The sequence below is a fragment of the Protopterus annectens genome, chromosome 3.part1 (assembly GCF_019279795.1).
Source record: "Protopterus annectens isolate FY-2018-M chromosome 3.part1, PAN1.0, whole genome shotgun sequence".
Taxonomy (NCBI): Eukaryota; Metazoa; Chordata; order Ceratodontiformes; family Protopteridae; genus Protopterus; species Protopterus annectens.
This window is the reverse complement of record NC_056732.1, coordinates 410,780,884-410,852,972: the sequence shown is the minus strand read 5'-3', so window position 1 is coordinate 410,852,972 and position 72,089 is coordinate 410,780,884.

Here is a 72,089-nt window from a genome sequence, read left to right as displayed (position 1 = left end):
GGGTAATATAGTAAAGAATGATATTAGGGGCAGCCACGGTGGTGCAGTGGTTAGCTTTGCTACCTCACAACAAGAGGTTCTCTGATTTGATCCTTGGCTGGGGTGCCTTCTGTGCGGAGTCTGCATGTCCTCCCTGTGGTTGCTCCGGTTTCCTCCGGGTGCTCCAGTTTCCTCCCACATCCCAAAGACATACTGTAGGCAGATTGGACACTCTAAATTGGCCCTAGGTGTAAGTGTGTGCGCGCGCGCGCGCGTGTGTGTGTGTGTGTGTGTGTGTGTGTGTGTGTGTGTGTGTGTGTGTGTGTGTGTGTGTGTGTGCCTTCTGTGGAAGGTAGGGTGCCGGGCTGGCAACTCGGCACTGTAAAACTCCACTACCAATCATGAGTGGACAGATGATCCACTGTGGTGACACCTAACCGGGAAAAAGACAGAAGAAGTAAAGAATGATATTAGCATAGTGACATAAATGTAAAAGGAAAGATAAAAAGAGCAAATTATGAGTTCTGTAGTGCAGCATTTGGAAAATATATATAATAGTAAAAAAAGGAAAGTAAGAGAGAGAATGGACAGTAAAAAATCTAGAATGATTTAAGGAGAATTTGAAAACAAAATTACTAACAGTGAATTGGATGAAGTACTTAAGAAAGTAAATGTTGATTCAGCATCAGGCTTAGATGGTATAGGATATGGAATGAACAGGAAATTAGAGGAGTGGCAAACAGAGTATTTTGTAAATATACCGAATAAATGGTTGAAGGATGGGTTTGCTTATGAAGAGTTATGTAGTGGGGTATTAAAATTAATATGGAAGAAGGATGAGAAGAATGAAATAAAAAAATAGAGATGCATTACACTAAACACAGATCATAACATGTTTATGAGAATAACACATAAAAGAATGGAAGGAAGGATTATGGATATTATGGCAGAAAGTATATATACTATAAAATGAAAGGGGTGTCAAGAATTGTTATTGGTTGTGAAAGAAATTGTGGATAATATTATAAGTAAAAGGGAGGATGTGAAACTTTTGATAGGTGATAGTACAGAGGCATTTGATACATTAAGACAGTATGCTTTGTGGGATGTTATGAAGAAGTATGGAATTGGTAATAGAATTAGGGGAGAATATATGTCAGCATATCAGAATAATAGAGTCAGAGTGTTAGTGAATGGATGGCTGAATAAAGAAAGGTGCTTGAATTGTGGTATAAGACAAGAATGTCCCATGAGTAGAATTAATAATGGATGTGATAGTGAGTGAAATAGCTTATAAAATGAAAGATGCTAGAGATGTGATGCAAAAGGAGGAAAAGATTCCCGTAGTTTTTACATATGCAGGTGATATAGTTGTAGTTGCAAAGAACAAAATATGGATGAGAAAAATGTTGGAGTGTCTGAATGGATATTTAAAGAAAATGGGAATGCCACTGAATAAAGATAAAAGTAAGGGTTTGGGTGATGTGGCGAAAATTGGGGGGTGAATTTTTCAATGAATGAGGTGTATTTGCTAGGGACAAAATTTCGGGATATGATTTAGTTATGATGTGATGGGTAGGCTTGATAAAAAAAAATAAAATAAATCTGTCTTCTATGGAGGATGTATAGATTAGCATTCAGGAAAACATATTTATCTGGTTAATTCTGTATTAATGGGAAAAACAGCATATCTATCAAATGTTTTATGGTCCCACAAAAATATGAAAAGGAAATTGTGCAATTGGTGTTTTCTTTCATACAGAGTAGCATTACTAAATCCAATTGTTTATTTTGCTTTTTGAAATGTATACAGATTATTGAAGTTGGTAAAGGAAGATAATGAGAAATTATTAGTGAGAATGTTTAAACATAAGTAGAAAACGTTTAGGGAGATGATGAGAATAAAAACAAGAGAAAAAGAATATGAAAATAAAGAAATTAAAAATTATCAAGAAAAATACTAACATGGAAAATAAAAACTGATATAGAGAAAAAAGATGTAAGTTAATACATATGGAGGAAAAGAGACAACTGGACATGTTTTTTGAAATGTAAAAGAGTGGTGAAACTCTGGAAAAAGTTGTGTGGAGAAATTTTTTTGAGAATATTAAAGACAAACATAGATGTGAATATGATAATGAATGGATATTATAAGAATAAGAACAAAGAATATGTGAGATGGGTAGATAAGAATTTATTTTATGTAGTATGGGTTATTTGGAAAGAAAGACTGAAATTTCGTTTAATGGAAAATGGATTTTGGCAGCTATATTATAAAAAAAACAGACTATGGTTGTGGAAGGAGTGGGGTCAATTATGGAAAAATAACAATGAAGATGTTATAATAAAATGATAAATAGTAAAAAAAATCAATGCGTATATGTATGCCTGCAAATATGTACATTTTCTAAATATGTAAATAATGTGCAAAATAAATGACCCCAATTCTTTTCAATAAATGTCTTGGGTCAATAATAGAAAATGAATCCAAACATCTAGGGTGGAAACACAACCCATAGATTCACAGATTCATAGGTGATTACTAGGCTAATGGCACAAGAGCCTTTACAAGCCTATCCAATAATACCCAGGATATGACAATGTTGTATCTTAATTCCTCAGATATCGGATAGGATAGTATCAGGTTAGTGGGTTTTTGGGTGTTGGAGCCCTGAATCATTTTACAGACTGGCTTTGTCCATATGGAACATGGTCAGTAACACGGGAGCAAATTTATGGTTTCCCATCCATTTATCCAAATTCTTTTTGAATAGAGTGAAAGATAGGCTTTGTCTTATGATGGTGAGAAGTATATTCCATAGACAAGGTAGCCTTTGGGATATGAATCTGTCTCTCCAGAAAGTTCTGTTAAAGTCATAAATAAGGTTCAGGTCTATGGAATGTGTAACTCTTGTATAATTTTTCTTGCGAATATGTAACATTTTCACCAGGGCTGGATCAGAGAATGCCTTGTAGGTCAGGCATAAGTCCCCTGTCAATAAATGATATGAAATGGAGTAAGGGGTTAGGGCCTTTAGTTGGTCTGTATAAGATATGTGTCTTAGTCTTTATATTTTTTAGTGATAAACCTCTGGAGCCACTCCAATTGGTGTAAGTGCTTGATTAGGTACACACAGAAGGGGGCATTATACTCGATCATGGGCCTTCTGAGAGCTGAATACAATGGCACCATGACTTCCTTTGATCTTAATATCATGCCGTTACTTATAAATTGAGCCATACAGAAGGATCTCCTCACTACTCTAGCTACCTGGTGGTCAAAGTTTATGTTCCTGTCTGTCTGTGTTCTTCCCCTACAGAATGTGAGTTCACTGTCTGTTGAGCCCCACTGTAACACAGATAACAGTGGAAAACTTACTTTTAAAAGATGAAAGCACAATAATCAGTAGTTCATGACAAGGTCAGTAATGGAGACAATCTGCTTCCATGTCAGAATGCCAGGAAAAAAAGGAGACATTTTTATCTGATCTGGCAATGTTATGCCACAGGACTAATATAAATAAAGATATATACAGGAACACAATTAGAGATTTTTTTATTTATTTAATATTTGTTAAGCAGGGAAGACCAACTTGGAATGAAGCCAATTTTCAGCAGAGACCCAGGGAGAAACACTCCAGGCAGATGTTTTTCTAAAGTGGGAGAAAACCCACACAAATACAGGAAGGGCATGCAGACTCAGCACAGAAGGCACCCAGACTGAGAATCAAACCAGAGAATGTTTTGCTGTGAGGCGACAAAACTACCACTGCACCAACCTGTAAAAATGATGATGAATGAGATGGCAGCAGCAATAAAAGACATGGTGTAATTACCATCAGTTTATACTGCGGTGGTGGTGCTGCGGTAGCGTTGTCGCCTCACAGTTAGACATTGCCCGTTCAATTCTCAGTTAGAGCGTCTTCTGTGTGGCGACGTACGTGAATGGGCATTCCTTCATTGAAGGTTGTGCGTTAGGCCTGGCAAGCCAGCACATAAAACTCTACTGCCAATCATTAGCGGACCGGAGTTCCGCTGTGGCGACCCCTAACTGGGAAAAGCTGAAAGACACAAACAAGTCAAGAAGTCAAATAAAGGAGCAGGAAAGATTGATGTAATACTGGGAAGTACAGGAAACTGTATTACCATGTGAAAATAAGAAAAGTGAGAAGTTACTGTACCTCTTCAAAGCATGTAAGACCACTTTCTATAGTAATGCATGTGTGTGGTCCTGGGAGACATTTTTAACGACACAAAAAGGACAGACACAGTATAAAACTGAGAGTGAATGTAAAATGTATGCAACAAGGTGCATACCAGAAGTTGTATAACAAGAATCTAAAACTCTTACTGAGACAGCACTTGATCAAAACATTTAGACATTTCAAAGGGATATACAGAGTCCATGTTGACACCAACTTGTAACACAGAGAGATGACTAAAAACAACACACAGTTGTTGTTGGGGAGCTCAAGTGTGGTAAGAGGGCATATCATTTTCTCCAAAATGGTTATGAAAGATGCAGACTGTATGTATAGTAAAGGCATCATTAGTGGGACAGAGGTTGGCAAACAGCTGTCAGACAATACCTGTAGCTTAAGTAAATGATGGACAGCTTAGATGAGTCATGTGGTCTTTATACCAGTAAAATTAAAAATATATGTTTCTCTGTAAGGTCACCTTGACCTGCAAAGGTTGTAATTCATGTTGGTCACAGAAGTCAACTAAATAATAAGGAAATTACTGGACTAGTTGGGATAAAAAATCTTGTTACCTAGCTCTGACACTGAATACACTGTGTAATAGAAGGTGCAGTTATATAATCATATTTGAAGAAAAGTGTCATCATAATGGTCAGCATATTGCAACTGAGGAGAACGTATATTTCCTAAAAACTTCTGTTATATAATTATGGTTGTGCTGTTCACTATCCCTGACACACAACGCAGACACACAGACATACACATACGCACAAACACATACACACACTGTCTCACAGCATATACAAACTGAACATCTAATAAAACAGTGCAGTTCAGTGTTACATATATTTTTTAGTGCGGGTTTTTTGCATTACAATGAGTTCAACTTCAGATCATGAGCAATTTCCCTCTTTCTTTAACTGAGGTTAATCGTGATCAGACTCATCTAAAAAGTCTAATTGCAGGAGTTGGGGAACACGGTTTCAAGGCATGTAATTTTGTGCATTAGAAATGAGTCATGCTCAAAGTGGTAAGCAGCTGAGTGTTTCTTAATTTTCTCTGCTTTATTTTTTCAGGCATCCAGAAAGGAAGAAAATATATATTTTACTGATTTTAAGGAAATGTGTATAATTAAATTGTTTCTCATAATAACTGGTCTCAAAACATCTATTTATATATTGTATGAGGAAATTGAAATGTAAATAGGATGTCGTACACTGACAAGCATTCTGGTATAAATGAACATTTTAGCCTTTGATGGTTGCATCACATTGCAGTTGTTGCCGCTACAGCACTTTTAGGGCACTGGGTAATTTGTAAACCACCCATGTAACCTAACTGATGGGAAAAGGAAAGAATAGCGGTGGTCATCAGTACAGTAACACTGCATGAACATTGCTTTCAAGCAAATGCAGTTGAAAGAAAAAGTGATAACTACAAAATAAACATTCCATATTGTACATGCCATAATATACAGGCAAAATATGAAAGTCTAGCTACAGATGCTTTTGTATTGCAAGTCTAGTGAAATGAACATCTCTAAGGCTTTGCTGTAATCGCTGTAAGGATCACAAAAAGCGTGCATTATAAGTAAGTGTGTGTGTGTGTGTGTGTGTGTGTGTGTGTGTGTAAAATGCCCCAGGTGCTACATGGTGGTGGGTAGAAAATAAGGCTTGAACCTTATACCTTGGACCCAGGTAGCAAGAGCCTGAATTCCCTACCCTCCACCATTTGTAAAAATGTTGCAGATTTTTCCCTCATACTTGTTCTGTTCCTCATAAAATCTGTGGTTTCTGTGTTTTTGTGTCCTTACAAAGCCATTAGTTCATTGGTGCAGTGGTAGCATTGTTGCCTGACAGCTACATGTTCCCTGGTTTGATTCTTGGCTGTGGTGCCTTGCCTTCTATGTGTCCTCTCATCTTACAAAGGCATGTGTTTTTCCCTGGGATGTTGCAGATTTTTCCCTCATACTTGTTCTGTTCCTCATAAAATCTGTGGTTTCTGCATTTTTGTGTCCTTACAAAACCAGTAGTGCAGTGGTAGCATTGTTGCCTGACAGCTACATGTTCACTGGTTTGATTCTTGGGTCGGTTGCCTCACCTTCTGTGTGGAGTCTGTATGATCTCCTTGCTTTTGTGTCCTCCCATCTTACAAAGACATGTGTCTGTCTGGAATGTTTCTCCCTGGGCCTCTGCTAAAAATTAGCTTTTGTTCCAAGTCAGACTTTCCTGATTAACAAATGTTAAAAATGTCACGCATTTGAATATCAGACTTCATATTCTTCAGAAAGTGCATGGTAACACAAAAAAAATTATTCTAGCAATTTTCTAAGATCATAAGATGGATATTTGAAATTTGTCTCTATTTTTGGGACTGTATTCCCCCATTATTGGCTTCATCCAGGTTTTGTGCTAAGGTTGAGAGCTATGGTAAGAACTGAATTCACTGAATATGTTTGGGAGCTATATTCCCCCATTACTGGCTTTGTCCGGGTGTTTTTTGCTAAGAGGTTACGGGCTATGGTGAGAACTGAATTCACTGAATGTTTGGGGGCTGTATTCACCCATTATTGGCTTTGTTCAGGTGTTTTGTGCTAAGAGGTTGACAGCTGTGCTATGGTGAGAACTGAATTCACTAAATGGTAGCCATTTAAGTTTCCGTCTTCCTCTTTCACAAAACAGCTGATTTGGCATAGTGGTATATTGCTCTGACTGCTTTGCACAAGGTCCTGGATTTAAAGCTTGGCAGCAAAATGTATGGTGGTAACACAGCATTTTATTTTATTCTAGCAACTTTCCAACATTATACAAGCAATGTTTAAAATGTGTCCCTGTTTTTTGGGCTTTTGTCCCCCCCCACACAATAAACTTTGGCTTTTTCCAGATTTCTTTGTGCTGCAAAGTTCAGAGATACAACTGAGTGAGTAGATTTTACAAGGAGCTGAGAGCTGCAGGGGAGCAAAAGTTTAGTGCTGCTTATGCTAAGTCTACTTGTATTGTTAATAGCACCACAGGTAGTATGCTTGCTTTTGATGCAGAAGGCTGTGGGTTCTACTCCCACAGTAGATAGATGCATTGCTAATACTGTACTGTGTTGCAAAAGGGGTGGATGCAAACATACCTAGTAACTTTGAATCTTTTATCAGTTTGCCATCCATTCCCTATTGCAATATTGCTAGCTTATCATTTTTTTTAGTGTAAGATACGCAATTTTTTTCTCAAGGGTAATGGGCACTTTATTTGTAGATGAAACAATGAAATACAAAGTTGTTTGCTAGCAGCAACCTCTTCATTAGTTATAGATCTCTTTAATGTGAATTATTTAGATGACTTTTACTTATTTAGAGATTGTGCATATGTACTGATACTGGTGGACTGTAGAAGTTTGAGTAGACTTTTATGATGGAAATGTTCTGAACTGGGCAGTTTTGTCATTACTGGTGCATGCATTTTGTTTCATTATTTACTGGAAAAATTTCAAAACAATAAATTTAAAACACGCTCTAAAACTGTACTGTATTGTACAAGGAATATAATTTAATACAATCAGGAAGGTGTATGAAAGAGCATGTGTATGTTTCGTGTGCAAGGGGCCTGTGATTTGAAAACAGCCCAAACCCAAAGTTAATCTGCCACTGGCAAAATGTATTTTCTTTGAATGTGGGTTTCAATGCTGTCTCAGTGATTGTGAGTTTTCAAGGGCAGAGAGATTTTAATGCTAAGTCTGTTCTCATTGTGAGACTGCATTGCTTTGTTTAGCAGATATATCTATTAGTGTTTGCGCTGTAAAATGCAAAATAAAACTTTTAAATGAAGTCCAAATCATCGCAGAAGTAAAGCAGTATGCACATTAGTGTTTATGGTAAATGGGGTGAAATAGCCAAGTAATGGTTCACTGGAATGGCTGTAGGGGGGAAGCTCCATTCGACCATGATTTTGTGAGGGGGGAAGGGTAGCAAACTCAAAGACAGCCCCGGCTGAACTATACCTCTCAAATGTCCAGATTTTTGCAGAATTAATAGATTTTTGCTTCTTATTTTTCATTTGTTCCTCATAAAATTTGTGGTTTTCTGTCAAATCATTTAGGAATGAAGTCACTAAATAATGACAGACACTGAGTTTCAGACTTCATAACCTTCAGAAAAATGCATGCTAAAGCAAGACCTGTTATTTGATCAACTGTCTCAGTTTATACAAGAGCAATTTTTAGTACTGTTTATATGTTCCCCCCATATATATGGCCTTGTCCAGATTTCCTGCATTAACAGGTTGAGAGGTACATGCAAATATAGAATTAGGCATATCCAAACCTCTCAACTGTCCCCGATTTTGGCTCAAAATGTTGCTCTTCCCCTAATAATCCCTCCGCAAAATGGCAATTTTGGAAGAAAACATGTAGGGTTTACAATTAATAAATAACTGTAATAATCAGTTATAGATTACTTTTATTTCAGAAATGCATGTAGATTCTTTTATTTTGTCAGCTGCTCAAGTTAGCAGTACTAATATTAAAAAGTGTCACTTCTTTGACAGGTTCCTGCTGTATTTTGTGGCTATTTTATCTTTTTTAATCACATTTTTGGTCCATTTTTCATAAAATTGTGGGGGGTATTTTTGGCAAATTAGTGGCAAGTCATTAAAGACTGGAGTTAGAAAATAATGACAGAGATTTCAATTTCAGATTTCATACCCTTCAGAAAATTCATACTAATGCAAGACCTACTATTCTATTATCTTTCTAAGTTTATAAAAGCAATATTTAAAAATTGTCCTTATTTTTGGGCCTTTGTCCCACTTCTATGTATGGCTTTGTCCAGATTTCTTGCTCTGAGGTTGAGAGGTATGACAAATGTGTCAGGGCCATCACAGTCAGCCAGAGACATTTCAAATTGTGACATACTTGTTGCACCCCACTCCCCCATGTAGTGAGTCCAAGCAAGGCAAGGAGCAGTTATGCAGTATAAATGTGCAGAATATCCCCCCATCCAAGGTAGACACAAGTACTACAATGGCTTTTCATCTGTCCTTGATTTTGCAGAATGTTCTGGTTTCTGTCATATTTTTACACTGTTTATTTATGCTTATTATTATTCAGAAAGTGTCTGTTGCTCTGTGTTTAAGTAGCAGTGCTTTAATGACCATCTGGTAAGCTTGTCTGAGATTGTAAGATGCAAGTAAGTTTTAATAAGCATACTGTTAAAGAATTGCCCACATTGAAAGCCTTTCTGTTGTTGCCATGCAGTGAATACTTACATAACTAGATAACATATAAGCCTTGGGTAATTAAATACATATGACAGTATTTGTAATAAAGGACAGGATTACATTATTTTAAGAGCTCATTACAGGCTTTACCTGCAAACTAAACAGAATGCCAATCTATCATGTGTGGTCCATATCCTGTGCAGTAATCCTTTAAGCAATGTATGTTGAGCTTGTTTCCTGTTTGCTTTTCATTTTTTACTTTGATCATGTTTTCCCCATGAAACAAGTAGATAGTTGTTGTCAGGCAGCAGGTCTTTTTTGGATAAGAAACATTTTTACAAGTGGGGGTATCACAGAGATTGCTACTTTCAGTATGTTACTTGGTACTTTAATAAAGCTGAATATAAATTATAATTAGAACTGGAGTACAAGGAGAAGTGGTTTGAGTTGAGTGCTGCTTGCTTTTCTTTTACTTGATTTTGACTAGCATTCCAGTAATGTATTTAAAAAGTAATTTATTTTTTCATGCCTCACAACCTTTTTGTTTCCATCTAGATATTAAGTAAGCTATCATGCAGCCAATGGATTGAAATATGTTTTTTCTTCTACACTTCATTTTGTCTTGATTGGACTCTCATAATGATGTAGGGTTGCCACCTTCGTTCACGGCTAAAACCGGAGCCACGCCCCTCGCGTCACCAGTAACCCCGCCCGCCCCACCCCCTCTCCCGCCAACATACCGCCCATTTTGTGATGTCACGACAGCATCACTCAACGGGAACGCCCTCTTTTTCGTTCCCGCCGCCTGCTTTTGGCTGATTTGCTATGCTTTTCTGTAAGAAAAGCATAGTAAATCAGCCGATCAACGGGAACGCCCTCTTTTTTTGCTCCCGCCGCCTGCTTTTGGCTGATTTGCTATGCTTTTCTGTAAGAAAAGCATAGTAAATCAGCCGATTTACAAACTCCGATAGTCTGTTTCCTTTTTGAAACAGAATACCGGAGTTTGTACAGTGTTTTCCGGACTACCGGAGAATCAGTTTGATTTCCTGATAGTCCGGAAAAAAAAACGAAGGGGTGGCAAGCCTATAATGATGGTTTGGCACCCAGGGCAGAGTATTTAATTAAAGTTACAATTTTTGTGGTTTTGAACATAGCTCCTTCCCTTTCTAGTTGGCCACACCCATTCCCATTCCCATTGACCCCACCCATTCAGCTGTCTCCTGCAGCCCCCCTTTGATTTGAAGTCACCAGCCGCCACTGATTTACACACACACACACACACACACACACACACACACACACACATATATATATATATATATATATATATATATATATATATATATATATACACACGGATCCAAAAAAGGTTTTGATTAGTTTTTCAGTAAAAAGAACAGTGGTTATGGCCTTGTTTGACATGTGTGAGGCATCTCAGATGGTGCCACATAAAATGCTAGTTAATAATTTAAACAAGTATGGAGTTAGTACTGGGGTGGTAACATGGAATATAGGCCAGAAGTAATTGTGTCTTGATGACTTGTTCTAGGGAGATCTGACAAGGTAGTGTGGATTGGGTATGTGCTCTTGGAATATAGGAGGGAAGAGGGGAGTAAAGTTTGAGCTAAACTCATCTAACATAAGATTGCCTATATCCCTTGGATCTGGTCATACACATGCACACATGGACGTGCACACACACACACACACACACACACACACACACACACACACACACACACACACACACACACACACACACACATATACATAAGTATACACATACATACAAACACATACGTGTATCATAATATATATATATATATATATATATATATATATATATATATATATATATATATATATATCATTTTCACTCCTTTACTTGTTTCTTTACATCATTTTTTCACAGGACATAAATAGTTATATTTATCCATTCACTTCTTTTAAAGGATCCAAGCCTACTTAATTGTAGCTTTTTAAATAGCTTCTAATGTCCTTTTGAAGTCAATAGAAACAATGCATACCTTTTAGGTATATAGGTACTTACTAGGCTGTTGATCTTTGAGGATCTTAAGAAGTCCAGCCTCACATTCTCGTGATAGTTTTTTGTCCTTCTGTTTTGTTTATGAGTAACGCAGAGGAGAACAGAACAAGAATATGTTGAGATGTTCACTTGTTGCCTTTATCCATGAGGGACATGGGTGCTAATCTGAGGTGAATTTGCAGTTTCCCAACCATGTATCCAAATTACATTTGAGTGGAGTAAGAGAAGTATTTTGCTTCATATGGACAGGAAGATGGTTCCTTAGAAGTGGTATTCTCTGTGATACATACCTATTTCCCCATTGTGTCCTATTTATACTATAAAAGAGATTGATTGAATGGATGTTCCCACTACTATTGGATTTCTGACTGTGTAATAGGTCAGAAAGGACAGATCCTGTTAAGGCACTATATGCAGGACAAAAATCACATCTTTCTGTATGATAATGAGAACAGGGACAAGGCTTTGAGATTCTCTGCATGGTTTTTATTATGTTGACCCTTGATTTTTGGTGAGAAAGCATGCAGTATTTCCATTTGTGACAAGTGTTTGGGCAAGTACATACCAACCATGGCATTCTGTTCAATGATCAACCTAATCAGAGCAGAGTACAGTGGAATGATTGCATTCTTTGTCCTGGACACCATACCTTTATAAATGTAGTCTGTACAATAAAAAATGACTTATTTACAATAGTGGATATCTAATGATCAAAGGACAGTTCATTGTCTACAGAGGTTTCCACATCCCTGACTATAGGATATACTTTCAAGTGAGTATTGCCAATATGATAGTTACAAGGGAAGTCATGCTTGCCAGGGGAACAAATTATACATTTCTTGGCATTTAGTTTTAGTCCATGGTGTTGAAACCAGCTATTTATTTGGGAAAGGCCTTCTTAAAGGATCTTCGTGTCCTATGAGGACATAATGATGGCACAAAGTTTACAGTAATCTGCCAATTTCATCAGTCTTAAACCCTTAACGTTTGCTTTGACCTTTGAGAAGTAAATGCAAAAGAGGAGTGGCCCAAACACTGAATCCTGGGGTACACCACTAATGACAGATCTTTTGTAGGAGGTAGAGCTGCCCACCCTAATTTCTTGGGTTCTGCATTTGTGAGCCAATGAGCCATCCAATGAATTGCATAGGGATTTTCATTTAGATGGGAGAGTTTATCTCCAATACGCGAGTATGTGATGATGTTGAATGTCTTTCGGAGTACTAGATATGTAGTATATACTGATATGACCTCATCCATTGCTTCAGTTAACCTCCTCAAAGAAACTTACCAGGTTCTTGATGAATCTGAGTTGGCCTGGGAAGAGATTTTGTAGGTTACCTATGCCCTTATTTATGAATTCTATAATAATCCTTTATGTATCCTTACAGATGAAACTGATCAGGCTTATGCAGCTATAATTACATGAATCAGTTTTTACCCCAGCTTCTTGCAAGAGGATGACTGTTGCTGCCCTTCAAAGACAATTTGGAGGCTGATATTGAATAGCCTTTGTAGGGGGTTGACAAGTCTTTACATATAAGTGGTGTAGTGAGAATGAATTCCTTACAACAGTGGACATGTGCTGATCCAAGGACAGTTCATTGTGTACATAGGCTCCCAGATCATTGAACATAGCTTTCAGGCTTGCAGTAGGCAACCCAGCATGTTGTCCTACCTATAAAAATAGTAATCTTGGCCTTTGATAGTGCCCTGAGGATCTGACAAAGGGTATAAATACAAGTATGCGCTCTGGGAATATAGGGGGTGGGGGTGAGCTAAATTTGTCTGCCAATAGATTGGCTATCTATGAGTATGCAATGTCACTTACTATTAGCTCTGCACAGTGTTGGGAACTGTGTCTGAGGGTTCTATCATAGTTAAAGAAGGCTTTGTGGTTATCCATCACCTGGGTGGTTATTTTTAACTCATATCTGGCTTTGTTTGATTAGATCAGGGTCGAAGGTTCCCTGTTAAGTTTAGCAAGAACATTTTTGACATAATGGGACTTAAACTTATTTTTAGCACACAGTGATTTTTTTTCTTTTATTATAGAGCTTGTTTATATTTGGATTCCATCGCAGGGGGTATTTTTAAATTTGGCATTATATCTGCTTTGAAGGGGGACAGCGCTATCACTCTCTCTCTCTCTCTCTATATATATATATATATATATATATATATATATGCATATAATACACATATATATATATATATATATATATATATATATATATATATATATATATATATATACATACACATACAGATGTGCATAGAATTTAGAGGTAAAGGATTCTGCATAAGTTGTGGGCTCATCAACTTGGAAGGAAATTTTGAATTTAACTGGGTCATCATTCAGTTTTAATAGATTAGCAAGTCAGAAGTATATGGACATATTTCTCAATACCCGACAAGACAAAATGCAGTTCAGATCAACTTTCTTTTCCTTGCTATTAATCAGCACATGATCTATACGAATGGTGGTATTAGTATCCTAGTATCTTAAACTAGAAAGAGACAGGAGCTTTGTTACTGTGCAACTACTGATTAGATCATCAGGCAAACATGCCCCGGGAAGGTTTTAGCCTTGCGCCAAGCGTCCCCATTACAGATGGTGCAGCAGCAGCGCCATATGAATATTTATGAGGGCGCGCTGCCGCACCCTCAACGTGCACAGGAAACATGTGCAAGTGCAGGGGGCATGTTCAAGTGCTCTACAGAGGCGGAAACATGCCCCCACAGTTGCACAACCTACTATGCTTACTATTAGAGCCCGCCTCTAATAGTAAGCAATTACTTCAGTGTCAGTGGATACTGAAATGTAAGCTATGCATACAAGAGTGTCCACGAACACTGAAATAAAATCAAAGTAGTAAACACACAAGCATGTAGTGGAATGTTGAACCCCGTCCCTAGAACTTTCACAATTAGATTCCCTGTGTCCCTATTTTACATTTGTATTGCTTCAATATCGAAAGTGTAAGCGAAGCGCAGTGTGCTTGCGCGTTGCTGCCCCCTGCTTAGCATAGCTTACACATCAAAATCAACCAAATAGAGAAAAACATACAGAATTAGTGTAATGGTTAGAGCATCCGCCTGACTAACAAGCATGCACGGTTCGAAGCCAACTATAGCACATGTGGAATGTCATTTTGCTGTATAACCTACATAATTACATGTAAATGTGAACTGGAGTACCACATGAAATGTTTAACTAATGTCATGCAATCAAAGTGGTAGTGTCATAATGAATAAGGCACTAGTAAGCAGGTGTAAGCACAAATAAGCAGTAGTAAACATATATAAGTACCATTAAGCAAGTCTGAGTGTGCGTGAGCGGGTGTAAGCAGTGCCAGCATAGGAAATGTATATAATTATAAACCTGTAAACAATGTAATTAGTCCACTGCTCCCCAGACCACAGGCAGGATACAACCAGGGGGGGTACACAGTGCACCCATGAAATCTAATCTTGGAACACAGACAGGACCGTCCTTTGCAGGACACCCAAAAATTGACATATAACCAAAAGAAGGTGATACACCAAACATTTTGGCCGGGGTGTCTACATACTCGAAATATAAGGGTGGAAAAGCCTAATGACCCATGGGATGAGACAACGTATGACATGGGTCCCGTGAAGTGGAGAGTGGGCAGCATGTAGTGGTGTGTTCAGACTCAAACAGCACCCTGAGTAAGGATGGGTGCTGTAGAGGAGGTGCGGGTGGGGGAACTATGGTTAGCTAGTTATGGGTCTAGGTGTGCAGGTGTTGTCTGATGTGGGTCTATATGGACAGCCCCAGGGATGTAAGCAAAACTGTTCATTGTGCAGAGGCATTGCCCAACGAGCAGCCACACCTGCTATGAGTCCCACTGCAGCAAAGTGTAATCTACATGGCAAGGAAAGGAATAACCAGATGTAGATGTATATATGTAGAGGTATGTGTGTGTATATATACCCATAGCTACATGGAGATATACCTCTCCCTCTCCATAGTACAAATGTATACATGCAGAGAGAGAATACATATACATACCCACATATAGATATATACATATGCAGACACCCATACACCCATATGTCGTTAGATATATATACAGCAATATATAAATATATACATGTATGCATACATATACAGATATATCTGTTTATAGTAATGTATATATATATATATATATATATATATATATATATATATATATGTGTGTGTGTATGTGTGTGTGTGAATATAATGTATATAGCTAGGATATGATACAAGCAGTTACGAATTACATATGTTCACAAGCCGTGCATATGGGGGTGAGGGGTCCAATCAACAAACGTGTAACACGTAGCATCAACCCAACCACCCCAGCTAGACCAGTGAAACATACAGACACACAATAAAAGTAAACACACCACTGCTTCCCAGACCACAGACAGGATACTACCAGTGGGAGATACCTGCCAGGTCTAATCTTGAAACAAAGACATCAATGTCCCTTGTGGGACACCCCAAAAATTACTGATCATTGGAGTCAGTTCCTGTCATGAGTCATCTAACCAGGCAGTAGACTTACACTGACCAGTAGGTTGTGCAAGCCTGATAACCCATGGGACGACACAACGTATGACATGGGTCCTGACACGCTGAGAGTGGGCAGAGTGTAGTGGTGTGGTTAGACTCCACCTGCAAGTAGACAAAATTGCCAGCACCAAATACAGTGAAAAGCATCAAATGAGGCTAGTAAGTTAAATACATAAGTATTTTATTAAGGTATTATGAGCATTCCAAACAGTATGTTATGGCGAAGACCAGTTCCGTTTCTCCATCCACCAAAAAACACTGATTGTTGCCAAAAAACAGCTACACATCCATGAAAAGAACCCTCGTTCACATATAAATGTTCATACTATGAGGTATATGCCCTCCATAAGAAAAACGAAAAAACTAAAAAAAGCCGTGAAAAAACACTGTTAGGCTTGTCCAAATGCAGGCGTAGGTGAGTCTTTGCTTGTTTGTTGTCATATATTTTTACTTACAGTGAGTTTTGGATTATTTTGGATCTATTCACCATATTATTCTACAAGTTGGTTGAACCAGGCTTCACTTGGTAAATACGACAACAAATCTTTCGTTTCAGGTTTGAAAACGGACGCCATGTTGATTCTCAAACATAAGGTACTGTTTCAATAATTGTTTGGGATGGAATCAATTTACTCAGGGTTTTCCTGACTAGTTTGAGTACACTGGGTCTCTAGACTCACCTACGTCTGCATTTGGACAAGCCTAACAGTGTTTTTTTCACAACTTTTTTTAGTTTTTTCGTTTTTCTTATGGAGGGCATATACCTCATGGTGTGAACATTTATATGTGAACGAGGGTTCTTTTCATGGATGTGTAGCTGTTTTTTGGCAACAATCAATGTTTTTTGGTGGATGGAGAAACGGAACTGGTCTTCGCCATAACATACTGTTTGGGATGCTCATTATACCTTAATAAAATACTTATGTATTTAACTTACTAGCCTCATCTGATGCTTTTCACTGTATTTGGTGCTGGCAATTTTGTCTACTTGTATCTGTTCCTGCCTTGCACTGGGTCCTACTTGCAGAGAGCTTTTTTCTAACTTCGAGTCCACCTGCACCAAGAGCAAGGATGAGTGCTGTAGAGGAGGGGCAGGTGGGGGACCTATGGGTATGCAATTATGGGCCTAGGCGTGCAGGTGTTGGCTGGCGCAGTTATATTAGGACTGCCCCAGGGATGTAAGTAATATTCTGAAATGGGCAGAGCTTACGTCCATTCCTCTCAACCCCTAAGAGCAAATCTACTGGACAGGGCATAAACCGTTGGGGGAACAAATAGGGACCATACCTCTCAACTGTCCGTGATTTTCCGGGACGTCCTTGATTTTGGCTCAAATTTTAACGCTGTCCCTCTTAATCCCTCCTAAAACTAGTAACTTTTGGAGGAAAGGTGGTGAATTACACTTAATGAATAATGACAATAATTGTTATAAACTCCTTTTACTTCAGAAAATGTGTATTAATTCGCATGCTCTGATTCTGTCAATGTTTCAAGTTAATAGCATTAATATTTTAAAAGTGTCCCTGATTGTCCCTGAGTGTTTCTTGACTTGTCCCTGATTCAGTTGAAATTTGTCCCCACTAGTTTGAGAGGTCTGATAGGGACGGAAAGCACATATTCCACTTACAACCTTAGAACACTGATAGAATAATAGGTATGCATTAGCATGACTCGGCTGAAGGATGTGGGGTCCTAAACCCAATTACTTGTTTGTATTTAATGGTGTCAGTTACCAGGTATTTCCAGACAGGTGCAGATTGTAAAAGGAACAAACCAATAGTATGAATCAAACTCTGGCCAGGCCGTGGATTCTGTACAGTCGACCGGCATGCTTACGCCTAATGGGCAGCCATTCCCGATATGGGTCCCACAGCAGCACAGTCCAGTTTAAATGGCTAAGTATGGTATGACCATATGTGTCATTGCATAACCCACTACACAACACCTATGAACACATGGTCACAACACCCCACTGTAGGCATGTAAGCCGATGTAATAGGCATCAGAAGGTATTATCGTAGTCCTCACCCCCACCTAGGGGTGTGAGTGTCAGATGAAAACCCCAAATGCAGTGCATTTGCAAGTGCAGGAGCAAGTGATGTAAGCCTGTTTGGTCACCGGTATGCAAGTATCACACTGGTGAACCAATGTAGAGGCTAACTGAGTGTAAGAAACTGTATCCGGAGGTTAGCATTGCTTAGCTCTGTGCAAAGCCGCACACACCTGCTCCAACTGCTTTAAAGTGCCTTAATCACTCTGTACCCAACAGCTCATGTTCTGGCCAGCAACAAAATAACCAGCATCTGCAAGGCTAGAACTCTGGACCTTGTAAATCACAGTCATAGTAATAAACAACTATGCCACGATAGCAATACATGTAAAGGAGGTATCAGCAAACTAATCCTCACAACAGGGAAATCAAATCAAATATGTGAACTGAATCTATGTACAGTGTAATGTACTATAACCTGCCACAGACCATAAATATGTGAATTAGAGTACTGCAGTAAACATAGAGTTGAGGTGTCACTGTAATAAAGATATAAAGTCCCCAGGACCCCATACAGTGTATGTACACATGAATGACGTATGCCAGAAGTGCGGGAATCCGGCCCTACGTAAACCGAAGAGGTGGGAATACGGCTCATAACTGGTTGTAGCATCCCCCTGCAGGCAGAATGGCTGGAGTGGGAGAAGGCACTCGCGTTAGAGTGCAGCAGTGGGGCATCCAGGAGTCCAAATTCATGGTATGGCTCCTGGTAAAGCACCATGACAGGAGACTACTGCAGGGCCAGTACCAGGGCTCGCAGTACAAAATGGAGGCCTGGGACAGTCTCGCCCTTGACCTCACTAGTGCCACAGGTTTCCCCCAGACTGGTGAGCAGGTCAGGCACCACCATGCAGACCTGAAGCGGCGGAGAGGGGATGTCCTGGAATAGTGGATCCAGGAAGCAAAGGCAGATGCAGAATGCCCCAGAACTAAGTACTCCTTCCACTACATAGTTAATAATTGCCTAGCTTGTATATACTATGGATAGGTATGGCTAAATATCACTGTACTTCTCTGACAGCTGCAGATGAGCATGCTGCGAACCAGCAAGCCTATGATGCTAGGCTGCAAAGGATGCATCGCGAGGCAGGTTAGTAAATAGCCTGCATATACTGTCATAACAAATAAATGTAAGAGCTTCAGAAAGTGTTGCACCAGTATACAGAATTGTGTAATATGCTGTGAATAAAGGTGTAATCCATGCATTGCTTCTATTTACTCTGCAGTCATATGTTGTTGTACTGTTGCAGTTATTAAATAGTACTGTTGTAGTAAGCAGTGTTACCCACACTGTGGTATGCAGATAAAATGTATATGAAGTGCTGTATAACAATGTTGGAAGTGCAAACAGGTCAGTCATATTAGACAAAATACATTGCAAAGCCTCACAACAATTGCCTGATAGCGTAGTTACAATGATCTTAACTGTAATGCTTTTGTCACACACAGCAGGGCTTTGGATCCCAGGAGTGCAGATAAGTTGTATGCAAAATAATTCCACAAAACTGCACACAGTTTGTTAGAATGCTCAGATAGAAAGCTGTATGCATATTTACACTTAACAACTGTACAGATTTTGCTAGAATGCTCAAATAGAGAGTGATATTCATATTCATACCCCTCAACTGTTCCAATCTGCCCAGTATATCCTGATAAATGGCCCACATCACCTACCTTTTGCACTGTTCACCTGACAAATTAGTGTGATGATCCAAGAAATGTAGGCAGCCGTTAATGACATATAACTGATAGTCAGACTTGTACATAGTCAGAGAATGTACATGCAAACATAGCTGTCATCCCAGCATCTCACCCAAAGTGCATGAGAGCAGTCTCAAAACATGTTGCATTAACACCTGCATCCTGTCAAGCCTGTACATAAGACACAGGTCCTGTACATACTAATCTACAAACATACCATTGTACAATATAACGCCATTGGGTAGTGTAATAATACATGTAAGGGACAGACCACTGCAGTGACTATGAATGGTGTGAAAACTACAAGGATTTATTAGTTGTTAATTGAACTCTCTCTCTCTCACCCCTACCATATGTGCAAAAATAACCGATTTACACAACTCATTTGGTATGTCTACACTCCTAACCTTTGTTGGGACATATTTCCTATTGTTTTATAAATATTCACATCTGTTTCTATGCATGTGCCATGTTAAAATACTCCCATATTGGTGGCCTGTTGCCATCAATGAAACCTGCTTGTTGTTGTAATGGCCACTGTTTACCCATATATGCATGTGTTCTGCCTGCTCTGCAACTATTTATATCTGGTGCCCTGGGTAATGAGAATACCTATGCATGCCATTATAAATAATCGTAAATGCTGTTGACTATTACTAACCCACATCTGCCTTAAACATGCAACAATATAGCTCATATGGGAAGGCCGGTCCCAGCAGACCCATCTGTCCCACCTCAGCTGGCCATGGCACCGGGTACCAGCACATCTGGGACCCAGCCTGGAACCTCCTTGTCTGTTGGCCCTTCACCATCTTTGGGTGGAACTGCCACAGGGGATGGGGCTTGCCCCCCTCGGGAGTGGGAGAGGACAGGAACCTGTCACCCATGGTACAGTCCAGGCAGTGATGCATAGGGAGCTCGACAGGGAGATTCGAGACCACCTATGCCAGCTTGAAGGCCAAGTGGCACAATTTGAGGATGAGCCTGCCCCTCCTACACAACCTCCAGCACAGCTACCTTCTGGGCTGTGAAGGTGCAGTGGTGATTGCCCATGGGTGGGACCTCAGTCCTACTGTATCCATTTGTGGGCTCATGGGCTTGCGACTTCCAAACACCCCTCCCCGTCCAAGGTGTCCCCCCCCCACATGTGTCATATACCACCCCTGTACATGTCTTGTTTGTCTTGTCTGTCATCCTACCCAACCTATCCTCCCTGATCATACCTACTCTCCTTCCCCAACATCCTACTCTCACCTAAAAATAAAATAAAAAAAGGGAAATCTGTTCCCGCAAAAAAAGCACGCCCCATACATAGCTGCCCATTTCGCACACGTGTCCACTGGACACATGTAAACATTTCTAATTGGCATCACAACATACTATTATTGTCTTCACCCCTCTCTCAGGGTTGTGAGTGTCCAAACATACTGCCAAATTTATTGCATATGCACAGCCGTTGCTTTAGAAGAAATGGACAGCTATGGACCTTCCCTACACCCTTCCTGCACATCCATAGCTACCTTGCCTACTGTCTTTCCCTCTTTGTGCCCCTTTTTCACCACTTTGCTATCACCCCTTTTTTCTTTTCCTTTAAAGAAATTAGCGCGGGGGTAAGCGAGAGTAAGCACGTTTAAGCAACAGTGAGTGAGTTTCTGCCTGTTGCCATGGGGGTAATCACTGCTTACACAGGTTAAGCAATCAAGAAGGTAATGGAGTGTAAGGAACTGTAACCACAGTAACCACTGCTTACCATCATCAAACCCGTGCACATGTGCTCACAACTGCTTAAAAGTGCCTTAATCACTTCATATCCAATGGCCCTTGTTATGCCCAGCAACAAAATAAACAGCCTCTGCAAGGCTCGAAGCCAGGACCCTGCACACTACAGCCAATGTGATTTGCCACTAAGCCATGGCAAATATACAGACATATGATGTTATCAAAAATATATCATCCAGCACAGTCATTCAACAGTATAGGAAATGTATTTCATTATGTAGATGCATGGGTGTGTTTATGTCCAGATATATCTACATACATAGATATAGATATATATATAGATATATCAAGAACAAACCACGTGACAACAAAAATTAAAAAAGAATGAAAAGGAAAACACCAGCAACTCCTGTATTATGCATTCGTGTTGTCCTATGTAATATCAAGTCTCCCTCAGACAGACATATGTCATTAATGCACGCAAACATTTGTACATTGCCCAAATACATTACTTTGAGCATTTTATTTACATTAACAAAACAGTTCCTGTCCAATCATAATGTGAGAACAGTACTCTTGCAAGGTGCTGTGTGCAACATCATCATCATTAAAAAGTTAAATGGGGTAACCATAGAGGGACCGGTAGTGTTGTGTGTACACTGGGGTCATCTGCATCATGTGTACCTGGAACCTTTAGGAGTCATGTGCATACCAGGATTGCGTGCCTGAGAGAGGGGTGAGGACAACAGTAGTATGTTGTGATGCAAATTAAAAAGGTTACATGTGTCCAGTGGACACGTGTGAAATGGACAGCTATGTCTGGGGCAAAAGTCATTCTGGGAACAGATTGGCCTTTTGTTTCCATTTTTGTAATGTGAGAGTGGGATGTTGAGGAAGGAGAGTAGGTATGCTTGTGGAGGATAGGTTGGGTAGGATGACAGACAAGACATACAAGGCAGCATACAGGGGTGGTAATATGACATGTGGGGGGAACACCTTGGATGGGGAGGGGTGTTTGGCAGTCACAAGGCCATGAGCTCCCAAATGGAAACAGTGGGACAGAGGTCCCCACCCATGGGTGGCCACCACTGCACCTTCACAGCCTCAAATGTGGCTGTGCTGGGGGCTGTCTAGGAGGGGTAGGCTCACCCTCTAATTGTGCCACTCTGCCCTAGAGCTGGTGTAGCTGGCCTCAAAACCCCTTATTGAGCTCCCTACGCACCACGGCCTGGATCGTACAATGGCTGACAAGTTCCTGTCTGGACCTGCTCCCAGGGGGGGCAAGCCCCATCCTCAGTGGCGGCTCCACCCAAAGCTGGTGCAGATAACTGTCATAACTAAATACATATATGCACCTATGGGATGTGTATACACACACACACACACACACACACACACATATATATATATATATATATATATATATATATATATATATATATACACACAGACACAGTTATAGCCATATATATATATATATATATATATATATATATATATATATATATATATATATATATATATATATTATTATATATATATATATATATATATATATATATACATATACAAATGTCTGAACACCCTTTGTGACACATCACGAACATGGGATCACAATGTTCAACACCGGAAGTATACCCCTCACTGGTGAGATCAGATCATAAACTAATCTCGCTGGAGGTCCTCATCCCGCCCCCACCTGAAACAAAAAAGACCACAGTGAAAAACTTCTCAAAAGCCGACTTCACACTTCTAAAAACAAGTGTGGTCTCCTTTAAGGCCCCTGAGCCAGTGGTAAACATTACTCAAACCGCTGAATCACTTACAAATGCCTTCTACCAGCACCTACAGGACTGCATGGATCAGGCAATCCCAAACAAAACTAAGACTCTTTGTACCAAAGGCAAGCGTCCAGTCTGGTGGACCCCAGCCATAAACAAGCTCTACAACAAAAGGAGGAAGCTACTACAAGATAGAGCAAAATCCTTGAAAGGTAAGACACCTTTGATCATTATAAGTAAAAAACTAAGAGCTCTCATAAAATCATCCAAGGCAAATTTTGAGAGAAAAATCGCCAAGGATTCAAAAGACAATCATAAGGCCTTCTTTAGCTATGTTAGAAACCTAGGAGGAAACTCCCAGATATGCTCAGAATTAGTTCAAAATGATGTGAAGATTACTGAACCTACACACATTGCCAACATACTGGCTGACAGGTTCAGTGCAAACTTCTCCCCTCCCCAAAGGAGAGATACCTATACCGGAGGATTGTAGCCCCCTAAACATCTCCAACGCCCAGGTCAGAACTGCTCTCTCCAAAGCAAAAACACAGCATCCATGGGACGGATGGTGTCCCCGCTGTGTGCTCCATGAACTCAATGAGGAATTAAACCCGCAGTTAGGACAGCTGTTTAATCTTAGCCTCACCTCAGGATACGTCCAAGGAGTGGCGCACGCGACTGTGGTCCCACTTCACAAGGGCGGTGCCTCCACCGACCCTGGAAATTACCGTCCCATTAGCTTGACAAGCCTTATCTGCAAAGCCATGGAGAGGATCATAATGGAACTCATAAATAAAGACATAGGGAACTTGCAGACTTTGGATCCAACCCAGTTTGGCTTTGTCAAAGGCAGATCATGCCTTTTAAACTTGGTTGACTTTTTCGAGACAGTCACCAAGGCCATTGATGAAAGGCAGTCCATACAGCCTACCTTGACCTGGCAAAGGCCTTGACACAATACCCCACTCAGGTATCATCAAAAACTCATCAGCTTGAATGTAAACCCATACATCACAAGATGGGCTGCAAACTGGCTAAGTGACAGAACCCACAGGGTCAGAGTTGCTGGAGCCATGTCAGACTCAAAGCCTGTCACAAGTGGTGTCCCACAGGGCTCAGTCCTGGGTCCACTCTTGTTCGGCATCTACTTTTCTGAAGTACAAGCAAACACAGGAGGGTTATGGCTGACAAAGTTTGCAGATGACTGCAAACTGGGCCATAGTGAAAACACATCTGACACAGATATCCTTCAGAAGGGCCTCACAGAAATGGATAACTGGTGCCAGAGCCATGGCCTAAAGTTAAATGCCAAGAAATGCATAGTCATACCCTTCAGGAAAAACAAGGTTACCCCTAGCTACCATATAGGTGGCAATCCACTGAGCACAGAAGAAGTCATCAGGGATCTGGGGACCCAGGTTGACAGTAGCCTTCGTTGACACTCATGTTGCTAAAGTAGTTAGGAAAACCTTCTACATTGCCCACCTGATCATGAAGGGATTCACATCTAGATCAAGGAGGTCATCGCCCCCTGTACTCATCACTCATTAGACCTATGATTGAGTACAATGCCCCATTCGAATGTATCTGACCAGGCACCTGCAGCAGCTGGAAAGGCCCCAAAAGTTCCTCACCAAAAGGATAAAGGGTCTCAAAAATATGTGTTATGCTGCCCGACTGAAAGAACTCCAGCTCTATTCAGTCTCATACCGCTTGCTCAGAGGTGACCTGTGCCTGACATATAAGGCCATGTCAAACCCTGATTTGATGAATATGCTTACTCAAAAATCTAGATCCCTCAGAACCACAAGGGCGGAGACTTAAACCTTGACACGGTTATTAATAGAACATGCTGGAGGGACAGATTCATCACCCAGAGACTCCCTATGCTGTGGAACAAAATCCCGGTACATGTGAGGCAGAGCACCTCGCTGGCCTTGTTCAAGAGGAATCTTGACCAATGGATGGGGGATCGCAGATATACCCCAGGGATTACTTCAGTGTCACTGCTTGACAGAGGCACAGCAAAATAATAGGCATAGTTTTATTCAAACTAAAGGGGTGGCGAAAGCCAAATAACTATGGGCTAGGCTTATAAATGCCCTTGGGCAGATAGCCTAGTATGAACCTATGAACCTATGAACCTAAGGGATCCAAAGGAACTGATGTGTACACAAAACAGAGGCATCTCTTGTTTTATAACATTTAAATTGTAATCAGTTCACCAGCGTATACCCTGGGGATTGTGGAGTTTGGGTGGGGAAATGATGGGTATAGACATACACCCCGGCAACCACTTCTGTGTCACTATTCGACAGTGGCACAGGAAAACAACATACCCAACTGTAGTCATTCTTGACTGCCTATTCTTTTTTCTTAGCTATGTAATAATTTGTAGACTCCACTCACCACAGATGACTACCATGGTGTACAGCATGTTAAAAGACATAACACATGTGTATGCCTGGTTACAGGGTAGTCACACGCACACACACACACACACACACACACACACACACACACACACACACACACACACACACACACAAACACACACACACTTGCCAGTATTGTGCCTGCATGTCTTGCCTATATAAAGGTAAGTAGTAGAGTGATATGCAGTTGGGGTACGTGCCACAGACACCATACAATTACACTTACTCTTATTCTGCTTCTGAGCTGGGTGACATCACAGGACTGATTACTTGCAGTGGGGTGGGGGGAAAGGGGTGGTTTAGCAGATGACAAGGATAAAGGCCAGTGCAAAAGGTGGTTTCTCTTTGGAAAGCAGCAAAATCCACTGTCATGACAGGATGCAGACACAAATACACACAGCCACATTCAGCCATTTGCTGATACACACACACACAGTTGCCAGTGGTGGGATCAGAACTCCTGCCTATGTACAGATCACTATTACAGTACTACAGTTACGAGACGTGACACAGAGATTATATATTTCAAAGCCGTCAGAATGCCCCTTCTAAGAGTGAGGACAACAACAGGGATACTGACAGTTAAGATGTACATAGCTGTAAACCTGTGTGTTTAATGTAGGAGTCCATTACAACCTGTATGCACAAACATGACACATCATCTGCAGGTAAGACATCGGTAGGCCTGAGAGGTATAGTTGTAGCACAACAAACCCTGAACTGGAGTATGCCCATCTGTGGAATGGACAACCACTATCACTATACAGGGTTACAGTGGTCATTCTCATACACATAGAATCACAGGACTTGTTTGGATGCATTGACTCCAGTTACACAAGGTGACAGTGGGCATGCTCATACACTTAGTAGCACAGGACCTTTTGGGATGCACTATGACTACAACTACACATGGTTATACTGGGCATGATCATACACTTAGAAACAAAGTGCTTGTTTGGATGTACTGGCTCAAATTACACATGGTGGCACTGGGTACACTCATACACTCAGTAGCACAAGGCTGTTTGGGATGCACTCCGATTCTAACCATGGAAGGCCACAGTGTGCATGCTCAAACACGTACATGTACAGAACATGTTGTAATGGACCCCTATTGTAAACACACAGGTTTACAGCTATGTACATCTTAACTGTCAGTATATATGCACATCATACAGGTGTACTACCAGATACCTGTATGTGGCCCGTAAATGATATATCTGTGTCTGTGCTGTGTGATACACATGCATACATGGATATGAAGTACTGACATATATATGTGAAGTATACACAATCATGCATGCGTGGAAGTGACAGACAATAGGTTAACTGGGACACACAGGTGGATGCTATCTACAGCATGTGTCACACACATTGCTGCCCTGAAAGGTATACATTGATAGCAGGTTGTGGACAGTGGCATTATACTTGGAACAGTGGCATGTGCAAGCATAATATGTGAGCAACATTGTCTAATGGTACTGAGGTGCAGGTGTCAAGATAACCTCTCCCAGCTGTGTTAGTAGTTGTCATTATTAGCAGGACCGCTACACTAAGTATATCTGACATTGGTCATATACACAACATCTGCTGCTGTACATCACCTTAGATGTAGCATTTGATACCAACCACATTACTGCCACTCGCAGTGATGTCATGGTACGAGTGGCAACTGCTTGACCAAAACAATGAGCCAATGTCCTGCTGTAATTATGAAGTTGTCCAGTGTCTGTCATTCCGGGATGTCATGACTGAAAGACAAGCCTTTGTCACACAGCACATGCATTCATGATTCAAGGGAGTGTGGATAATACCTAGGTCGCATTTACCCATATAGTGGCATTCCAAGGCAAAAGTCCTAAACACAGAAGTAACACCCTGACACCTACAAGACAATTGCATTGGATGCTTATGCTAACCAGTGCTAGATGTGTGGCTTTTGTAATCCATCTGCTCAATGTAGAACCTACAATGGGGAATACTTACATCTGTGCAGTGAGGAACACCTGGCTGAAGGCTCTGTAGTGCACAATTGCACTACCACCATATAACTCAGATCCAGACATGTGGGCCATAACACTGGTATGGACCATTCCAGGTAGTGGTGTCCACATATTCATAAAGGCTACTCACAAATAAAGACCACTACTCCGACATAAGTCATCACAGATGAGTCAGGTACAGGTGACCGTGGCAAAAGCTACCTTCTAGGGTGTATCCTCATACATCCACCACCATGTCTTCAGACTACCAACACACATCAATACATGTGGTATGACATAGTATGGTAGAACACCAAATAACCTTTGATTGGTGGACTGTACCTAGCCCTACATCAACTGTGCAAAGTACCCATGTACTGCCACAGTTGCATAATGTGTTATGCAATGCAATTATACCACTGTTTGTAACCAGGTCAGTTGTACACATACCAGGGTCCCTCAGATGTTGTCAGCATTAACACAGTCGACTGCTGCTGTACACCAGTAAACAACCCCCTCATGGTTGGATATGACCTAAATGTACCTGCCCTGGATATGTACATCCCACACTCATAAAACATAAATGAAAATACCATAGCTGTTGTTGTCCTTTCTATATACAGGTGGCTATATTCATTACACACATGCACATGGCAGATAGGTCCATGGCTGCTGAATGATAACAGTACATAAGGTTTGATATATATGTTGACAGAGGTAATATTCCCTCTCTACTGGTCACCTGTGACACCTATCATATCATACAACAACCCATGTGGCATGTATGTCATTAGACATGTCCACCTAATGCAATGCCTACAAACATACATAATAACAGGATTATAGGACCTACACAAATGTATTGACAGACTCAGGGAAATACAGCTATGCTCTGTATGTTCCTGAGTAGTTACAGATGATATGTCCATGACATGTACAGCCATGTTTGCCCACAGCTCCTACATATACCCCATGTCAACAATTGCAAGCCATGCATACTGTGTGCTGTCTGGACATTAACTTTATGGACTGCGTAACGTTAAGCAAAGGTTAAACCTGTGAAGCGCTTATCCATCGCTTATCATCGCGCAAACCCGCTTACAACTGCTTAAAAGTGCTTTAATCGACCTGCATCCAACAGCCCTTATTCTGGCCCTCAAAATCAATTAACAGCCTTTGCAGGTCTTGAACCCGGGACCATGAACACCACAGTCACTGACTCTACCACTAAGGCATCTGAGATATGTACAAACGTTATGGTGCTTAGAATATACATTTTACTACAGGCATTCCTCACTACTGAAAACAAATGTAACAGTCAGTTGGTGTACATACGTATGATACATGTTAATGTTCATATGTTTGTGGAATTAGGTGTTGCAATGTGACATGACAGGGTGCATTATGGATGAGAATAGTTCTTGTTTTGTGTCCTTTTTATATTGTCCCCATACTCCATGTATACCCCTCCAGTTCACTTATTGAACATCCAACCCAGGCTCTCCTTGATGCATGATTTCATTACCCATCATTCCTCCCCCACCACAATCTCCACATACACAACTACCATCCCTTCTATGGTGAATTAGGTTAATATTGATAGTTATAATACCAGAGCTGCATGTGTTTTGTGTACACTTCAATTCCTTTTGATTGCTTCTGTGTCACAAAGTGTGTTCATAGATGTTTATACATATATAGCTATAGATGTAACTGTATTAGTAAGAAACGTAGGTCCCTCATGAAATCATCCAAGGCTAACATCAACAGGAAAATAGGCAAGGATTTGAAAGATAACCACAAAGCCTTCTTTGGCTATATCAATGATCTAAGTGCTAACACACAGACTTGCACTGTGCCAGTGCAATATACCACAAAATATACTGACCCTACTGATATCGCCAACATCTTTGCAGATACATTCAGTGCAAACTTCACCCCCTAAACAGCCCACAACAATACCCAAAAAGTACAGTATCCCAGACATCAGAGACACACAGGTGGAAATGGCCCACTCTAACAGCAATACACAGTGTCAATGGAAGAAGATGGTGCCCCAGACTGCATCTTGCAAACACTACAAGACAAACTGACCCCCCCCCACCTAATTAAGCTTTTCAACCTCAGCCTCTCCACAGGCTACATGCCCATACAATGGCACGTGGCAACGGTTATTCCACTCCACCAAGGTGGAAATACAACTGACCATGGTAACTATCACCCCATAAGCCTGACTAGCCTGGTCTGCAAAGCTATGGAGTGCATCCTCATGGCACTCATTAACAAAGATACTGGTAACCACCAAACACTTGACCCAACCAAGGTTAGCTTGGTTGAGTGCAGTTCATGCCTACTGAACCTGTTTGACGTCTTACAGACAGTCACCAAGACATTAGATGAGGGGAGAGGTGGTTCACACATGCTACCTGGACCTCGCTAAGACCTTTGACACCATTCCCCACTCAGGTATTATTGATAAACTCACCAACCTGTACATACACCCATACATCACAGGATGGGTTGCCAACGGGCTTACACACAGAACCCACATGGTATGACTAGCCGTCTCCAGGTCCAACTCTTAACCAGTCAGAACTGGTGTCCCACAGGACTCAGTCCTGGGATCCCTACTGTTTGGCATATACGTCTCAGAGGCACAAGCAAACACAGGTGGACTACGGCAGACCATGTTTGGCAATGACTGCAAACTGGGAGCCATACTTGACAGTCCAGCTGACACAGACATCCTTCAAGGGGCCTCACAGAGACCAACACAGGGTGTCAAAGTCATGGCCTCCAGCTAAGTGCCACAAACTGCATGGTCATTCCATTGTGGAATATTAAGCACCCACATATTAACACATACATGGCAGCCACTTTAATCCAGATGAAGTAATAGGGTATCTGGGAACTAAGGTAGATAGTGATCTCTCCTTTGACAATCATATCTCCAAAGTAGTTAGGACATCCTTCTATGTAGGCCATCTGATTACTAAAGGGTTTGCATCTAGACATACTGAGGTTATAGTGCCCCTTTACTCATCACCCATCAGTCCCATCATAGAGTATAATAATCCATTTGGGATGTACCTCAGAAGACACATCCAACAGCTGGAAGGTCCATGAATGTACCTCGCCAAGAGGATTATTGGCCTCAAACATATGTCCTATGCAGCCAGACTGAATAAACTCCTACTTTACTCAGTGGCTTCTCATTTACTCAGAGATGATCTCTGCTGGCCAACAAAGCCATTTCGAACTCAGGCTTAATGGATATGCTCCACCTATGGGAATCCATGTCACAGTGAGCCACACGCTGTAGTGAGCTGAACCTTGCCACAACAATAACTGGAAGATGCTGGAAGGACGAATTCCTGTCATAGAAACTCCCATACTTTGGAACAACATCCCTAATTACATTATACAGAGCCCCTCACTAACACTCTTCAAGAGAAACCTTGAAGAGTGGATGGGGAACAGTAGATACACCCCAGGGATCCCGCCATTGGCTCTGCTCCACAGAGGGACAGTTAATGAATCAATGGGGTGGCAAAAGCTGACACATTTTAGCTAGGTTTATGAATGCCCTCAGGCAGTTAGCCAAGCACCTACCTATGAACCTATACATACAGTGTCAGCACATGCTGATGCTTAATTTACTGTTCAGGTGTTGACTTACCTTGTGCCAATAGCAGTTGTGTGTGCAATAGTTGAGGGCTGCCTATGTTGGATGCACACAGTAGACTGCCTATACATGACAATTTACAGGTAGTCTTGTGTGTGTGTGTGTGTGTGTGTGTGTGCCATCCATTTTTACTGTCTGTGCAGGTGGAGAAAGGCGTCAGTCCCTAGGTGCCTACACTGTCAGTGTGTGTGCTATACGTTCCCTCCTTGCCAAGGCATGGGCATACTGGGCACGCCTCTGTCTGCCTACTGGGGCTGACTCAGGGTGTTCGTGGTCTGAGTACCTCTGTGCCTGTGGGGCCCTTGGCAATGGTGGTGGGCTGTGAGGGCCTTCACCATTCTGTCCCTGCTGCAGCTGTTTCCGCAGGATCATATTATGTAGCATGGCACATACTATGAAGATGTGGGCACACATGCCTGGAGAGTACTGCAAGGCTCCACCAGATATGTCCAAGCAACAGAACTGTGATTTAAGCATCCCAAACACATGCTCTATGATGATTCTGGTTTGTGCGTGTGCCTCATTATGGCGTTCCTGCATGGGTGTGTGTGCATTTCTGATGGGAGTCATCATCCATGGCTCCAGTGCATAGCCAGCATCCCCCACCAGGTGGCCATATGGCAAATACCTGATACAGCTGTGAGGCATGCCAGATGTGGGAGTCATGATAGCTTCTAGGGCTGCCACCACACACATCCATGATAATGCCCTGGACATTGCACACAACCTGGCAGTTGATGGAGGGGTATCCCTTGCAGTTTATGTAGCGCCTACCCTGCTCACCAGGTGGTAACTTTATGTGTATGTGCGTGCAGTCTATTGCACCCAGTACCTCAGGGTATTCTGCCACATGGTGGAAGAAACGCATATTGCTGGCCAACTCCTCCCATGTTCGTGGGAAGTATATGTGCTCATTGGCATGTGGTAACATGGCATCCAGGAACTGGTGAAGTACCCTGGATGCTGATGCCTGTGAGATCCCCATGATATCCCCAGTTGGCCTTTGAAAGGTACTTGTAGCTAGTATTCTCAGGCTTACACATATCTTCGTATCCACTGGGATGGGTTCCCCTCTGTTTGTTCTGGCTCTGAGGCATGGCCGGCACAGCTCCACAAGTTGCTGTAGGGTGTCCCTGTCCACCCTGTAATGCTCTACTGTCTCCAGATCATATAGCCCCTGGTAGGTTACCCTGGGTCTGAACACTCTTCTCCTCCTCTGGTGCCTGAGGTGGTTGAGTGCATCATCCTCCACACCACCTTTAGTCTCCAATACATGCTGGTGGATCAAAGCCATGGTAGCCCCTAACATGTACATAATAAAAGTTCCCTGTCTGTGTACACCAATGGTGCAGAGTGTATGGGAATACACAAGTGTGTGTGAGGTGCTTTCACACTTTATACTATTTTGCTATGGATGCTGTTGATGTCATTGGGTGTGTATCAGCAATTCCAGCTGCAGGGTATCTTAATTATGGGTTTTACAGTGAGTACTGCAAGTGTGGGGCCTTTAGTGTGGAGTTGTGCTTAACTGCCTTGATTAATCTGTTGCCCTTTAATTCACTTTTAAACCTGGATCCCCTCCCATTATAAGGCATGCATCCACCTGCCGTCTTTCTTGTTTTGTACTTTCCCTACCCAGTCATGTGTTGCAAAATGTGTCTTGTAGCTGATATACTGCAAATCCGCTTTGTTCTGCTGTGACACTTTACTGTTTTCTTTGCAGTATAGCCCCTCCCCTTTCCTGTTCTGCAGGTAGCTGCTTGCAGCCTTGTTAGCTGTTCTCAATGGCCTACTGTAGGTTCCTAGGTGTTAATTAGTCATTTGTACTCCAATTTCCCTGCTGCAGCATTTCCTTATTTCTTTCCTATATTCTTCCTGTTTCCGCTCTGGTGCACATCCCGCAAACCCGTTTACCGGACATAAGCGCATTTTCATCTCCGTTCACATGCATACTCAGTTACCTTGTGTACTCTGAGCTAAGCAAAGCTATAGCCGGTTCGACACACCCCTATCCTGCAGCTTTGCTTAGCTATGGGCAAACTGGATTAGCAACGCTCCTATGTGTTTACAGCAAGGGTGACACACCCCTCTCTTGATGTCATCTTTATCTCAAGGGCACACCTCGGTGTTATAACGCTACACTGTGAGGTGCATCCTTATACCAGCAGGGAATCTGTGATTCACTATTACTCCTCTCATTTACATGGTATTGCCTACTCATTCCTAGCTACCACACATAACACTGTCACAGCCCCTTAGCAACCCTTGCGCCATGGTGTGGTGTAGCATGCCTGCCATTCATTATTATGGGGAATTCATGATATGTGTTACATTGCAGTTTTATTCTATATTTTTCTATTTTCCTTGCGATCCCATTTGCGTGCGGCTGCCCTGCACTTCCACTTCGTGATAGTGCGAATATAAATATTAAATGTTAATTTTATATTTTGTACATTTTTTGTTATGCCAATGGCTATATATTTAGCCATTGGCTTATATTAACAATATAATACATGTGTTTGGTCGGCTGTCATGGCTCCGATTTTATGTTTGCAAAAATGTAAACTGTTTTTTTATGGTTTACATTTCTGCATGCTTACTCTATGCCTGCACCACTTCCTGGATCACTACATACCTTCATTTGCATGCTACACTGCTGCACATGGGTTAATTAGCATACAGGGACCAGGAGCTGTGCGGGCGTAGCGTACACAGGTACTGCACATGGGAAAAGCTCGTACCTGGATCGCTCGCCGGCCATATTTGGTGTTGGAACGCCGACACTATGCCTGCACCTGGTGCAAGCTTCATGAATCCTGGGGGTGGTCACTTAAGGTCTTCCCTACATCAGCACTTTGTTTGTAAATGTAAACTTTATCCCATGAACTAAGAACTGCATTACAATTTTTTTTTTTAATTTCAGATATGACTAGTTTATCAACCTGCTCTCAACAAACGTGGGTATGTAAATTACTCTGAGTTTTGGTAACCCCGAGAATTATTTATAACAGAAAAATTGATGCAAGTGAGTTTCCTCTGTATCATTGGTGTAAGAAGCTGGTAAAGCAAAAACATTAAACAGAGAAACTGTGCTGAAGTATCAGTCATATCTGGAATGCAGCTGATCCTGTACAAACATCTTCCTCTTTATATTCTCTGCTCAGACCAAACCTAAATATTAACTTGTTGATGTAGCTGCACCAGCTTATAGAATTTGCCCTACGGTCTCCTGGTTGTCCTGTTAATACCACTCTTCACAATATTTTACTACCTTTTGTCAAGCTCAAAGCCTCAGCTCCTGAAGTATCAAACTTCTTGCCTAAAGTGGTTGGCTATAAAATTTGTCTTAACCAATACTGTTTTTGAAGTTCTTTAGCATTATTTACAAGGTAAATGTTTTTAAATTTTAAGTACACCTGTCGTTTATAAGCTGATGGAATGCCTTATCTTTTTGCATATTTTTGCAATTTACAAGTCATCCTATTACTAATAGATTTACTTCACTGTCATGCTGTGCCTGTTTTTTATTCACTAATGGTTATGTTTTGTATATCTGCTCTACATTTTTTCAATTTTTTGTTTTATGGCTGAGTTGTGTCTGAAACTGGGTCCTTTATATCATCTCACTGCAATGGCTATTAAACTTTAGATAAATGAAGGTTTACCTACCACTGGTCGATATACAGTTACTCATTCCTTAAGTTCCCAATCCAGATTCCTCAATTTTATGCTTCTGAGATTGTTCTGCTGCTTTGGGGCTTAAACTGTGAGATCACAGTGAGATCCTGCAGCATACTCACTGTTTCAGACTATTTCACCTTTCCCTAAAGTTCTGTAACCATGGAATTAGTGCACTACATGTGGTTGCAGAGGGGGTTGCCTTTCTGCCAAAGCTCTGTGTCCATACTGTGTGAGGAGATGTCTTGCCAGTCATTTATGATTGTTGAATTAGCTCACTGGCATTAGAGAAACAAGTCATTTGTAGAAGCATAAATACATTTAGGTTACCAGGTTTTATACAATTTCTTCAGCCTTGCAAATACAATTTCATCATTTCCTTCTCCACTTTTCTATCAGCCCTGCTACACACTCATGCTTTTCCTTCCAAACCTTCCAAAATATCATTTTAAAGTAGATATTTTTTTCTTATTAACTAGCTAATCTTTTAGCTAAGCTGCTATTCCAAAGCATCTACTCCAGTTTATTTAGTAACCTTTTTGTGCGGATAGTGTCAAATGTGTATCTGCTGTTTAAGTTGGCTATGCTGACAACCATCTGTTGGTCTATTGCCCTGGTTATCCACTGAAAAAGCTTTTGCTTGATTCATTGACCTTATGTTTTATTCATGACTAGTTTCAAAATATTTCATGATTATGACATTTTTTCTGTGTGCTTTTTCAGTCTAGCTGACCATCAAACCACCACCTACTGGACTTGAGCCATTCTGTACTATGGGGACATGTCCTCTAGATCAGCTGGCATGAAAGCCATCTGAAAGTGTCATCATACAGGCAGACATCAAGGAGTGTGTTCCCTCATCAGCATTCTGGTAATGATGGCATTTATGTTTGTAGCCAAATCCACCCCCACCCCCAGTGGTGACATGAGCATGTGCATCAACACAAAGACCATCTTTGACCATCTGTCCACAAATGTGTGCTCTTTTATATATGTCAACAAGGGCTACTATCAGTTTCTTGGGTTTCATGCCTCCACTCTGTAACCAAGGCTCTGTCATTAGAGTTATGATGTGAGCCAACCAGAGACAATCGTCTTCCCTCTATGATGGGCACACCTATCCTTTGTGCCTGTGCCATCAAGGGATGGAGCCACTAATCAAACTCCTGTCATCTAATCTATAGTCAGGGTTTCATCCCTTTGTGCCACAATGAAGGCTAAATATTTTATACTAATTTTCTTAACAAGCAATTTCAGGAACTTAAAAGCCACTAAAGTCAGAATTACAGACTGATGTTTAAGTCTCTGTCTTGGTAGCACTCTTGGGAAGGAGAACCATTGCTGCTTGTTTCCATTCTGTAAAAGTTGTGTTCTCCCTACAGTACTTATCAGTTATACCCTCATAGGTTCATAGGTTCATAGGTTCATACTAGGCTATCTGCCCTAGGGCATTTATAAGCCTAGCCAGAGTGTGTTTGGCTTTCGCCACCCATTTTAAATTAATTTTGCTATGCCTTTTTTTGAGGTTAGTATACTGTGCCTCTGTCTAACAGTGACATAGAAGTGATAGCCAGGGTAAACCTACGATCTCCCATCCACTCATCAAGATTCCTCTTGAAGAGAGTCAATGTGGGACTCTGCCTAACCTGGACTGGGATTTTATTCCAGAGTGAAGGGAGCCTCTGGGTTATGAATCTGTCCCTCCAGCATGTCCTATTTACTTCAGTGCTGAGGTTCAAGTCTCTCGAGCGCGTAGCTCGATGGGATTTGGATTTTCTGAGGTGCAGCATGTCCATTAATTCCGGGTTGGACATGGCTTTATACGTCAGGCACAGATCGCCTCTGAGCAGGCGGTATGCCACTGAGTAGAGCTGGAGTTTCTTTAACCGGGCAGCATATGGCATCTGTTTGAGCCCTTTGATCCTCTTGGTGAGGTACTTTTGGGGTCTTTCCAGTTGCTGCAGGTGTCTGGTAAGGTACATCCCAAAAGGGGCATTGTACTCAATTATGGGCCTGATGAGGGATGAATAAAGAGGTATGATGACCTCCCCTGATCTAGATGTGAATCCCTTCATGATTAGGTGGGCTATATAAAATGTTTTTCTAACCACTTTGGCCACGTGGTAGTCAAATGAGAGATTGCTATCAACTTGGGTCCCCAGGTCCCTAATGACTTCTTCTGTACTTAATGGATTACCACCTATGTGGTAATTTGTGGGCACTTTGTTTTTGCCAAAGGGGATGACTATACACTTTTTGGCGTTTAGCTTGAGGCCATGGCTCTGGCACCAGTTGTCTGTTTCTATGAGGCCCTTTTGGAGGATGCTTGTGTCAGCTGGAGAGTTGATTATGGCGCCCAGTTTGCAGTCATCTGCGAACTTGGTCAGCCACAGTCCTTCTGTGTTGGCCTGTACCGCCGAGCAATATATACCGAACAAGAGAGGTCCCAGGACTGAGCCTTGTGGGACGCCACTTGTAACTGGTTTGGAGTCTGACATGGCTCCAGCAATTCTAACCATGTGGGTTCTGTCCTTGAGCTAGTTTGCAACCCATCTAGTGACATAGGGGTTTATATTTAAGCTGGTGAGCTTATCTATAATGCCCGAGTGGGGTATTGTATCGAAGGCTTTTGCGAGGTCCAGGTAGGCTGTGTGGACCACCTTCCCTCGTCAATGGCCTTGGTGACTGTTTCAAAGAAATCGACCAGGTTTAAGAGGCAGGATCTGCCCTTAACAAAGCCAAACTGGGTAGGATCCAGTGTCTGTAGGTCCCCAATATCTTTATTTATGAGGTCCATGATGATCCTTTCCATAGCTTTGCAGACCAAGCTAGTCAGGCTTATGGGGCGATAGTTTCCAGGATCCGTTGAGGCACCACCTTTGTGGAGAGGGACCACTGTTGCTGTACGCCACTCTTTGGGTACATATCCTGTAGTAAGGCTAAGATTGAACAGTAGTTTTATGTTTGGGTTTAGCTCTTCTTGGAGTTCATGTAGGACGCAGCCCGGGACACCATCTGGTCCCATTGATGCTGTGTTTTTGCTTTGGAGAGGGCGGCTCTTACCTGAGCATCTGAGATGTCAGGGGGGCAGCACTCTGTTGGGATAGATATTTGCCCTTTTGGTGGGGAGAGGGGGAGAAGTTTGCACTGAACCTGTCAGCTAGGATGTTGGCAATGTCTGTGGGCTCGGTGTATTTTTTGTCATTTTAGACTAATTCTGAGCATATCTGGGAAATCCCACCCAGGTTCCTAACATAACTAAAGAAAGCCTTGTGATTGTCCTTAGTGTCCTGTGCAATTTTTCTCTCGAAGCTGGCCTTAGACGATTTTATGAGTGCCCGTAGTTTTTTGCTAATACTGATCAGAGATGCCTTCCCTTTTTGGGATTTTGCTCTATCATGTAGTAGCTTCCTCCTTCTGTTGTATAGTTTGTTTATGGCTGGGGTCCACCAGACAGGACGTCTGCCTTTGGAGGATTGGGTCTTGGTTTTATTTGGGATTGCATGATCCATGCATTCCTGAAGGTGTTCATAGAATGCGTTTATAAAGGATTCTGCAGTCTGGGCCGTATTTTCCACAGGCACGGCGGCTTTGAAGGATTTCGCCTCGGTTTTGAGGCATGTGAAATTTGCTTTAGAGAAGTTTTTCACTGTGGTTTTCTGGGCAGGGGGTGGGGTCGGGATGTGAATATCCAGTGAGATTTGTTTATGGTCTGATCTTACCAGTGAGGGATACACTTCTGGTCTGGAGCATAGTGTCCCCATGTTGGTGATGATCAGGTCCAGTATGTTTTCCCCTCTTGTGGGAGTGGTAACAAGTTGTTCCATAGCATTTGAGTTTATAAATTCTAGGAACCTTTGGGCTAGGGTGTTGGAGCTAGAGTAATGCTCCCAGTCTATGTTTGGGTAGTTGAAGTCTCCCAATATAATGGTGTTTGGAGAGACCTTCATATTTTCCAGTATTCTCAGGAAGGCCAAGTGGGGTTCCTGTGTTTGGGAGGGTGGTCTGTAGCAGGCTATAAACTGGAAGGCAGTTTTACCCACAGTTAGTTGCACATGGATAGTCTCTGATGCTTCGTGCTGTGCCACCAACCTGGAGGTGTGGGTATCTTTGACGAATATTGATACTCCCCCTCCTTTTGTGGTTCGGTCCAAGTTTTGGGGCCGAAAAGCATGGTATGAGGTATAACCTGTTAGTGCTGGGGTGCTCTCGGGAGCCTTGAACCAGGTTTCTGTTACTGCACAGATATCGATGTTCTCCATGCTAAGGAGAGTTTCGAGTGCGTGCATCTTGAGGTTTAGACTTCTGGCGTTGAGTAGCATTACTCTTAGTTTCTTATCCCTTGTGATACCTATGGAGGTGGGTTTGTCTTTTGAGCCTTGCCTAAAAAAGGCACTATGGGGGTAGCAAGAGCCTTTGCCAATATCCGAAAGCCCAGGGGTGACAGGTGCAAACTGTCCCTAGCGAAGCATCGTGGCTTGTCGAGCATGTCATCCCAGGCTTACAGGCATTGGATCCCCTTTGAATGACACCAACACTTAAGCCAATTGTTGAAATTGATCATCTTGTCTTCATATTGTGGCATCATTCTTGGTGAGGGTAAGATGCTACTCAAGGTCAGGGTCATACCGGCCTGGGCTACATGCTCAGAGAGCTCCTCTATGTCTCTTTTCATGTAGTCCAGGGAGGTACGTCTCAGGTCATTCACACCAGCATGGACAATGACTGAGTCATATTTGTACTTGCCTTGGAGTGACCTGAGTGCTTGTGTTATGTGGCGGATCCTAGCGCCCAACAGGCAGCTCACCGTGACCTTCTCCTTGTTTAGCCTGGTGAGCGGGACGTCAGTGTGCCTGACGATAGAGTCACCTATTACAAGTGTATCAGGTGTGTTGTTTAGCCTTAAGGGCTGTGACTGTTCGGCACACTGGCTTTGTGAGCTATGTGTTGCACGTGTTTTGTTTTGGGGTAGCGGTTGCTTGGGTGTCTGCTTTGGAGGTCTCTGCTGCTTAGGCAGATTTTTATTTAGAGCCTCCAAGTATGTTTTTGTGTGTTTATGTGTTTGTTTTGTTGTCGTGGTAGGTCTATGTGAGACTGGAATTGTAGTGAGTGTGGTTTCCTTCTCCTCCTGACTGGTTACGCCAGTACTGAGTTGAGAGAGCTTAGCCTCCAGTTTGGCTATATGGTTGCATCTCTCACATGTGTTGGAATTTGTTGGGAGGAGGAGAGGGTTGTCTGTGTACTTGAGGCAGTTGTAACATTGCCTCAAGATTCCCGGATTCACCAGCTGGACTGGAGAGGAGATTGACAACTGACCTTTGGACATGCTAGAATAGTATTGGGAATTCCTTTATAATTGAAAAAAAGGGCCAATGGGGAACAAGGTACTCAAGGGGAGTTTGTGAGGGTGTAGTGCTTTTAATTTATTAGAGCTGACTTATATAATTGCTTTAGTGAGCAAGTGCCAGGTAACTTAAATGCAATGTGTTACAGGTAACTTAAATGCAAAACGACAAACAGTAACTTTCTTTCAAGTGAAACAAGGAAATAAGTACAGTAAGCAATGCAGATATCACTAGGGATCCACAGAAGTGCTAAAAGGCCGCGTTTTAGGTGGAATTAGCATTTCAGGGAAATAAACAAACAACAAGCATACAAATAAAGCTAGATTCAGCAGGCCTGGATCTAGTCTATGCTACAGCAAACAAGGTGTACCAATTTCAGTAAGAAACAGTTAGAATATGCAGGCACTATAAGCCTCTAACCAGAAATTCCCTGCTCAGAAGGGCAGAGTCCAGCCTCTCCTCCCACAAGAGTGCAGACCGCAATCCTTCTTAACGTAAAATAACTGGCCTGAAGCCCAGTGCTTAAACCAGAACTAATACACTTTTAGAATAACAGACACTGAACTCTCAATCAGCAGTTCCCAACTTAGAAGGATGTAAGCTACCTGTCCTGCCACCACAGTGCAGGCCACAAACCTTCCTAATGTAAAACAACTGGTCTGAAGCCCAAGTGCTTAATCCAAAAGACTTAGAAATGATAGCTACACTTTAATCAAGTTACTACCAGCAGTAATAAATACAACTGAATACTTTAAAGAATGCCTGGATTAGTGCTCAAGTTATACAAACAAAGCTAGATTCAGCAGGCCTGGATCTAGTCTATGCTACAGCAAACGAGGTGTACCAATTTCAGTAAGAAGCAGTTCAAATATGCAGGCACTATAAGCTTTAACCAGAAATTCCCAGCTCAGAAGGACAGAGTCCAGCCTCTCCTCCCACAAGAGTGCAGAACACGAACCCTCTTAATGTAAAATAACTGGCCTCAAGCCCAAGTGCTTAAACCAGAATTAATACACTTTTAGAATAACAGACACTGAGCCCTCAATCAGCAGTTCCCAACTTAGAAGGATGTAAGCTACCTGTTCTGCCACTACAGTGCAGACCACAAACCTTCCTAATGTAAAACTGGTCTGAAGCCCAGGTGCTTAAACTAAAAGGCTTACAATGAGTTACACCAAGCAGTAATAAATACAATTGAGTACTTTTAAGAGGACACAAAAGCAAAATAAAGTAGGAAAAAACACAAATACAGTAAAAGCAGATAATTTTTTTTTTTTTTTTTTTTTTTTTTTTTTTGGAAAGAGAGAAAGGAAAGAGAGAAAGGAGTAGCAGAAACTAAGCTGATTGGCCTTCTCAAATGCTCTCCCTATACTGGGTAGAATGAGGTAATGACACTAGACTGGGAGGAGGGTCCCAGATCAAATTTACACTAGGGGCGGGCAACTGCAAAGCCACCAACTATAAAAACACTATACCAACAGGGAGGGAGGGAGGGTGGGAAACAAACAGCAGAAATGTTACTCACAGCTGAAAAGCAGCAGTGAGCCTTTAAATGAAAGTTTTAAACAGCTAAAGGAGCCACTAGAAAAAAGAGTTTAACTGCAACAAGTTATCATAAACAAACAACCCAACAGATGCTTAATAAGAGTGGACAATTTCCAGTTAATACCTCACACACAGTGAAACTAGCTAGAAAAAATACACAGTACACAAAGTGCTATAAACAAAGAAATAAAGAACAAAATAAACAACAGGATACTTAATGTTATATATTGTAGCTCCGAGTTTGCTGAGTGTCCTTCCTTCAATCAGCTCACTGTAAAATGGCTGAACACTCACAACTGAGCTTCTTAGGTAACAGAAAGTTGAAACCTGAGACAGCTTTTAAGAAAGAAATCTCAAAAGAACCAATGAGGTGCTTAGTCTAAGCTGTAGTCCAGGAGACCTCAGTCAGCCAATGACCTCAAACAATTCTCTCTCACTGAAATGCCTGATGGCTTTGGGTAAAACAAGATGTTCCTGAATTATGTGCTCAGACACACAGCCTCCACAAACACTAGGCCCAAATACAAGCCTGAATATGGAAATGCTACAAATATCCCCACTACTTAGAACAAACTGCAGAAATGTTACTCACAGCTGAAAAGCAGCAGTGAGCCTTTAAATGAAAGTTTTAAACAGCTAAAGGAGCCACTAGAAAAAAAAGAGTTTAACTGCAACAAGTTATCATAAACAAACAACCCAACAGATGCTTAATAAGAGTGGACAATTTCCAGTTAATACCTCACACACAGTGAAACTAGCTAGAAAAAATACACAGTACACAAAGTGTTATAAACAACAAAGAAATAAAGAACAAAATAAACAAAAAACAGGATACTTAATGCTATATATTGTAGCTCCGAGTTTGCTGATTGTCCTTCCTTCTATCAGCTCACTGATCGCTTTAAGGCTTCTGAGATGAGTCACATCTTGTCCACAGCATTGTCCACCTTCTCTTTCTTGACCTTTTATTTTGTAAAATAACTGGTATCATCAGATTTATCCTAAATACTTATATGAAATATATTTGGTGAGTACCCCTTCTCTTGCTTCATGAATACTGCTAAGAAATATCCATTGGACAGCTCTGCTTTTTTAACCTGCCTTTCTGCCTCACATTTTATTTTAGTTTTACTGTTCTACCAGTTTTCTTTGTTTAGTTATGTAATTAAATAAAATGTTAAATCCCCTTTTGACTGAATGACCTAAATGTGTTTCCAAATACTTTGTACAGGGTAGATGTTCCTCATTAACCACTAACTGTTTCTCATTAATCCGTATACACTTTGTACTGAGTTATCTCAGCAAATTATATTAGTGCAACTATACCAGGGCTAAGATATCAAAGTTTTTCTGCATTTATTTTTTATTATTTTAAATTTGTAAAATCTTCAGTGTTAAAACTAAAAAGAATCACTTCATTACTATCAAAACTGCATAGGGTTTAAAACTTCTTTTGTGCAATTAATGTGCTAATGAAATAATCATGCTTAACTAAATAACTGAATCTGAACTGAAAGAAAGAGACACAATTCAATTTTGACTTTCAGATTCAATAGTGTATTATTGAAGCAGGATAGCTACTGCAAATGTTACACTTTGTTCATGAAAATCATGTATGTGTGCTCTTTTCACACCTCAGAATACCACAGTTATATAAATGCTATAGATGACCCACTAACCTCAAGATGTACAATGGTGGGATGGATGATTCATGAGGAAGCCAGCATCACTGGAGGCAAGTACACTGAGAGTTAGCATGTGAGCACTAATAGAATCCCTCTTCCATACCCAAATTAGGGATTATTTATTGGGAGAGTGTCATAGGGAATATGTCAAGATTTAGTATTTACAAGATGAGGTCAATCATGTTGGCTACCAATATTCAGCACTGTATGTCCAACCCAACATTTTACATCCTGAGATAAGTATAATCAAGAATTTAATGATAAACATAAATAATATCAACATTTCCTGGCCACTGTAAACATATACTGAAATGGAAAAATAATCTATTTAAATTCAGTGATGAGATATATCAAACTCCTTAAGGTGAATATCAGTTTATTTGGTGAATTATATACCTGAATGCCCAAGTATTATTCCATGATAAGTTTCCCAAAAACTGTCAAACAGTGACAGAGATATTGCCCCTACATGTAGGCACAAAAATGTAGCCTTGTTCACTCACACTACTGACCAGGAGTGATTTCTTCAAGGAGTGGGTATATCACTTCTTTACAGGTAGGGCATACAAATATTTCCTTAGAATGTATTTATACTGAGCAACTAGTATTTCAGAAGTGGAAATCATATTTTATCATAAAAGTGACATTTCTGTTTGCTAGAAATATGCCACAACCAAAACCTTACTGATAAGGGTAAAATGGCCAAGCTACTTCAATGATAAGTTCAATTTGCACCCTTAAGGATGGAATGACAGTCTAACATACATTATCTATCAGGGAGACTAAGTTTGATTCCTGTAACGGTTTACCCAAAGCCCACAAAGGATGATTAAGGTATTGCCATCTAAGCAGAAAATTCATTTTAGACCATTCATTTTACTGTCATAGTCTGGCAAGTTGAACTGTATATATTTTAAGGCATGGGTGAGTATATTACATCTCTTCAGGATGTAAAGTGCAAAGCATGTCCCCAATATATTTGTGCTGTGTAGGAATTCCATTAGAATGTATACATATTTTTGATAAATGTTATACTTTCTGTCACTGAAAGAATGTGACCATTAAAAGTTCATGTACTGAAAAGGGCAACCAATCTGCACTGTTTTTCTTAAGGGCAGAACAATAGTTTTAGGGATATTATGTACCTGAATATCCAGCTTCAGTGATTAGTTGAATTTAAATCATACATGATGGAATGGCAAACTGAGATGTATTATGAGCCCAAAATTCCAACTATAATTCTTCTGAATGTTTTTCTAAGCATTATCAGAGACTGAGAAAATACATCCTATATGAAGACATCAGATGCAGGGTTGCTCAGTCATTTTACTGTGTCAGTCTGCCAAGCTGTATTCCATTCACTTTCTATAAAGAATGTCTGTATTACATCTTATTGAAGTTAAGAATGCAATGCCTGTCCAGGATATACACATATCAAACTAGCACTGCTTTGATATGAAGGTTATAAATACATTTCTCTATAACAGTGATCATTACTGTCACTGTAAATATTCTAGCACCCTCACAAATATGGATTAATATAAAAGGGCATACATAACATGAATACAAAGCTCTGCGCATATCTAAATACCTAAAATAACTAAATAAATGTAATTTGTAGCCGAGTGTCATGACATATTTTTTTCGGAAAATGTTGATGGCAACTTCCAAACTGTTTCAGAGATAAACTCATGTATTTTAGAGATCACAAGTATGCTTGTATAGCTATTAGGAACCTCTATTTTTGCCATCCTATTTTCAACATTTAGTTAACACCAAACTTAGTCATGGTATGTTTTCTGGTTTACATACACAGTACACAGGAAACATAAAAAGTCTTAATTCCCCTTTACTCATATCTTATCAGACCCATTACTGAATATAATGCACCTTTTGGCTTGTCCTTGGGTCGTGAAGTTTACTCTTCTTGTATTAATCTAAACATATCACACAACTTGAGAGACCCAGGAAAAAGAAGTGAATTCCGCTAAAGAACGCTCAGCAGAACAAAAAACAATGTAAATATTGGAAGAGCATTGCACCACAGGTATTAGTATTTCATCTGAGTATTCAAAACTTGCTAAACAACCAAAATGGCAGAAAGACAGCTTCAAAACAACAGCTTCAGTAATAGGCTTTTACCATGTTGAATCCACAATATATGAAATATAGAGTTTTGCTGTTGCTGCTCTGATGTAAACAATGGACAAGCGCTTTCAGAAGAAGGCTTGAAAAAGCTGAAAGCACTTGTCCATTGTTTACATCAGAAGGGTTCTTCACTTTTATGTTCGTTTTTTCTGTTTTTATGACATCCATATGTTTTAAAGCTGTGGAATTACAACGCCACTTGACTTTTACAATAGCAAAGCTCTATATTTCATATATTGTGGATACAACATGGTAAACGTCTGTTATTGAAGCTGTTGTTTTGAAGCTGTCTTTCTGCCATTTTGGTTGTTTAGCAAGTTTTGAATACTGAGATGAAATACTAATACCTGTGGTGCAACGCTCTTCCAATATTTACAACTTGAGAGATCTCTGAGATTCATAAAGGTAAAGATAAGTAGCCTCAAAAATCTTAGTTATCAGAAGAGACTGAGAGCCCTTTTTCTATACTCAGTTACTGTTTGGAAAAGGTGATAGTCTGTGTCATTTCAAATGTTATAGCATGAAAAAAATCAGTTTTGACAAATGAAGACTGATGTCCATGCATCTCCGCCGCTGTCACTGCATCACCTTTAGTGTTAGATTATGCAATGTGCTATATATGGAACCATAGCCCTATGTTTTGTTCTGAAATGTATAGAACATCTGAAAGCAATACTGAAATATTTGTATACATATATATGGTCAAATTAAGGTTAAAATGGCCATTAGAAATCCACAAACCAATATTTCTAGAACTACTCCCTGGGATTTAGAAACATGGTCTCTGTGATTGTGCCAGGTGAGCCACTGTTTACCTTCCAGGCAAGATGCAGCTCTAAGTTCATTAATGATTAATGTAGTGGAAAAGCTGTGGGAAAGTGGAAGCTAATTAAGAAACCTGTTTGTGGTTATAAATGGTCCTGCAGTGAGAGAATATATAGTATTTCTCAGTGGTGGATTAGCAATGCAACAGTGATACCTCAGGGAACATGACAAATGTGGACATGTTGAGGCAGCTCAGTGCATTCATCTGCACACATAAGTGGCAGGATAGGAAATGAAGTTATTAGCCTGATAGGGACCACTGCACTTTCAAAATCTATTTTTGATCAGATTAACGGATAGAAATGGGAATATAGGACAGTATGAAGAAGAGAGAGTACAAGCAGAGGGAAGCACATAAAGGAAACTCTAAAGGAATGATTAAGATGGGGGATAGGATACTAAATATATCCCACATTACTATGTATACTATATTTCCCACACGAGGGGAAAACATACTGGACCTGATCATCACCAACATGGGGGCTCTATGCTCCAGACCAGAAGTGTATCCCTCACTGGTAAGATCAGACCATAAACTAATCTCACTGGATATTCACATCCCGACTCCACCTCCTGCCCTGAAAACCACAGTGAAAAACCTTTCTAAATTTCAGCAAATTTCACATTCCTCAAAACCAAGGTGTAATCCTTCAAAGCCCCCGGGCCTGTGGAAAATACGGCCCAGACCGCAGAATCCTTTATAAACGCATTCTATGAACACCTTCAGGAATGCATGGATCATGCAATCCCAAATAAAACCAAGACCCAATCCTCCAAAGGCAGACGTCCTGTCTGGTGGACCGCAGCCATAAACAAACTATACAATAGAAGGAGGAAGCTACTACATGATAGAGCAAAATCCCAAAAAGGGAAGGCATCTCTGATCAGTATTAGCAAAACACTACGGGCACTCATAAAATTGTCTAAGGCCAGCTTCGAGAGAAAAATTGCACATGACACTAAGGATAATCACAAGGCTTTCTTTAGCTATGTTAGGAATCTGGGTGGGAATTCCCAGATATGCTCAGAATTAGTACAAAATGACAAAAAATACACTGAACCCACAGACATTGCCAACATCCTAGCTGACAGGTTCAGCGCAAACTTCTCCCCCCCTCCCCACCAAAAGGGCAAATATCTATCCCAGCAGAGTGCTGCCCCCCTGACATCTCAGATGCTCAGGTAAGAGCTGCCCTCTCCAAAGCAAAAAACACAGCATCAATGGGACCAGACGGTGTCCCGGGCTGCGTCCTACATGAACTCCAAGAAGAGCTAAACCCAAATATAAAACTACTGTTCAATCTCAGCCTTACTACAGGATATGTACCCAAAGAGTGGCGTACAGCAACAGTGGTCCCCTCTCCACAAAGGTGGTGCCTCAACGGATCCTGGAAACTATCGCCCCATAAGCCTGACTAGCTAGGTCTGCAAAGCTATGGAAAGGATCATCATGCACCTCATAAATAAAGATATTGGGGACCTACAGACACTGGATCCTACCCAGTTCGGCTTTGTTAAGGGCAGATCCTGCCTCTTAAACCTGGTTGATTTCTTTGAAACAGTCACCAAGGCCATTGACGAGGGGAAGGTGGTCCACACAGCCTACCTGGACCTCGCAAAAGCCTTCGATACAATACCCCACTCGGGCATTATAGATAAGCTCACCAGCTTAAATATAAACCCCTATGTCACTAGATGGGTTGCAAACTGGCTCAAGGACAGAACCCACATGGTTAGAATTGTTGGAGCCATGTCAGACTCCAAACCTGTTACAAGTGGCGTCCCACAAGGCTCAGTCCTGGGACCTCTCTTGTTCGGTATATATTTCTCGGAGGTACAGGCCAACATGGAAGGACTGTGGCTGACCAAGTTCGCAGATGACTGCAAACTGGGCACCATAATCGACTCTCCAGCCGACACAAGCATCCTCCAAAAGGGCCTCATAGAAACAGACAACTGGTGCCAGAGCCATGGCCTCAAGCTAAACGCCAAAAAGTGTATAGTCATCCCCTTTGGCAAAAACAAAGTGCCCACAAATTACCACATAGGTGGTAATCCATTAAGTACAGAAGAAGTAATTAGGGACCTGGGGACCCAAGTTGATAACAATCTCTCATTTGACAACCACGTGGCTAAAGTGGTTAGAAAAACATTTTATATAGCCCACCTAATCATGAAGGGATTCACATCTAGATCAGGGGAGGTCATCGTGCCTCTTTACTCATCCCTCATCAGGCCCATAATTGAGTACAATGCCCCTTTTGGGATGTACCTTACCTGACACCTGTAGCAACTGGAAAGACCCCAAAAGTACCTCACCAAGAGGATCAAAGGGCTCAAACAGATGCCATATGCTGCCCGGTTAAAGAAACTCCAGCTCTACTCAGTGGAATACCACCTGCTCAGAGGCGATCTGTGCCTGACGTATAAAGCCATGTCCAACCCGGAATTAATGGACATGCTGCACCTCAGAAAATCCAAATCCCATCGAGCTACGCACTCGAGAGACTTGAACCTCAGCACTGAAATAAATAGGACATGCTGGAGGGACAGATTCATAACCCAGAGGCTCCCTTCACTCTGGAATAAAATCCCAGTCCAGGTTAGGCAGAGTCCCTCATTGACTCTCTTCAAGAGGAATCTTGATGAGTGGATGGGAGATCGTAGGTTTACCCCGGGTATCACTTCTGTGTCACTGTTAGACAGAGGCACAGTATACTAACCTCGAAAAAGGGCATAGCAAAATTAATTTAAAATGGGTGGCGAAAGCCAAACACACTCTGGCTAGGCTTATAAATGCCCTAGGGCAGATAGCCTAGTATGAACCTATGAACCTATATATATTTTTTTTTTGCAGGACAGTTGCCCATTTTGAATATACCAAGAAGGTAAGATTGAGAAGGAAAGAAGAAAAGTTGAATTAAATGTAAGAAAATGTAGCATAGTTCATTTTGGTAAAAAAAAAACAGTTTACCATATAGAAGACTCACCCCTTCAATCAGACACTGTTGTAAGGGATCTGGGTACTCTTGTTGATAATTGCTTATCATTTGACCACCATGTCTCCACAGCAGTTCAGAAAGCCTTTTATCTGGCCAATTTCATTTCCAAAGGTATATCCACTAGATCCAAAGAAGTCTTAATTCCACTTTACTCATATCTTTTCAGACTCATTGTTGAATAAAAATGCACTTTTTGGCTTGTACTAATCTAAACATATCACACAACTTGAGAGACCTCAAATATTCACAACTGAAATGATCAGTGGCTTCAAAAATCTTAGTTATCTGGAGATACTGAGAGCCCTTTCTCTGTACTCAGTCTCTTACAAACCCTCCATGGAGATCTATGCCTAGCCTTTCATGCCAGGAAAGATTCAACCATATTTGATCTCCTATTCCTTTGCAGAACTAGTGTGCACTAAATACTTGGTTAAAGGAGCTAAACTGTCATCAGCAGACAAATAAGACATGTTGGAATGATAGATTCATATCCCAGTGTATCTCTCACCTCTGGAGCAAACTTCCACTACATGTCAAGCAAAGAAGCACCCTTGTCACCTTCAAAATAAACCTAAATAATTTGATAGGCAGCCTCAAATTCTCTCCCTGTCTGTCTTCTCCTGCCCTCCTTGAGGGTAGAGAGAAATTTTGAATAGAGTTTTTTGGCTAGGCTTGAAATGGTCTCCAGACCAATTGCCTAGTACTTATCTATGAACTGGCAATGAATGGTAAGAGGGTTAGGGTAGTTAGTAAGGGGACATGCAGAGCCCTCACTGAGAGAAGGGAGGTACAGTGGATTAGGAGACATCATTCAAACAGAGGGAGGACAATGGCGATGGAGAGGATTGGACAACAAACATGGGAGGGCATACACACAAAAAGGAAGAGAACACTGGAATGGGGGCTAGAGTGGATACATCAGGCACCTAGAAAGTCTCTTCTTATAGCTTGCAGAGACATGTCCCTACCAGTCTACACCCACTCAATCAGACCCAGGACTTAGGTGGTGTCTAGGCTCTCACTGGGTCAGACAGAAGCAACAGCACTCTCAACTAGTGAAGCTCAAGAACCTATCAGCATCTGGTGGTATTGGGGAGACAGCCCTGGCAGGCTCAACTGTAGGTATCCCTGGTGATGTTCGCCAGTGAGGTCTGGTGGTCTGTGGCCTAGTTGTAGGCACTGCTGTAGATAGTGCTGCATAAAAAAGTAAAATAAATGCAACAAAACAACATAACAAATTAAAAAAATTAAAAGAAAGGGTAGTGACAAGGGGGGTGTAGACATACTGTATACTGCATAATTAAAATAATATGGTAGGTCAAGTGCAACTGCATTAGTCTCATTAAAAAACATAACTCAGATTAATAGGAGTCTACTACAAATTCAGAGAAGTAAACTATGTGCTACCTATACTAAGCCAGTTATATGTGCAACTGTATCCTAACTGCACTGCCTGTGATTGTCCAGCGAAGTCATGTACTGTAAATAGGATTTCAATGCATAGGAATATTCAGTCATGTCTTAGTCATGCCCCATAGATGTTATCCCACATTTTTATGCATGCATGTATGTATATACACATATATATATATATATATATATATATATATATATATATATATATATATATATATATACACATACAGATATAGATATATAGATAGACAGATAGATATGTGTGTGTGTGTGTGTGTGTGTGTGTGTGTGTGTGTGTGTGTGTGTGTGTGTGTGTGTGTGTGTGTGTGTGTGTGTGTGTGTGTGTGTGTGTGTGTGTGTGTGTGTGTGTGTGTGTGTGCGCCAGCATGTTTGTAGTCATGTATGTTTCCCAGCTGATGGCAGGATAATTAAAATCAACCATGAGTAAGACTTGGGGCTGTATGGTAAGTGACACCAGTAAGTCCGGTATGCAGTATGCTTTTCCTGTTTCATGGTGCGGGACCTATGGCTAGCTATAATGTGATAGATGGCTTTAACTATAGTTAATGGACATGGAGTAGCTCAAGAGAGTCATACCATTTGACCAGTCTCGAGGTGTACTTATCCTTAATGAAGATGAATACACCGCCTCCTTTGGTTCTTTCACACTCAGTTTGTGGTCCGAACATACAGAAGGCATTGCAGCCATGCACAGCCGGGGTGCTTTCTGAACCTTTGAACCATGTCTATGTGACTGCACAGACATCAGCATCTTCCAAAGTGAGGAGTGCTTCCAGGGACTGCAGTTTCTTGTTTAGACTCCTAACATTAAGCAGCAGTATTTTGAGTTTATCTAGAGAGGATTTTGTTATGTTGGGAGTTTGGTAATTTTGATACTGCCTAAAAAAGGCACAATAGGGGTGGCTAATGCCTTTGCCAGTATATGAAAGCCTAGAGGCGACAGATGCAGACCATCTCTGGCAAAGCAGCATGGCCTGTTGACAATATCTTCCCAGGTTGACAGATATTGGATCCCCTTGGACTTGACACCAGAAGCTAAGCCAATTGTTAAAGTCAATCATTTTTTGTTTGTATTGTGGCATCATCCTTGGAGAAGATAGAATGCTGCCTAAGGCTAGGCTTATACCTGCCTCTGACACATAATCTAAGATCTCAGTCATGTCTCAGTCCATATTGTCCAGTTCGGTACATCTCAAGTTATTCATCCCCACACGGACTATGACGGAGTCATACCAGTACTTGTGGTTGGATGACTTGAGTGCTTCAGGAGCTTGATGGAACCTGACACCTGACAGGCAGCTAACTGTAACCCACTCCTTATCCAGCCTGGTGAGGGGAATATCTGTGTGTCTCACAATGGAGTCACCTATGACAAATATATTAGGTTTTGTGATGTTACACCTTATGGGCTTATTTGTTGAAACACTTATTATGTGCTGTGTTTGTTTTTGGCAGTGTTATGTGTGTAAGTGGTTTCTAGGCCTCTGATCTTTTGGTAAGTTATTAGTGACTACCTCCACATATGTGAGTTTATGTGTCATGTCCTTAATTATTCTGGGAAGTGTGTGTGTGTGTGTGTGTGTGTGTGTGTGTGTGTGTGTGTGTGTGTGTGTGTGTGTGTGCGTGTGTGTGTGTGCTGACAACCTCTTTGGCATTCAATTTAACCTTATGTAAAAGCATCTCTCACATAAAGTATTTGTTTGTTTCAGGAGTAAGTGGTTGACAGTATACATGAGACAATTGCTACATTACCTCAGGATGTCCAGTTCTATTAGACTGGCCAGAGAGATGATGGGAAACTGCCCATCCATGATAGGCTCTTACTGTATGTTTTATTAGGGAAGGGAATGGGTTAATTTGAGAGGACTGTGCTGGTAGCACTGAGACTACAAGAGGGACCTATACTTTGTGTATGCCGAGGTTGATCAATAAGGCAGTGCTGCTCAGTGCACAACTGAGTTGCTCCTAGAGCAGCAGAAAAGCTTGGAAGGGTTTCACTGATGGCTGTTAAGGGAAAAACTGAGCTTCTAGACTTTTGCGTCTATACAAGGGCCCTGCTAACTGTCGCTGCACGAAGAGTAGCACCAAACAAACGCAAGGCTTAAATACAAGCAAAGAGAAACAAGTTTTAAACTAACTACCAATCAGGAAAGCACATAATAAGCCTCCCACCAGCAATCCAAACTCAAACAGGTTAGATCAGCACACTTCTGTCAAAAGAGTGTAGAAAACACCTTTTTAGTGTAGAATAGCTGGTTTGGAACCCAAGTGTAGCAAGACCACACAAACTACGTCCAACAGCCCTATAAATAACAGATACAATGTAATACAGAGCAATTAACTACTTAAAGCAACAGCAGACAATTCATTTTTTTAAACTGCTAAAGTACAGTCACAGTATATAAGAGAAGTGCAAAAAGATACGTAGAGCCCTTTTGTGTGCTTCTCAGTTAGATTTATCTTAGGAGCTGGCTGGATTGAGGTCTAACTTAAAGACAGTTTCATTCCCAGTTGCTTAATGGAATTCCAAATGGTCCAGATACCTTGAAATTATTATTCCATTGAAACTGCAAAATCTCAGTAAAAATAGATTTAAATTAATAATTACAGAAATTAATGTGAATCAGCATTTCTCCAAATTCTCAGTAGAAGAATTGGAAAGGCTCACCCAAACTCTGCTACACTTTGATGTGAGGGAAAGGTTGGTTTGCTTTTTATTTGTTGTATTTTGTATTAGTTTATTGCCTTTTTATATTTTGAGTGCTGTGATTTGTTTTCTTTACCTTGTGTTTTGCGTGTGTTCTGTTTTTAACTGCATATTAAAACTTCAAAAGACCCCACAGCTCTGTCTCTTCAGGCAGAAATGTTTCCCCACCCCCACCCCCACGCTGTCACTGTCGTGTTCTTAAATACCACTGTCTTTCTAGTTGCCTGCCTCTTATGTTAATTTGGCCATGTATCTCATTTCCTCTCTGCTTTCACTGGCTTGTGTGAGTAAGCACAAAATTATCATTTTGTGAAATCACTCCCCTTCAACTATTTAAATTTACTGGCCATTCTACTGTATTCCATAGTACCGGAATACAAAAGTGATCACCCCCTTTCAGTCTATCTTGCTGCTTTAAAAATAGTGACTCTCCACTAAAACTTAACTTTTTAGACAGGTAAAGCTTAAGTTACCTACTTTCACATCTAAATTCTCTAGTGCACACTGCAGTGTTTAGGATAAACCATTTTTTTTTTCATCTTACCTTTAAGCATCCCTGTGACTAGCACTTGCTCTAATACCTGCTGGAAAGCACTAGGAAGCCTTAAACTGATACAAGCACTCAACTCTCCTTATTAATAAGGATAAATTAATCATAGGCATTAAACAGCCTATAATTGCAAAGTACCTTGCTAAGGTAAGGGAAAACAGCTCCTGTACTTTTCAAAAAAAAGCACCAAACCAGGCATGTACAAGGGTCAGCTTCTGTTGATTTCTCCTGTCCACCTGGTGAATCTGGGCATACATGTACACAGACAACCCTCTCCACCTACCACACAACACTACAACCTGTGAGAGATGCACTTACATAGCCAAACTGGAAGCAAAGCTCTCTCCACCCAAGACTGTGCTAGACAGTCAAGAGGAGAAGGTTAACACCCGCGCTACACCTCAAGCAACACATAGCCCTTCTAAACTCACACCACCAACACCCACTCATAGCAACACTAAATCCACATATGCAGAGGCCCTTAACTGTAACCTGCCCAAGCAACAAGGACCTCCGAAGCTGAAACGCAAACAAACACCAATCACAACCAAAGTGTCACATAGCTCACAACACCAGTGTGCCACCCAGCAACAGCCCCAAAGGCAAGACAATGTGCCTAACACTTTAGTTATAGGTCATTCTATAGTCAGGCACACTGATGTCCCACTCACCAGGCTGAACAAGGAGAAAATTACAGTGAACTGCCTGTCGGGTGCCAGGATCCGCCACATAACTCATGCACTCAAGTCACTCCACAACAAGTACGAATATGACTCTGTCATTGTCCATGTTGGAGTGAATGACTTGAGATGTACCTCCCTGGACTACATGAAAAGAGACATGGAAGAGCTCTCGGATCATGTGGCCCAGGCAGGTATGACCCTAGCCCCGAGTACCATCCTGCCTTTGCCCAGAATGATACCACAATATAAGGACAATATGATTGACTTCAACAATTGGCTAAGCTTCTGGTGTCATACAAAGGGGATCCAGTATCTGTCCGCCTGGGACGACATGATCGACAGACCACGATGCTTTGCCAGAGATGGTCTGCACCTGTCGCCCCTGGGATTCAGGTTACTGACAAAGGCTCTTGCCACCGATATAGTGCCTTTTTTAGGCAAAGTTCAAAGGACAAACCACCACTGTAACAGGTACAAGCATGCAAAATCTGAAGGTAATGCTACTCAGTGCTAGAAGTGTAAACCTCAAAATGCACTTTCTCAAGGCACTCCTAAAAATGGAGAACATTGATGTCTGTGCAGTAACTGAGACCTGGATCAAGGCACCAGAGAGCACCCCTGCAATACCAGGCTACAACCCTTACCACACTTTTCGGCCACCAAACCAGGATCGAAACACTAAAGGTGGAGGAGTGTCCATATTCACCAAGGATATTCACACCACCAGATTAGTTTCCCAACACAATGTGTCTGAAATTTTCCAGGTGCAACTAACACTGCAATCCAAACTGTAGCTTGCTACAGATCCCTCACCATGCCCCAAGATTCTCACTACACCTTCCTAAACACACTGGAAAATATTAATATACAACCAAACACCCTAATACTGGGTGATTTCAACTACCCTGACATTAACTGGAAAAACTACTTGTGTACCAACACCTTTGCCCAACGGTTCTTGGAATTCATAAATTCCAATGCCCTGGATCAACTAAGCCATAGTCCTGCCAGGGGCTCCAATATCCTAGACCTGGTCATTACCAGCATGGGAAATCGATGCTCCACACCTATGGTCACCCCCTCGTTGGTCAGGTCAGACCATAAGCTAATCACCCTTGCTCCACATCCCACACCCACCCCCCAGTAAGGAAACCTCCATAAAAAACTTCTCCAAAGCCAACTTCATGCAACTCAAGTCAGAAGTTACAAACTTAATGACACCCATGCAGACGGCAACTGAAGGTTCGACTGCTATATCCTACACTAAGGCACTGTACGAGCACATCCACTCATGCATGAATCGTGCCGAGCCAAGATGCTCTCCTCCAAAAAAAGGAAGCGAATCTGGTAGTCCCCTGCCATAAACAAACTTTACAACAAAAGGAAGAAACTGTTGCAGAAAAAGTGGAAAATCCCAAGATGCAAAAAACTCCCTTACCAGCCTCAGTAAGAAGCTGAGATCCCTCATAAAATCCTCCAAAGCTAGTTACGAAAATAAAATTGCCAAAGATTCCAAAGACAACCACGAGGCATTCTATAATTATGTCAAGAATCTAAATGGTAATTCTCAGATCTGCTCTGAGCTACAACAGAATGGCATTAAATATACTGATCCCAAGGATATTGCCAATATACTGGCAGATCAATTCAGTGCCAACTTCACCCCCCTCTCACCCCCTAAATGGCCCATCTCAATACCGGAAGATTGCCAAATGCTGGTAATAATGGCCACGCAGGTAAAAAATGCACTCTCCAAAGCTAAGAATATAGCATCCATGGGACCAGATGACATCCCGTGCTGTGTACTACATGAACTAGAAAATGAACTGGCACCTCACCTAAGTGTCATGTTTAATCATACCCTCAGCTCAGGCTTCATGCCCACTGAGTGGCACACAGCTACAGTTATCCCACTCAACAAGGGGGGATCCACCTTGGATCCCAGGAACTACCGCCCCATCAGTCTGATGAGCCTGATCTGCAAGGCCATGGAACGTATTATCATGGAACTTATAAACAAAGACATTGGCAACCTTAAAACACTGGACCCCACCCAGTTTGGGTTCGTGAAGGGCCGATCTTGTCTCCTGAACCTGATTGACTTCTACGAATCAGTCTCCAGAGCTGTGGACGAGGGTAAGGCAGTCCATACAGCCTATCTGGACCTCGCCAAAGCCTTTGACACCATTCCTCACTCTGGAATCATAGATAAACTTACTAAGCTGGGCATTAATCCCTACATCACTTGATGGGTTGCCAACTGGTTTACTGACAGAACCCACACTGTAAAAGTAGCTGACTCCAAATCCAGCTCCAGACAAGTGACACGTGGTGTACCTCAGGATTCAGTCCTGGGACCTCTCTTGTTTGGCATCTACTTCTCTGAAGTACAGGCCAACACTAAGGGACTCTGGCTAACAAAGTTTGCAGATGACTGCAAACTGGGAGCCATTATTGAATCCCCAAATGATGTTGATACTCTACAAAAGGGCCTTACAGAAACAGATGCTTGGTGCCAGAGCCATGGGCTCAAGGTCAATGCCAAGAAATGTATAGTTATCCCCTTTGGGAAAAAACATGTACCCATGAATTACCACATAGGTGGCAGTACACTAAACACTGAAAGTGTGATAAGAGACTTAGGAACACAGGTGGACAGTGGTCTCACCTTCAGTAACCATATTGCCACAACAGTCAGGAAATCCTTCTATGTGGCACACCTCATCACTAAGGGCTTTTCATCCAGAAAAAAGGAGGTCATTGTCCCACTGTACTCATCCCTCATTAGACCCATTATAGAATACAATGCCCCATTTGGTATGTACCTCTCAAGACATCTGCAACAACTGGAAAGGCTGCAGAAATACCTCGCTAAAAGAATCACAGGCCTAAAGCAGATGCCCTATGCTGACTGTCTTAAAAAACTCCAGCTATACTCTGTTGCATATTGTCTACTCCGGGGCGATCTCTGCTTAACATACAAGGCCATGTCAAACCCAGAGCTGTTGAACATGCTACACTTAAAGAAATCCCAATCCCTCAGAGCCACACACTCCAGAGATCTAAAACTTGTCATTACAATAAACAAAACATGCTGGAGGGATAGGTTCCTGACCCAGAGACTCCCCAGACTCTGGAATAGACTGCCCATACATGTCAAGCAGAGCACCTCTTTTGGCCCTCTTCAAAAGAAACCTTGATGACTGAATGGGAGAAAGGAAATTCACCCCAGGGATCACGTCAGTCACCCTGCTAGACAGGAGTCCATGGAAGTAAATAGTGTGGGATGAAATAGCCAGGGAATTGTTATAGCTAGGCTTGTATAGGCCCTAGGGCCGATAGCCTAGTACCAACATATGAACCTAAGAAGTCCGCACTGTGTGGGAGTGAGTGTATCCTGAGATGGACTGGTTTTCTGTTCAAGATTACTTCCTCTGCCTTGTGCCCAGTGTGTGCTGGGATAAGGTGCAACTCCCGTGTCCCCCATGACCATCAGCTGGATTAAGTGGGGAGCCCGAGAGTGAATGAATGAATGAATGAATATTACATGGTTATTCGTTAACAGCAACAATTTCCACTTTTTTAAACGAAATTCAATTTCCTGAACATAATTCTGGGAATTACACCAGTGATTTTTATTTTATTCATTACTGCTGTTCCACTACACGTTTTAGTGGATCCATGCATAAGCAAAATTAAAATAGATTCTAAGTACATAACATTAAATAATGTAAAACAACAGTTACAGAAGCAGGTAACATAAAATATATGCAAGTTATGGTTAATGGGAGTTTTGGCCTAAATGCCAAATTCCAAGAAAATCTTGTGGTTTTCCAGTACATACATCATTCAAACTTTGGAATTTTATACTATGTCTCAGAAAATGCAAAACAGTGTTGTTGGCCAGAATGTTTAAGGCAGTACTTCTGAGATAACTCTGGTTCACCAGTCATGTCTATAAAGGGAATTAAAATGGGAGAAAACATAGGTAAGACAGGGAAAAGGGGGCAATATCTATTCTTGACGGAGTCCGGAATTTGAGACAATCCAGTTGGTACTGCTGAACCTCTGTAAAAAAAGTCTAGACAGAAATTCAGGTAGTTTTTGGCAGTTGCTAAGTTAGCATTAGAACACATAGTTCAAATCATGCTCACTTTCAATTTCTTACAAAGACTGTATTTTACCAGACTTTTTTGATACATATACTCGGCTTTACTTATGCACCTTTTCCAGGGAAGACTGAGAGCATATGAAAATATATGACTTCAGAAAGTGTGTAAATGAGAGATGTTTCAGTGCTGCAACCTAAACCATAATCAAGTAGGTATTTGTTTCCCTGCGACTCTACCCTGCAAGCACTGCCCAATTATCACTGACCTAAAGTGCTCACTATGCAGTGACGTGCCCTCTCCCAGATGTGGTGGTATTTTCTTAAGGCTTGTTGATGCATCTATTACAGGCACCATACTGGAAGTATAGGTCTCCAGACATCCTTTGTCTGGGGAGTGATGTTTTTCTTCTTCCTGTGCTGATGTTTTTTGTTGTGTATTTTCTCAGTCTCATGGATGCACAGGTAATTTCTCTGCAGCAGCAATATTACCTAAAATTTGTCTACAAAGACACTGATAGCAAATGTCACGCAGCACACAGTTCTTCTTAAACAAGCTACACATCAGCAGTTACTCTTGTGTCATTTCCTTGGCTAAGTTTCAAAGTTCATTCCTCATCTAGTTTGCACAACACTGCGTTGAACCTTTAACTGTAATACCATTATTTGTAATTTACCACACTATTCTTTATAGTATGTCAATAAAAAGCAAATAAATTATGCTCATGACAATAATTCAGGCTTTTAACTTTAAATAACAAATTGTGGAATCAAACAGCATATGTGTTATTCTATCTGAAGATTTGTTTCAAAAGCAAAAAAAAAATGAATTAAGCTAGCTGGACTCAGAATTCAAGAAATACATTAAGTGCTGAGCTTGCCTCAAGAAACTATTTTTCAAGAGAGATCTGGAAAGCAAGCTGTTTGCTATGAACATAAGTTATCTGTAATGTACTGACCTGTCATCTACACGTGTTGCTTTACTAGTGTGCTAATGGTGTGTTTAGATAGTCTTGGCGAGTATGAACTCCCAAGGCTCTGCTTTCTGCTTTGTAAGTTGACAGGTAACTGCTAGGCACAAGAAAAATGACCCTCTACAAACACAACGAGCCCAAGCTGTCAAGTAGATGCCTTTCAAATGAAGGATTCCCCTGTAGCAGAATGTACCCATATTTCTAACACTCGCCAGTACTGTGTTAGTACAAAATTGGTTACTACAGCACTGCTTATGTGTCCACTTATACTTAATGCTTTCAAATAACATATGTGCCACATTTAAAGGGCCAGCAGTATTATAAATGCTAAACAAATGTAATCCTATATGATGTTGCTTGCATTTTTTCCATTAGTCAAAACATATTTCACTAGGATGTCTAAAAGCCGAAGGTGCCTTTCTTGAAGACTTAATTTACTTCTTTACTTTTTCTCTGCATTCTGTCAAAAATTTATCTTTATATATTAAAACTAATTATTACAGAAATATAGTGAAATTATATATTATATCATAAAAAGTAGGTACAGCAAAGAATGCTAGCACACAAATCCACATGCGGACAATCATATTTCCATCTTTTAGACAGGTCGACATTAAGAAGAGTTAAAAAAGTCTGTGCACCATTTTATGTCCTGTACAAGCAATAATACTTTTATCAGACAGCCATGAGATGAGAGGAAAGGGCATCCAGCTGTTCATGGCTAACCTCAGAAAATCTAGTTGAAGGAGTCATAATCCCCTCACTATGTAACAGGGCACCACTCTTCACTAGGCTTCAGACATCCTTCCTAGGCTTATCAGTAAATCTGAATAAAAAGACTGGTGGTAAACAAAGGAATGTGCAATGTAGATAATGACATATACCAATGCCTGCAGAAGGTTGGGCACTTGCATTTAGTAGAGTAAAGATACCAAGCGGATGCCAGAAAATATTGCTGCAAATTTCAAGAAAAGTCATTTTTTTCATGTGTTCCTTATTGCTTTTTTTCCAAACATACACTCCAAAGTTATATTTATGCCATTGGTTACATGTTCCAATAAAATTTCAGTAAGGCATTTCTGTGTGTCCTGTTTTTGTCTGCTTTATTATTATTATTGATCTGTTTGCAAGGCATTTTAATATAAAATAAATAACTAAGTAGCATGTGTTCTATAAACCATGAAACAGTCCTGTTGTTCGACAGACATCCCTTTCATTAGATTCTGTGTTTTAAATGCATGTGACTTGAATGACAGAAAATGCTTAAATATTCAACATATTTCAAACTGTAGGCAGTTTATTTTATATTCAGATATCTAAAATGTTGTTGTTTTTTACGGTGCCGAGTTGCCAGCTCAATGCCCAACCTTCAATGAAGGCACGCCCATTCACACGTCTTTCGGAATGCCACTCGACCCACGGGGAGGACATGCAGACTCCACAGAGAAGGCACTACCTGCACTCCAGCCGAGAATCGAATGAGAGAACCTCTTGCTCTGAGGCAACAACGCTACCGCTGCACCACCGCAGATATCTATTCAGATATCTAAAATAATGTTTGTTTTCCACTAGTGATAATGCAGTAATTGCTGTATACCCATTAGAAAATCTGTCAATATGGCTGATCAGTATAAAAGCATAGAAACTGACAATTAACTGACTTCAGATGAAGTGTTAGCAAAACCTGCCAGCCACTTATTCAGATAGAAGTACACCTGATCTGCACTAGTCTTTTGTCAAATGAAAACTGCAGTTGTTGTGTGTCTATAGCCATTCCCTATCTTTAAATACCCTGCATGGACTGCTGACCAGTTAATAATCATATAACTATAGAGCTTCTGATCTATCATATGATGTAACAGGCAGTCTCTTCGTATAAATGTTAGGAGTCATTACATAACTGTAACTACAAACAGATGATAGTGCAAGTTACACTTGATCCTGCCTTATTACAAAGCATCTTATTACAATGTTATATTTATAGTTACATGCAAGCTATTTGCAAATGCTTCCCAGGTCAAGGAATCACATAAAAGTCGAACCCACGTTACTCCAATGCATGCTGCTCCTGTCACTACTATCCCTACTGCTAGCTCATTAACAGGCATCTGAATATATTAAAAACTGTCTTTAGGCTTTTCCTGGTTAGGGTTCGCCACAGCAGAACTCCAGTCTGCTAATGATTGGCAGTGAATTTTTACGGTATTGAGTTACCAGCCCGGCGCCCAACCTTCAAGGAAGGCACACCCACTCATGCACGGACCTGCATGTCTTTTAAAGTGAATTAGACTGTGAGGAGGACATGCAGACTCCGCACAGAAGAATCAAAGCAATTATTATTTCTTCTGACCCATTTTTGGTCTGTACCCCTCCACTTTACCTATATTCTTCATTCATTCATTTTCCTCCTCTCCAACCCTCCCTCTACTGTCCCCCTTTCCTATACCTATACAAAGTGTGCATACTGTAAATATTGTATGTTTTCCTACTCTGTTTTAGTAGGATTGATAATTTATGCATTACATTATGCCATGCTTCTACTTAAATTTATATATACTGCAATATGCTAATACACTTATTACACAATGGTGCCTTGTTAGTATTCAAAGACATGCATACTGATTGGTCAGCCCAACCAGTGTGCCCATTGTAAATCGAGCATATATCAATAGAAAAAAGTCCTGTCACTGAAGTCTCTCTTGTACCTCTAAACTGTCTTTCCGTGTAGTTTCCGCATTAACAATTTGTTTGTTTGTTTTTTTCTAAAAAAAGAAGAAGTAATGAGATCTTCTTTTCTCTTTTGGTTGCTTATCAAAGCACTGATGTACTGCATAAGTGTGAGAACATAAATCCCATACGCATGCACAGTACATCAACGAAGCAGAGGAATACAGAAACAATGGGGAAGAACACCACAGCACCATAATGCAAATACATTATTTAGGAAAAGTAAATGATAATCCGCGGTGGTGCAGCGGTAGCATCATTGTCTCATAGCAAGAGGTTCTCCCGTTCAATTCTTGGCTGGAGTGTGGGGTGTACCTTCTGTGTGGAGTCTGCATGTCCTCTCCATGGTTGGGTGGGCGTTCGAAAGACATGTGTAAATGGGCGTGCCTTTGTTGAAGGTTGGATGTTGAGCTGGCACCTCGGCGTTTGTGAAAATCTACTGCCAATTATTAGTGGACTGAAGTTCCGCTGTGGCGTCCCCTAACCGGGAAAAGCCGAAAGACAAACAAACATTTAGGAAAAGTAAATAATTTCTTTCTCAAATAATGTCATTGTATAATTGCAATAACCGATGAATGGGTGTGGTATATTGACCTGGTCGGTGTGCTTTTACAACACTCCTGAAAATTTTGCTATTTTCTCTCAAATTGTGATTTTTTTTTTTTTTTTTTGTCCTTTTTATACCACAGGCTATTCTTAAAAGTATTCCCACAGGATTAGTGTTTGACTTCTGGTTAACAAATGGCCTTTTTAACCCTTTGGTTGGAATGTTATTTGCCGGCACCCTAATGCTATAGGCATGAGGCTTGTTTTTAAGCTCTGTGTTTCTAAAATATGGCCAAACAATCCCCTTATATTCTACTAACGATCTCAGAAAAAAGAGTGAAACGTGGTCTGTCAAGAGGCTTCATTGCCTTGAATATACCACTAAAGACTTAAAAAAAGTGAAAGTAAAATGTTATGTGCATTTAGAAAACATGTAACTGAAACATTGTCATGGCCTTAAAAGGTTAGTTGCATATATCCCAGGGGTCTCCACTACAGAAGTTTTAAATTATTAACAGTGAAGACTCTAGCCTTGCTGAGTCTTTCTTGTAATTTTTTTTAAATAAAAACAAATAAAATCTGCTGTGTGTTTATGACAGAATGGACTATTAAATACTTACCCTCATACTACACTGGACCATATTAAATGCAGTGCACTCAGACATGGGTTTCATCTGTCTGCTCTATGAAAATGATAGTCTGCACTCATTAATATTACCTTTATTGTTAATGCTATTGCTTTTTATTTTACAAACATGGATAGATAATAGAATAGGACAGTGGACAAAAAGAGAGAATGCTGAAGGAAACAGTCAAAATAGCCCTCTCAGTGAAAGCAGCATTCTCAAAGCAGCCAAATGTATATTGTAGAGTTGCACCAAACATCATTTTAATTGAAAAAGTTTGATAACATAGAGTACAACAGAATAGGAGATAGCTAACTTATTACTTCAGCTGTATTGTATCTTCAGGTTTCAATTTCTGTAGATCTTCTAAAATGTTGTTAATGAATTTTACTGTTGTATGTCATCAGTGCAGTTCCTTATCAATGATCACAGGGCAGAAAATCGTAATGCTTTATTCATTTAAAATATTGTTATATTTTCTATATAAAATGTCAGAGATAAAGTGACTGTAAAGGATACGCTGTGAATATCGATATATAATTAATCCTTTTATGTGAAGATGTAGGCATGTCTAATGGATGACGTCTGTTTAAGAAGACATTTTTTTCATCTGAATCATACATGAACTAATTGTTTTGCATGACTAGTTTGCTTATAAATCGCTATATAAATAACAGAAGGCAGCCAATCTAAGGGTTCACCACTAGGCTTTTGTGTATGATGCTGATGTTCCATATTCGACCAGAAATCCAAGGAGCTAAGGGAGGAAAGTATAGCAAGCAAAAAATCCATTACATGGTGTTCTCTGTCTGTAGTAGTAAGAAACATAACATGGATTACACCTTAATCAGTTTTGATGTACATAGGCAACCTGAAAATAAAAATCGATCTTCTGGGAAAGGACTATAGCTCCCAGAAAATAAAAGTAAAAATAAAGGCCTTAATTCCAAATTCCACTTCAGTAGCTGGCAGTTTTGTCAACATAAAAGCCAGGATTTCCTTTGAACTATGTCTAACTAACTGAGCAAATTAAGGATGGAGAAAGTACAGTTGTATAAGTAAACTTACCATAACAGTTGATGTTTGAATGATCACTGCTGCAGTAGCCTTAGCTATATGGGTTATTTCCTGCACTGGGTATAACAGCCAGACGTCTTCCAAATCTTAAGGCATGTACCACATGCCCAGACTACTGACAACTTGAGCAGAGCTATAGAAAATCAATGGACTGGGCACCAAACCTTTCACAGCTTTCATGCCAACTGAAAGAGGGAGACTACAGTCCTTAAAAAGGACAATGTTAGGAAAGTAAAACCCAGTGTCCACACCCTAGCAAAAACATATATCAATTGGGGATGGAAGGAAGGTGTGGCTACTGCAGCAGTGATCATTTACATTTATCATTTGATCAGTGCTGTAGTAGCTTGAGTTATATGGGTAGAATACCACAGCTTATCACGACTGGGAGGAGAAAGGGTCCAGTAGATCCTGGACTATGGCCCTAGCAAAGCCTGCTCTAGACCTAAAAAAGGAATCTAGCTTGTAGTGCTTTGTAAAAATATGTTAAAAATATTTTTTTTAAATAAAAACAAATAAAATCTGCTGTGTGTTTATGACAGAATGGACTATTAAATACTTACCCTCATACTACACTGGACCATATTAAATGCAGTGCACTCAGACATGGGTTTCATCTGTCTGCTCTATGAAAATGATAGTCTGCACTCATTAATATTACCTTTATTGTTAATGCTATTGCTTTTTATTTTACAAACATGGATAGATAATAGAATAGGACAGTGGACAAAAAGAGAGAATGCTGAAGGAAACAGTCAAAATAGCCCTCTCAGTGAAAGCAGCATTCTCAAAGCAGCCAAATGTATATTGTAGAGTTGCACCAAACATCATTTTAATTGAAAAAGTTTGATAACATAGAGTACAACAGAATAGGAGATAGCTAACTTATTACTTCAGCTGTATTGTATCTTCAGGTTTCAATTTCTGTAGATCTTCTAAAATGTTGTTAATGAATTTTACTGTTGTATGTCATCAGTGCAGTTCCTTATCAATGATCACAGGGCAGAAAATCGTAATGCTTTATTCATTTAAAATATTGTTATATTTTCTATATAAAATGTCAGAGATAAAGTGACTGTAAAGGATACGCTGTGAATATCGATATATAATTAATCCTTTTATGTGAAGATGTAGGCATGTCTAATAGATGACGTCTGTAGATCCCCATTGCCAAAAATCCACTGGTAAAGCTAAGGCCATAGTAGAATGTGTCCTGACCCTGTCTGGAATTGATGTGTTATGGTGGGTATAAGAAAAGGAGATAGCATAGGACACTCATTTATAAAGAGTGTGCTTTGACATTGGTTGTTTTTGTCTCTTCCCTTCGTAGTAAATGAATAACTGGTTGGAATTTTTGAAGGTTTTATTTCTGACAGTATAGCATCTTAGTTGTCTGTGAGCATCCAGATTATGAAGAATCCTAAGTTCTGGGAATGGGAGAAGGATCATTGGGCTGGGTGAGAGGGGCAACTGCCCCAGGTGCAAAGTGTTGGCGGCATGACCAGCTGTTCCCAGTATCTCTTTTTTTAATTCAACACGGGCATTTAAAAGCACTTGAGCACTCTATGTGGTGTCTAAACTGTAATAACTGCTTACTACATCATAGCAAACAGTTTGCTACAGTTTAAAGGTTAGAAAAAAATCTTTTTTTAACTATTTTAACTAAAACCTGGGTGCTGAGTGCAGGCAGGGTATAGATTGTAGCAACTAATTACTACATTTGCAGCGAGTAGTTTGCTACAGTTTATAATAATTTTTTTTTAACTAAAACATGAACGCTGTAGCACTCCATGCAGGCAGGGTATAAACTGTAACAAGTTTGCTACAGTTTATAAAAAGACATTCTTAGTTATTTATTTTAATAAAGGGGGGTATTGGGGGTAGGGCATAGACACTGGACCTGAATTACTGGGCAGGAGGGAAGGGGACATGTTGTGTATCTGTCCACCTGACTGGTGAAAATAGAAGGAACATCCATTTTTTTTTTTTTTTTTTTTTTTTTTGCTTGGGGGTGGAGACATGGACCTGTAATAAGCCAATCACTAGATTAGATTAATACAGATAAAGTGTTGTTGTCTTTTTTTTTGCTCTTCACCTGCTGCAAGATCTGAGGGGGTGGGGGTGCTGGTTTATGGTAACGGCAGAGGACACTGCTGAAATGGATAGCTTGGCTTAAAGTAAACTCAGATACAACTTTAGGCATAAATGAAGGATTAGTTCTTAAGGAAACCCTGTCTTCTGTCTTTGTGAAAGATGAGATAAGGTTGACCTACCATTAGAATTTAGAACTCAGACATTCTTCTTGTAGAAGTCAGAGCAAACAACAAAGTTGTTTTTCAAGTTAAGAACCTCAAATCAACCCAATGAGCATTTTCAAATGGAGCAAAAGTTAATTTTTCAAAGAGAAAATTAAGATCCCAAGGAGGAGCTACCTGTTTTCCAGGTGAACGGGTAAGCAGAACCCTTTCAAAAACATCTTGACATAAGAATACCTTGAAAGAGAAGGATCCATGGGAAGACACATTGAAATTGCTGACAAACGAACCTTGACAGAGAAGTAAGAAAGGCCAGAAGATAATAAATATTGTAGAACCAGAGAAAAACTAGTCTTAAAATGGTTCTGTTTCTCATTTTTGCACCAACTAAAAAATATTTTCCATTTACTAGTATATGATTTCCTATTATCAGGTTTCTTTGCCTCCTTTAATATATGCTGCACTATCTCAGAAATAGGAGCCTAAAAGGTTTCAAAACTCTATCATCTAGGCAGTGAGTTAAAGTTGTTTCAAGGTGAGGTATATCAAACAACCTCTGTCTTGTGTGAGTAGGGCCAGACTGTAAGGAAGTTTGTGGTAATTGCCCTTTGCCATTTTCAAAAGAGAAGAAAACTACTGTTGTCTGGGCCAGAAGGGAGTCACAACAATGATCTTTGAATAGTCTATGTGATTCTTCAGAATGACTTTGGATATCAGTGAAAATGGTGGAAAAACATACAGGAACATTCCTGTCCAAGGAAACAAGAATGTATTAGTTTTCCAGGCCTGTCTGCAATGCGTCCTGGAGAATTTTGTCAGTTGTTTGTTGTGAATGGAGGTGAAAGGATCTGTCTGATGTGCTCAGCTGGATCAAATCCTAGAATACCTCCTGATTCAATTTCTATTTGTGAGGTCTGTCCTTGACCTGTTCAGCCTGTCTGCCATGATGTTGTGCTCTGACAGAACGTAAGGTACCCGTAGAGTAAGACTTTGCTGAATTACTATATCCCAGGCCACCATAGCTAATCTGCAGAGTGGGTAAGATCTGGAAAGCCCCTTTTTTGTTTTACCACATCTCGGTGGTGTTGCCTGCAATCACTTGTAGAGGACATGAAGATGACTAAGACAGTTGAGATTATTTATCTTTTATGTTTTTGTGTTTTGTTCTGTCTTTTGTGTTCCAAAGACCCTGTAATTTTACCCCTATAGACATAGTGCCCCAAGAAAAGTCTGAGGCATTTGTTACTGAATGTGCTGGAGCTGGGAAAAAAAGAAAACTGGAGACCTGGATTCAGATATGGATGGTCTCTCCACCAACACAATTCTGTTTTTACAAATCCCAAAAATGAAATTTGAAACATCAGTGATGTTGATGCTGGTACCAAACTGATTTTAACACTGAATCTTTCTCATGAGAAGTCTGTCAAAGGATCTTGACAATTATGGATGCCATGAATCTTAATATCCTGAGAGGTTTCCTTGCTGAACTCATGGACTAAGTGGAAAGAAATAAAACTATATGCAGATCTACTAAGTGGAAAGAAATAAAACTATATGCAGATCTACCTTTTTTTTCTTATGAAAGAAAATCTTTTAACTGAAGTATCTAGGAAATACCCCAGAAAAATAATCCTGTGCAAAGGAGTCAAAAAAGACTTTTGAGTGTTCTCTTGGAAACTTAACTTGTAAAGTACATCTCTTACCCAAGTGAGAGATTCCTGACACTTTGAAAAATACTCTACAAAAATAGCTAAATCACCTGAATAAGTAAAATATGAATACCTTGCCATTTGCAATTACTTATCAGTGGAGCTAGACACTTTTTTAATGCAGAGAACTGATAGTGTAATCCAGACAGAGAAAACTTTAAAACATTTAAAATCTGGTGCTATGAAAATATGATAAGCATTCTTTAAATCCAGGTTACCAAAGCACTGACATACAGAATAATTAACAGATTGTGAAGGGATAGCATTTTAATTCTTGGGACTTTCACAAACTGAGAAATGAAAGATCTATGACTGGTCTCCAAGAGGTTTCTTGCTGTGGTACCAGAAACATTTTAGAATAAAACCCTTTTCCTATCAGAGAAAGAACATGCTCTATTACCACTTGAGTTAACAAATGATGAATGACAGTCAGGGAAAAAAGACTAATCTGGTAACCAATTTTTTGAGATTATCTGTTGCCAAAGCAAGAACTGGAGAGGCAAGTTTTGGGGAAGACTTAATCTCACCAGGTTGGTAAGTGGAGGGGTTAAGCACACTTCAAAGAATGTTTGACCATTTTAGACAGAGAAAAAAAAACCTATTCAGGGAAGATTTCTCCTCAAAAGAGAGAAAGTAGCTATGATAGCCCTCATATTCTTAAATGAAGCAAAAATTTTAACATGTGACCTTGACAATTAGGAATTGTAATAGAAAGTGTAGCAGAAATATACACTTTTTTTACAAAACCTAGCAAAGGCTTTCCCACCCTTACTGGGGAGGGGGATTAACATTTTCCAAAAGCTTAGCTGCAGCAGCAACATCTGTCAAGGAAATCACTACAGGGTCAGATCTGGGATTCGGAAGTAAAAATGTGTTACAACTGAGGAACTTTTTACAATATGTCTTGCTCCGTAGGGGATGCAAGCTAGCTGTCAGGCTTGGTACAGGTTGTAATAAAGACATCCTCCAAAGGAGGAAGAACGGGAGAGACAGCAGTGAGTTGAGGAAATTCCAGTTGTAATAAACAATAATATTTTTTCAAGGATACTAGAATGTCATTATGTTTTCCAATGAACCCTTTGATTCATCCTGTATGTGGTTTCACAAAATACAATTCTTCCAATGGACAATCAGAAAAAGCACCTTCCTCTGAATCAGAATCAGTCACCTAAGGAGATAAAAATGGAAGTTGTTCCCTCACAATAATTTCACTATTCATCACACTGGAAAACTTCAGGGAAAAAGAATACCTTTTTCTTTTACCAGTAAAAACAAAAAAACTAAGAAAGTTTTCAAGAGTCTGAACTAAGTCCTGAGCTAAGCCTAATAAATCATCCCTGTGTAAAATAACTCAGATGGGGGAAGATAAATGTTTAACTTGCTGTTTGTTCTTAACAGGAATCTCCTTAGAAGAAGACCAACTCCAGTCATGTACATCAACCTAGGGAACAGTCATCCCAGCCCGACTAGGCATAGAGGCTACTTCCACAGAGACTGACAAAAGCTGTTCTTCCATGCCTTCTAAGGACACTCCAACAGCTGCAGAAGATGAGTCGGACCCCTGGTTCATGATGGCTGGAGGGACTACATCAGAGGAAACCAAGGAAGAAGATGAGATGTCTGTTGAACCAGAAAAGACCACAGCAGAGTCCCCCATCTGTGGAAAAGGCAAATTCAAACCTTGCTGAAGTGGTAATGGCTCTCTGGTAATTTTCTTCTTTTTGTGGACGGAGGAAGAACCAAGGAACTGGTAAGTTGTTCCATCAAAAAGCCAAGAAAGAAAGAAGTCTGACAGTAATAGTCTATAAAAGTAGTATAAAAAAGAAAGTGTCTTGACCATAAAAACACCCAGAAATGCACAACACACACTTACCCTGCCCCTATACAGAATATAATAAAAATGTTTTCACAAAAAAAAAAAATAATAAAACATTACTTTGAATGTGTTTTACATAAAAGGGAAAACCATAAGCACATTCTTGCAACTGACTGAAAAGTCATGGGACGATTCAAGAAAAATAAAATAACTAGCATAAAATAAATTATTTCACTGAAAATATAAAAGTTTTAGTCATAAAATAAATTACGGAAGGCTTCTGCCATGAAGAGACTTTGGAGAATGTATCTGCCCAGCAATAGGGAAATGTTAGCCAACCATCAGTCTTCGAAAGCCCGCAAGAACACTTTTTAGTGTAAGAAAACTCTGAAAGAGTTTGGCACTCAAACTCCAAATGTATTGAGCTATCAATAGCCTGGGCATGTGGAAGGTGCCCTTAAGCTTTGGAAGTTGGCTGGCTATTATATCCTGTGCAGGATATAACCCTTACAGCAAAGGCTGCAGTAGCAGTAATCAAATGATGAACATCAGAAGTTAAACAGATTTATAACCAGGTGCCATCCTTACAGTAATACCTGCACTTTGTCTCTGTAAACACTAAGAAAGCTGTCATCTCAGAGTGGCCACACTGGAAAGTTAGGTCTGAGAAAAGTGCAGCTCCCTAGCAATGGGTCAAGAAGATCTAAACTAGTGTAATTAATGCATTGGTTATACTCTAAAACAATGATTGAGGACTACTTGGCCTAAACTTAGGTAGTTATCAGGTACTTTCTATTCAGTATTTATAGCAGCAGAGTATGCTTGCTTCCTATTTTTCTAAATAGAATCCTTGTTTCTGGCTTTGACCTTTTACTCTGGAGCCAGGCAGTGGTTATGTTACTATATCTGAAAAACTAGAGATTAGCCTCACTTGTATTCTTTGCAATGTGACTGAAAGCATACACTTCCAATTAGTCAAGTACAGCACATATTGTTGTCTTCTCCTTGATTAGGCTCACTATGATGTTGTCAAAGACCAGTCATACATCCTTACACTGACGGGCTTCTTTGAGGAGGTTATGGCTGCTGTGGTCGAAAACTTGACTATTTCTGCCACATAACCAGGCCTGCAAAATGCCCATACTGGGAAATCATCTCCTAACTCAAAGAGTTCAATGTCAATGAGTTATTAATTAGGTGAATAGAGGACTAGCTGGCAGTCAGGATTTGGCATGTGAGGGCTGATGAACTCCACTCAAGCTCTATCCATATGGCCAGAGGTTTTTGGAAA